The 64,133-nt window shown below is 44.6% G+C and overlaps 1 protein-coding gene and 1 pseudogene across 4 annotated transcripts; one reads left to right on the top strand and one right to left on the bottom strand.

Annotated features, from left to right (window-relative positions):
* Window positions 1–17,316: 17,316 nt before the first annotated feature.
* Window positions 17,317–17,734, bottom strand: LOC115030846 (peptidyl-prolyl cis-trans isomerase NIMA-interacting 4 pseudogene; annotated as a pseudogene).
* A 1,464-nt stretch (window positions 17,735–19,198) lies between these two features.
* Window positions 19,199–63,585, top strand: Mia3 (MIA SH3 domain ER export factor 3). Of its 4 annotated transcripts, XM_085843532.1 has the most exons (29): window positions 19,199–19,371; window positions 22,899–23,032; window positions 26,713–26,799; window positions 29,790–32,553; window positions 34,756–35,010; window positions 37,624–37,766; window positions 43,666–43,797; window positions 50,567–50,588; window positions 51,299–51,387; window positions 51,620–51,697; window positions 51,791–51,901; window positions 53,436–53,507; window positions 53,696–53,800; window positions 54,578–54,700; window positions 54,788–54,899; window positions 55,685–55,740; window positions 55,829–55,919; window positions 56,071–56,209; window positions 57,392–57,493; window positions 58,739–58,799; window positions 58,919–58,954; window positions 59,071–59,138; window positions 59,250–59,350; window positions 59,508–59,645; window positions 60,445–60,513; window positions 60,617–60,690; window positions 60,782–60,853; window positions 62,077–62,218; window positions 62,760–63,585. In XM_085843532.1, exons 1-29 carry the CDS (start codon window positions 19,239–19,241, stop codon window positions 63,068–63,070), a joined length of 5,820 nt encoding a protein of 1,939 aa, XP_085699658.1. In that variant the 5' UTR covers window positions 19,199–19,238; the 3' UTR covers window positions 63,071–63,585. The 4 variants fall into 4 exon arrangements, with proteins under 4 accessions (XP_085699658.1, XP_085699661.1, XP_085699666.1 ...); XM_085843535.1 differs by lacking the exon at window positions 60,782–60,853; XM_085843540.1 differs by lacking the exons at window positions 19,199–19,371; window positions 22,899–23,032; window positions 26,713–26,799; ... (1 more) ...; window positions 34,756–35,010; window positions 37,624–37,766 and adding an exon at window positions 42,558–42,818.
* Window positions 63,586–64,133: the final 548 nt, after the last annotated feature.

Raw genomic sequence — 64,133 nt, 5'->3', positions numbered from 1 at the left:
GATGGACTTTGATACGATTGTCCCTTTGGTCTGTCATCTGGTTCCTATCTGAGGCTGTGCCTCTGTCTAGGGTAAATAAACATTCATGACGTGTCATGGCTCCCAAGGGAAAGTCTCGCAAGGCAGTGATCCAGCACTGGTCCGGATGCTGCGCTTTTACCATTTGTTTCCTGAGTCCAGGATGTTGTACCTGGGCCTCCTTCTGGCTACCCTAGCTCTGGACCTGACCTGCTCCCTCATCTGTAAAATTAGAGCCACAGCGCAGCCTGAGAAACCTATAAAGGGAACAAACACTTCTATGCCTAACCAGGCAATAATACTTTGGAGGTTGGATTCAAGGAAATTTCAAGCATAGTAGGTTGTTTCAGGGCAGACATAATAGTGTAGCTGAAGGAACACAATGCACTGTTGAGTGAGATGATGTTGGAGCTCACGATGGGCTTTTATTTTGTTTTCAAAATGAGAATTTTCCTATGTAGACCAGGCTGGCCTCCTCTCTTGATGTCCGAAGTGCTTGGATTGTAGATGTGTGGCCCCAAGACCAGCACACCCAGACTTTATAAAGAACTTCCTAAGCCCATGGTGCTAGAACAGAGTCAGCAGAAAAGAGAAAGTTAAAATGAACAAGCTGGTCTACACTGCAAAAGAAAAAGGGATGGGGGAAGAGAGGGAGGGAGGAATTTTCTCATGATAGGACAGAGATCTCATGAGAAGATTTGCCATTAAAATTCTACAGTGTTCTGTTCCCCAGGAAAGCAAATATGACGGACAATGAGATAGCTCAGGGGGTAAAAACACACATCGAAAAAACTCAGTCATCAGAGACTGATCCCTGGGACCCATGGTGGAAGGAGAGAACCAGCCAACCAAAAGCTGCCCTCTGCTGATCTGGCGTACATGTGAGTTTATGCACATATAAACATGTGTGTGCATAGCTAGTATGTACACGCAGAATAATAATAATAAAATCTTTTTTAAAAAAGGAAATAAAACGTGAAACTTATGTAGAGCATGTGAGATAACCTAGTAGTGTCTGCTACACGAGGAACATCTTCCATGGGCCAAAGCTGGAAACTCTAGAAAAGAGCGTATTTACTTAGGTTTTATCTTTATCCTTCTTCAAGAAATTGCCATATATTTCCTCATTGATTCCCTTTGTTAAATCAGTAAGTTTAGTTACAGGAATGGGCTTTTCTGTAGTATAAAGTTTCTCTAAATAGAAAAATAAAGATTTTACTTTTAAATCTTAGATGATACTTAAAAATCATGGCGGGAATAAAATGGCCAGCCAGTTTTTATACAGACACTAAACACATCTAATTACTGAACTAAAGAGTCTCGTGAGGGGGAAAAAATTAACACTTTAAACTTTTTATGTATGCCTTCTAAAATTTTAACATTATATTTGTAAGTGGTAATTATATTTTTATTTGACAGCCTGTTCTGGGGAATCAGAAACAAGGGAAGTAGCTGGTCACATGCAGTTTGAGCCCACTGTCATTCAGCCATCCCTTCAAGTATCCCGTACCACTTCATATTCTGTGGGGGCTTACACTGGCCTGGCTTCCACAGGAGACAGAGAAACCTCTCATTATCCCTGCACATAACTGCACTTTGCACAACCTCCGTAAGGGCTTTATTGTCTGTTTGCAGTTCTATATGCATGTACCCGTGTCAGCCCAAACACCAACACCCCCAGCGATGTGCTGTGTCCCTTTGTCTGTGTCAGCTGTGGTTGCACTCTACCCAAAACCACATCTTCTCACGGTTGTAGAGACGGTTCAGCAGTTAAGAGCACAGACTGGATTTGCTGAGGACCAGAGTTCAGTTCCTGTCCCGAGCTATCATTCTCGCCGGCAAGAACACACTCAGACAACCAGATTCTTCTGCAGCAAGCTTTATTGCTTCTTCAGGAGGGAAGACCCAGAACCTGGAAAATGGTGCTGCTTATATAGCCCTCAGCGTGGCATGTAAGCACCTGATTTGTTGCTCGCTCATCACCTCATTACTACGCCCCGAGATAGGCAGTGACTGGGCGTGAATTCACGCTCGCACTTGTACACAAGGCTTGTTTACTAGTTAGGCACAGCGGAAGCCAGCACCATCTTATAATGGCGATTGCTCACGGCACGGCTCTCCACATCTCCCTCTTTTTGTTTTATTAAAATGAGGCTGGACTAGGTCTGTGTAATTATGTCCATCCGCTGTGGCTCCTGTCTTAGGTTGTTCCTCTAATGTCACAGCCTTTCCCGTCATAGGGTAACCCTATCGTCTTAGGTTGATCTGTGCATAAGGAAAGTTGCCCGTCCCTGGATACCTCAGTGCTATGTGACAGTAACTACTAAATGACCTAGGGCAAACTCTACCAAAGAGGCCAGCCAAAAAATGAAGAACTCAAATGCCAACTAATTCTTGAGCATAGATAGCCAAATTTCAGGGGAGGCCCCTTGCTCTATGGCAGCAAGTGCTTGAGCTATCATGACTTTGTCACATGTTTGTTGGGCTCTGAGCTTGCAAACCAACCAGAGCATGAACACAAGTCCACAGCAGATGGCAGTACCAAATAAACCTACCCCCACCCATTCCTTAAAATAAGAAAATGCAGATGAAATCCAGGAGGAGATGCCCTCTGTCAGTGACAGGTCCACTCGAGTTGAGTTGATCCTAAAAACTGCCACCCTCAGGGCCTCAAGAGTCTCATCTAACCCCTCGGACCAATTTCCTGCAAGATACGAGGAGAGCTGTCTAGACAGATTAGCTGCACGAGTAAAATTTTTATATTGGACACTGGTAATACACAGAGCGCCCAATTTTCTTTCACAACCCAACTGGGCCAACTGGTATAGGACACCTATCTGTTCCTCAACCAGATAAAGGCGCTGATTCAAAATCATCAGCCCTCCCTTCAACTGGGTAGTAGCAGAAGTTTGGACATTGATGGCATCAGTCAGATCGACTGAAAGCTGATTTAATTTTGTGCCTGCTTGGCCCGTATTAGCCATAGCATACCCTGCAGCTGTAGCAGCAGCTGCACTGGCTGAAATTGCTATGATCACGGCAGCAGTGATGCCAAAATCTCTTTTTTGTTGAAACTGGGATAAGGTGGAGGGTGTTTCCACCGGAACAGGGATCCAATGTGGGATCCGGGCCACCATGGTGCGGGTGTCTTTTGTTACATCCCAACATGGAGAAATCCAACAGGAATCATTTACACAGCTTTCAAAGGAATCATTAGACAAAATAAACAAAAAGGGAGGGTAGACACATACTGGAGTCGATATATAGCTAGTTGGATTAATCTGTGTCTTATTTAAACCAGAGATTTCTTTAGTATGAATTATATATATTTTTGGTTGGTCCATATGCCCCAATCAGGGTATAATTGGAGAGACCAGTGTAAATGGCCTTTCCTACGGCACCTCCTTTTAAGAAAACAAGGGGATTAAGATCTGTACAGCTTCCATTAATCCCACAAAGTAGCCTTTTGCAATAAGGGCTCATTCTGCAGTCTTGCAAGAAGAGGCCCGTTCTCATTACAAACTCTTCTTCAGGCCCAAACAACATATTGGGGGAGAAGGTAAAATATTTGTGCTCATCAATCCATCTGGCTACAGACGACTGGCAGTCTGACCATGGTGGCAACTCCCCTACATCCTCTCCACCACAATAAGGAGCAATCCTGGGTTGACGAGGACGCTCCGTCTCATTCCAATTAGGAGACAGGAATGTACCGTTTTGCCAGACTGTCGATTGCCACCAAAACCATGTAACATGAATAATATCATTGTTTCCTTTTCCTTGGGTTTGGGTGATATTTACAGTCCCACTATCCAAAAATGATCCTAACATATGGATACTGAGCTGAATACAGTCCCCCTTTTGCGATAATTGAAAACATAGGAAACCCTGCTCTTGGAGGGAGCGATTTTCTCCTAATGGGACCCGTAAAGGGTCAAATGGCAAATATGGTAAGTCCAGTTTTTTATTAGTAGTAAAGAATTTTGGAAAAACTATAGCATCATGGCGAACTGGCATTGGTTTAGGGAAAGCCGAGAGAATGGCCCATCTCTGTTTGCCCATCATACTAGGAACTTGAGACAAGTTCAGTATTGTCAGCATCAGGAGCAGTCCTCGGGAAGTCAGCATCTTCCACACTATCCTTGATTAATATCTTGCGGGTGAGTCGTTCCGGCAGCCAAAATGGGTTGTCTTCACTCTGTGGAAAAACACAGACAGCTCCCCTGGATCTTATTAAAATAGGATCCGGGCCTTTCCACAGAACAGATAAGACATCCTTCCATTTCACCATTTCTTTTGGTCTATCAGGGTCTGAGCTATGCCAATCAGCTGCAGAGCGACCTTGCTCATCAAGATTCAGAAAATTAAGTGTGAAGAGTGCAATGGATACAGCTACTCTTGGCACTGAGGGCAGAGTCTCATCAACTCCCCCTTTTGTTTTATAAAATAAGACTTGAGTATACAATGGGCACGTTCCACAATGCCTTGTCCTTGAGGATTATAAGGAAGGCCAGTCAGGTGAGTGACATCCATTTGATGACAAAATTGCTGAAATTTAGTAGAGGTATATGCTGACCCATTATCAGTTTTAAGGATTGTGGGCTTGCCCCAAGCACTCCAAGCTTCTAAACAGTGCTGTATAACATGAGAGGCTTTCTCACCTGTTAAAGGTGTAGCAAACATAACACCAGAGCAGGTGTCAATGGAAACATGTAAATATTGATTTCTTCCAAAGGAGGAAATATGAGTGACATCCATTTGCCAGACCTGTAATGGCCTGATGCCTCAGGGGTTTAGCCCTACATGAGGAGTAGGCAAAAATTGACAACAATTTTGACATTGGGTGACAATGTCATGAGCTTCTTTCCTGGTTAAAGTGAAATGGCGGCGTAAAGTTTCAGCCGTCACTTGGAAGCGTTTATGAAACTCCCTTGCAGCCTCTGCCTGCGAGGACAGAGCAGCAGCCACGATTCTAGTGGCTTTGTCTGCCAAGTCATTTCAATGAGACATGGGGCCAGGAAGGCTAGAATGAGCCCTGACATGAGTAATATACACAAGATGTCTTCTATGTAACAGGGCTGACTGAATTTGCTGAAAAATGTGAACAAGCTTGCTAGAGGGTCTAATTAAACCAGCAACTTCAAGTGTATTAACTGCATTAACCACATGTAAGGAATCAGATACAATATTGAGCGGTCTGGGAAAGTTTCAAGGACCTCCAGTACCACCAAACACTCTACAACCTGGGGTGATGTCTCATTATATTTTTTAGATGTTACTTGGCCATTTACTACATATGCACCTATGCCAGATTTGGATCCATCTGTATATACCACCACCCCATCCTCAAGCGGGTGTTTGGCTGTCATTACTGGAAAGACTATGGCTTGGCTTAAGGCAAACTGTAAAATTGGATGTTTTGGATAATGATTATCAATTTGTCCTGAATAGGAGGCAACCAAGGCTGCCCAATCATTAGTTGTTGCTGCCAGGGTTTGAACTTGAGCAGAGGTATAAGGCACAATTAGCATATGAGGTTCTTTCCCAAAATGAGTAATGGCTGCTTTTATCCCCCAAAGTGCAAGTTGAGCAACTACATTAAGATACCACTCAATGATTTTTGCAGGGGAGGCATTAGGGTGGACCCACAATAAGGGTCCATTTTGCCACAAGACTGATGTTGGTAACTGTGCAGTTTTTAATATGCACAATTCAAATGACTTCGACTCGTCAATGCATTGTAATTGAGCATCTTGTAAGGCCTTTTCTACAGTTTGTAAAGCTTGACATACAGCTGGGGTAAGTGTTCTGTGGGAGGAGATGTGGGTATCTCTCTCTAATATATCAAATAATGGCTTTAATTCCACTGAGGGAATTTTCAAAAATGGTCTTAGCCAATTAATATCTCCCAGCAATTTTTGGAAATCATTCAAGGTATGTATTGATCTTTGCGAATCTCTAATTTTTGAGGAACAATATTGTCAGGATAAATGAGTGACCCTAGGAAGGCTCCCATTCGAGCAACTTGCACCTTTTTGGAGGCCACCTGCAATCCCCATTGCCCTAACGTTTTTATTAATATAGGGTATGCGTCTTGCAATAACTGTGAATTTTTATGGCAAATCAAAATGTCATCTATATAAAGTATTACAAGTAATGATGGAAATGCTCTCTAACTGACTTAAGTGCCAATTGCACATACAGTTGACACATGGTGGGGCTATTTGCCATCCCCTGAGGCAGGACCTTCCATTCGCATCTTTGATCAGGCTCTAAATGATTAATGGCTGGGATGGTAAATGCAAATCTTTGCCTATCTTGAGGGCATAAAGGCATAGAGAAAAAACAATCTTTAATATCTATAATTATATTTTCCCAATTTTTGGGTAAGGCAGAAAGCAATGGTAGCCCTCGCTGAACTGGCCCAAACAGGCGCATTTGTGCATTAATTGCTCTAAGATCATGTAATAAGTGCCATTTGCCAGATTTTTTTCTTAATTACGAAAATAGGTGTATTCCAGGGTGAGGTAGAGGGCTCTAAATGACCCAAGAATAGCTGTTCAGAAATCAGTTTTGTGGCTGCTTCTAATTTTTCAGAGGAGAGAGGCCATTGAGGAACCCATACAGCTTCCTCTGTAAGCCATGGTATGGGCATGGAGCCCTCAACAGCCCCTAGGAAAAACCCAAACCTTGTCTCCCATTATTACCTTCTTGTGGGATAGGTTCAAGTCTACCCTGCTCTCCTTTCCCTAATCCCCTTCCTTCTTTATAGCCCATTTTCTTCATCATATGAACAGCTTGTGGTGAGTATTCATTAGTCAAGGTCATTCACAGTGCCTGTAAAATGTCTCTCCCCCAGAGATTTACTGGGAGTGGTAAAACATAGGGAGTGAATCGTCCCATTTGACCTTCAGGCGCTTGCCAGCTCAAAAAACGGGAGCAAACAGTGGGGCAGGACTGATAACCTAACCCTTGCAAAGAATGTGATGACTGAGTGACGGGCCAGGGTTTTGGCCACCAGTGGGAAGAGATGATACTTTTATCTGCTCCTGTGTCTAAAATCCCTTTAAATTGTTTTCCTTCTATAACTATATTCTAAGGATGGCCTGGAGTCAAGAGGCATTATTAAGTAAGCAGAGTCATTTCCAGTAGAACCAATCCCTCTGGCAGCTCGAGGGACACCAGAGGAAGGAAAACAGCCATGTAGGCTTGGCAAAATTATTAACTGAGCTATTCTATCCCCTTGTGAAATAGAAAAGACACCCTGAGGACAGGAACAGAGAACTTGAAGTTTCCCTTCATAATCTTGATTTACGACTCCAGGGTGAACAATAAGGCCTTGTAAGGTAAGGGAGGCCCGGCCCAGTATTAGGCCGACACTTCCGGATGGGAGAGGCCCTTTGTAGTCAGTAGGAACGGGCTGCACCCCCATTTGGGGCATCAGCATGAATCGGGTGGTGGCACGGAGGTCCAATCCAGCTGATCCTTCTGTTGCCCTGCGGACTGTGGGGTCCACCTGTTGCCTGTTGGGGTCCCATATGTTTTCGGGCCCTGAGACCTGGGGGCCCTGTACTGGTTTTTTGGAATGGCCTCATTATCTACTGTTTGAGGAAATCCTGGCTGCAGGGGCCTGCCTCGAATGTCCTTGACTGAGCGACAATCTCTGGCCCAGTGATATCCTTTCCTACACTTAGTAACACAGTCCTGGCGCTCTCCTTTTGACAAGGGCACTACAGTCCTTTTTTAAGTGTCCCAGTTTGCCACAATTATAGCAGAGTTTGAGCTCAGCCATGTCAGGGCGTTTTTGCCCTTGTAGAATGGCATCTGCCAAACCAGCATTAGTGAGCAGCCCTCCAAGCTCATGGCAAACCTTTAACCAGTCCTGCAATCCCTCAGAAATCTACCTGCCTCCGTCTCGCGAGTGAGTACTGGGACTAAAGGCGTGCACCACCACACCTGGCTCATTATCTTTAACTAGCTCCTAGACCAGGCCTTCGCTGGGTAGTATAGATCTTCATTTGGCTTGTCCAGGCCTTCGGCTCTCTGCAGTCTCTGCCTCTGCTGCTGTTGTGCTAGGGAAACAGTTCCTATCTAAAAACTCAATGGACAAAGCCAGGCTGCCTGCCCCTGGGAGACTGAGCTGCACAGACCACACCCTGAAATCTGTTTTGTTGCAAAACACCAAATATTTGGCTTCAGTGAAAATAGTGCCAAGATAAATTCAGCCCAGCAGGAAACAGGAACCCAATCACACAGCCGTGTATTGGTGGCAATTGCAGATGTTTGAGTTTCTTTCTGTGTATGATAGAAAGTGCAATAATATTTGTCAGAGCTGAACAAATAGTGCATGCTGGCAGGAAATATGACTGTGTATTCCACTCACTCCCATAGAAAGTGCACAGTGACAGGACTTTCTTAACTCTTGGGAGGGAGTTAGCCTAACCAGCCCAGCCCAACACAAATCCCCTATGTCCCTCAGAACAAGAAGCTTGCTCACCCACTTCTGTCGCTGAACCCTTTCCTGGCAACCTCATAGTTGTCTATGTTCCTGCTGAGTCTAAAACTTGTCTTTGTTTTCAAGGGCATTCATCATCCAAACCACCCGGTTTGTCTTCCCTCAATGTTTACAAGCCTGCAATGTAGCCAGAGAAAGTCTCCTTACTTTTCTTCCCAGTGCTTTCTGCCTTTAATCTCAGCACTTGGGAAGCAGACACAGGTGGATCTCTAAGTTCTAGGCTGGCTTGCTCTATAGAGTGAGTTCAAGCACAACCAGGGCTCTGTAGAGAGACACTGTCTCAATCAATCAATTAATCAATAAAAAAATAACAAAAAACCACATTTTTCTAGTCTTACTAAAAGAAGTGTGGTATCTTTAATGTTTTTAAATAATAACTTTTAATTATGTGTATCTGCATGCATGTCTGTATGCAGGTTTGTGCACGTGTCTGCAGGTCAGAAGAGAGTGTTGGATAGCCTGCAGCTAGAGTAGAGGTGATTGTAAGCCACCCTACATTGGTGCTAGAAACGGAACTCGGGTCCTCTGCAAGAACAGTATGTGCTCTTAATGTCAAGCCATTCCTCCACTGTGTGGTACTTTGGGCTGTTAGATTAGTGTATAGTGTAGCTTGGACCAGTTGTCTAAGCAAAGAGGTTCTGGTCCGTTAACAGAAAAGCATTCTGGCAGACTAGAGCAAAGGGTATTCTTCAAGATTCTGCCTCGACTATTTCCAGGGTGACTGTTAAAGGGCTTCCGTGTCAGGAGTATGGTCATCAGACCTTGGGTAATGAACACACAAGAGGAGTGGGCTGTTCATGGGGGGGGGGCGTTCTCACCACACTCTGGGCTCTCGAGGGCCTCCACAGCCCCTCCCTCTGTGATTGTCAGATAGTAATCTCAAACTCAGACCCCACGACACTCATCTCTCTACTGCCTGCCCTCACTTAGCCTGTTCCCTACTATGCTCCTGTGTTGTCCTACTATGCTTTATAGCCCCAGTAGGATCCTGATTCTCATGGAGTCTGGAGATGATTTTTTATGTTTGCTTTTAAATTTTCATGAGCTAGTTTATTTAATGGATTTATTTTGTTCACTACGCTGTGTCTCTTTGCTGTAGATTAAGAACAAGTACTCAATGACTAGAATTATAGCTTCATAGGGAGCTCAAAGCTAGCCTGGGATGTTCAAAAACCTGTTTTAAAAAAATAGAAGAAGGAAGGAAGGAAGGAAGGAAGGAAGGAAGGAAGGAAGGAAGGAGAAGGGGAAGGGGAAGGGGAGGGGAGGGGAAGGGGAAGGGGAGGGGAAGATATATATGTATGGAAATTATCAAAAGATATGCTTTTCTGAAAGTCTAAAAGCAAAAAACTACAAACTAAGGATTTGTGATATGCGAGCTCCTGACCCCCTGAAGGACTGTGAATAGGAAAGGAACAAAACATAAAGATCCAGGAGTCATGACCTTGCCTGGGCAGGAAGGTTGCCTTTAGAACCAGTAGGTGGATTTTTTTCCAGTCTCAAAATGGAAATGGGCACATAGGGGCAGGAGAATGCCTAACAAAACCAGTCCAAAGGCCTTCAAGGAAACATCTGCTTCAGTCAGCTCTCCCACCACAGCCTCTCCTTTTTCTCCCCAAATTGTGCCAGCTGAAGACTAGGCCTTGACAGTGAGGCCAGGGTCTCTCTAGAGAAGCATCTAGAGAATTCATGTTGGAGATATACAAGAGGTTGTCCTCTCTGATACTGTAATGTGTATACATAGTCCTGCAAGGAAGAAGTGTGAATCTTTTTCATTGGGCAACAAAGTAGCTTCCCATTTGGAACAGCTGGTGAATGGGGACACAAGGCCCTCAATGCAGACATTTTCCATGTTACAGATGAGGGCAGGTTTCCTCAAAGTCCAAACTGTCACAGATTGTAATGGTTAGTAAGAAACCATTTGTAAGTCTCAGTAAGAAGACACTTCACTATTCAACTGTATCTTTACATGGTAGTTTGTGGGTTTTTTTCAGGAGGATATAACTCTACTGGCCTGGAGACAAAATATAGTAGCACTTTCTTGTTTTATGACAGGGTCTCGCTATGTAGCCATGGTTGGCCAGGAGTTCACTATGTAGACCAGGTTGGCCTCAGACTCACAGCAATCCTTCTGTCTCTGATGCCTGAATGTAGGAGTCACAGTCATGATCTATCACCCTAGGCTAACCAGAGTTTTTACTTTAATTATATCTGTGTAACAGATTTCAGTAGATTTGGTCCAACGTACAGAGGTTAAAAAAAAAAAGATGAATCTGATCATTTCTATTTAATATTATACATTTACCCTGTGTGATGGTTTGTATATCCTTGGATCAGGGAGTGGCACCATCTGAAGGTGTGGCCTTGTTGGAATAGGTGTGACCTGGTTGGAATGGGTGTGTCACTGTGGGTGTGGGTATAAGATCCTCACCCTAGTTGTCTGGAAGTCAGTCTTCCACTAGTAGCCTTTGGATGAAGACAGAACTCTCAGCTCCTCCTGTGCCATGCCTGCCTGGATACTGCCATGCTCCCACCTTGATGCCTTTATGATAATGGACTGAACCTCTGAACCTGTAAGCCAGCCCCAATTAAATGTTGTTTTTATAAGACTTGCCTTGGTCATGGTGTCTGTTCACAGCAGTAAAACCCTAACTAGGACAAATTGGTACCAGAAGTGGGGTATTGCTGTGATAGGCCTGACCATGCTTTTATTTGAAAGAATGTGGATTTTGGGACTTTGGATTTGGAAAGCAGTGGAATGCTTTAAATGGGGCTTAATGGGTCATCCTAGTAGGAATATGGAAGACTTTGTTGCTGGGATTGATTTGAACTGTGTTGACCTGGCCCAAGAGATTTCAAAGGAGAAGAATTTCAGAATGTGGCATAAAGACTGGTTTTGTGGTATTTTGTTGAAGAATGTGGCTACTTTTTGCCCTTGTCTGAAAAGTTTGCCTGAGGCTAAGGTAAAGAGACTTGGATTAATTGCATTGACAAAAGAAGTTTCAAAAAAGCCCGGCAGAGACTTTGTTCTCTGGTTAAGTCTTATGAAGAAAAGTTTGAACAAGCATAGCAAGCTTAGAAAGGAAAAATATAAAATATACGGTTTGAGTATTAAAGGAGTACCAGGAAGTGAAATAGAGCAAAATCTTGTGTTCTAGGAGATAAAGATTAAGGGAGTGGGACCTTGGGGCAAGATCCTACCCAGCTAAATTAGATCCAGGCATGGTGGTACACACCTTTAATCCCATGAGACAAGCATGCTGATCTCTACATTCAAGGTCAATCTACAGAGCAAGAACCAGGATAGCCAAGCTTAGGCAGTGAAGGATTTAGTAAACATAAAGCTGGTGATAGTGTAATAATACAAGGGGATCATGTTCTAGTTCCTGTAAGCAGCAGAACTCGGCAGCTTCAGCCATGTGCCCCTGGCTCTAGAGTTAAGAATGGAAGGAACTACTGGGAAAATTGATGCTGGTTAGCTGGAGCTAAGGAATTAGCGGTGATTAAGAAGAGACCAGCATCGTTGAGGTGAAATCTTCTGGAAATTGTTTTCTGGGATCACAAAGAAGCTGTGTTCCAGAGATACCCAAGGTTGTACCTCATGCTGCAGCTGTACTTGGTAATGTGTAAGAGTCACTCAGGTGGTACTGCTTGTAAAGGAATGAAGGGATCATGGAGAGAAGCTGAGGCTTAGCACTGTGAGAGGCCAGGGAAGCACATTGGAGAAGGTGAAGCCTCAGCTGTAGTTGATGGCCCAGGATTGAAGGGGTCATGCAAAGGATTTGAGGCTTGGCACCCTGAAGAGAGCCTATGAGAGGCTATTGGTGAAGCCTAGTTGGAGTGGAACACCCCAGTGTATTGGAGATGTCAGTACCATGGGATGATCACCAAGAACAGCAGCCGTAATGGAGTGGATCAACCTGAGCATAGAGTGCTACAGAGGACAGAGATGGAGAAGTGATGCCAGTCCTTAGGAAGAGTCCAAAAGATCAAGTGGAATCCCAGACACTGAAAGAAGAAGCTGTAACATTGAAATTGCCTTGGAGACTCAAAGATGTTAAAGATGCCAGAGCCATGGGATACATGCAGAGGAAAGCTGCTAACAGGGAGTGGAACCAGCCCAGGAGGAAGCAGTTTGTTGCAGTCAAAAAAGATGAAAAAGGAGTGGAGATCTGAAGACCACTTTGACATACATCAGCCATGGAGATGCAGAGTTTGGAGTTTGCCCAGCTGGTTTCCTGCCTTGCTTTGGGGATTACAGTTAATTAAGTTGAATGAATCTCAGAAGAGACCTTGAACTTTGGACTTTTAACATTGTTGCAACTGCTATAGACTATGAGGACTTTGAAAGTTGGATTAAATGCATTTTGCATTATGCTATGTTTAAGTATGGCCCCCATAGACTCATGTTTTTGAACAAGTCTATGGGGACCAGGGAGTGGAATGTGATGGTTTGTATATCCTTGGATCAGGGAGTGGCACCATCTGAAGGTGTGGCCTTGTTGGAATAGGTGTGACCTGGTTGGAATGGGTGTGTCACTGTGGGTGTGGGTATAAGATCCTCACCCTAGTTGTCTGGAAGTCAGTCTTCCACTAGCAGCCTTTGGATGAAGACAGAACTCTCAGCTCCTCCTGTGCCATGCCTGCCTGGATACTGCCATGCTCTCACCTTGATGCCTTTATGATAATGGACTGAACCTCTGAACCTGTAAGCCAGCCCCAATTAAATGTTGTTTTTATAAGACTTGCCTTGGTCATGGTGTCTGTTCACAGCAGTAAAACCCTAACTAGGACACCCTGTATGGACTTTATTTAGGGATCAATAATACTAAAGTACTTAAATACTCCACTTTTACATATTTGGACACAGACACAGAGGAAACCCTCCTACACTGTGAAAAAGGGGGCAGGCATTCCTATTCATTCCACATCTCCCTGTGTCCACCCTTTCCTTATCTAATGTAGGACTTGCTTTTTTGTGGCAGTGATAAAATACTATGCCCAAAAGCCATTTATCCAAGAATGAGTTCACCTTAGCTTACAGTTCCAGAGGGGGGATCTATACTAGGGAGGAAGGCAAGGCAGTGGCAAGCTGGAGCAGGAAGCTGGCTGGTCACATCACAAGGGCAAACTAGCAGTGGGGTGAGACCATATACTTTCAAACCCCGCCCCTAGTGACACGCTTCCTCCAGCCAGGCTGCACCACCTAAAGATTCCATAATTGCCAGAAACAGCGCCACCATCTGGTGACTAAGTGTCCAAACACATATGCCTATGGGGGACATTTCTCCTTCAAACTCCTACACCTAGCCTTCCTGCCCTGCCACCAGGCAACTGTTCAGCTGTGTTGACCTTTGTAGCACTTTCTCTAAGTAGAGTTTCACAGTATGTGTCTTTGTTATGATATTCCACAGCTCCTCAATTGTTAGTCTCAGTAGTCCATCATCTTGTCAGTCACTGCCCCAAATGTATCATCTATTTGCTTGTTAATATGTTTGCTTGTTTTTGTTTTTGTTTTTGTTTTGTTTTGTTTTGTTTTTTGCTTTGTTTTACTGTTTCAAACAAAGCCACTGTGACGATTTGTTTCCTTTCTTCTCTAGGGTAAAGGAAGACTGGGTGTGTACAGCAGACATGTTTTATATTCAGGGTAAAGAAAGACTAGGTATGTATAGCAAATGTGTTTTATATTTAGGAAATCACCAAGCTGTTTTCCAGTAACTCTTGCTGTTGGTTACACCATTCATGTTGTAGCCAGCAGTGCCGTGAGATTTCTAGCAATCATCATCTTTGGCAGCATTTGTCATCATCAAGCCTGCTAATTGTAGCCATTCTAGTGTGAGTGTGAGTGTGTCTGTATATGTGTGTGTGCTCTGTGTGTGTGTGGTGTGTGTGTGTGTGTGTACAATGTGGCTTAGATTAGATTTACACCTCACAGGTGACTTATAAAGTTGAGTCTCTTCTGCATGCACAGTTGTGCATGTATCAATTTTGCTCACTGTTTCTACTCGGGTTGCTTTGTTACTAACCAATTGGGAGAGCATTACATATATTTTAGACCTAATTCCTCTCTAGCCAGGTCTGCAAACACTCTGTTCTGTTTGATTTGCACTTGCATCTTCACCCACTGAATATAGAACTCAAGTAGAAGTTTCTATTTGACTAAATCCAATCCTGGTTCACTCCTTTCAGAGTTTGGGCTTTTTATAATTTCAAGTCCTTTTTACCAAGCTTAAATTCACAAACAGTTTGTCCTGTTGTCACTTTCCAGGAATTTTATTGACTTGGTTCCTACATTCAAGTCTATGGTCTGCCCCTCCTATTGTGTGGGATCCCATTGTTCCATACCCTTACCAGCAACTGGCACTGTCTTCTTTAGTATAGCCACCCTAGCAAGCTGGAAGCAGCAACTCAGGGCAACTTCTGTTTCACATTTCTATAGGCTCATGACACAGAGTATCCTTTCACCTCTTTACTGGCCTTCACACATTCTCTAACTAAGTTGTCTTTTATTATTGAACTGTAAGAATTGATTATGCATCCTAGATGCAAGCCCTTTACCAACTCTATGAATTGCACATATTTTCTTCTGAAAAAAAGTTTGAGTTAAGGTTCTCATGTATCCTAGGCTAGCTTTGAACTTGCTATGTAGCCAAGGCTGGCCTTTAAACTCCTTATCTTCTTGCCTGCACTTCCCCAGTGCTAGGATTACAGGCAAGAGACAACATAGCCATTATTTTCTTCCCCCAGTGGTTTTTTTTTTTTTTTTTTACTTTCATTTATAATATCCTGAAACAGGTATTTTCTATCTAAAGCGGGATACTTTAGTTGCATCAACATATATTTTCCTTTGGTTGCATTTGGTTCAGTACCACATCTAAAAGTCATGCCTGATTTAAAGGTTGCCCCTATATGGTCTTTTATTATGCTTAGAGAGGGTCTGTAATTCATCTGTAGTTAATTGTGGAAGTTCATTTTAATTCTTTTGCATTAGTAGATTTAGCCTCATCTCTGAAAGACAAATCTAAGGTGTCAATTCATTTTCTTTTAGTGTCTGAAACACTCTGCCACATTGTATTCTTCCTTCTTTTATCCAACCAGAGCTCTTCTATTATTTATTGCTATTATTAATAGTAGTAGTAGTAATTGTTGTTGTTTAGCTTGTGGTAGGTACTATGATGCAAGTCAAGGGCCTTTCACATCCAAGACAAGTGCTCTACCACTGAGCAACATCTGTAGCCCTCAGCTTTCTTTTTGGTTTTGTCTTATAAGTCAGAGTCTCACTGCACAGCCTAGACTGTCCTTGAACTCATGATCCCCCTGCCTCAGCCTCCTGAGTGTTGGAATTACACGTCTACATCACCAGACCTGGCTAGAAATCTTCTTAATGCTGATACATCAATGTTATTTGCTTTTAGAAAACACTGCCTTGTGATGGAGATTCCTAATAAGGTGTGTTAACTCATTACACTGTTCTGTGATTTCTAATTTTCAAAACTTTGAATGAATGAATGAAAAAAATTTTTTTCTGTGTGACCCTGGCTGTCCTGGAACTAGATCTGTAGACCAGGCTGGCCTTGAACTTAGAGATCTGCCTGCCTCTGCCTCCTGAGTGCTGGGATCGAAGATGTGCGCCACCGCCAACTCAGTTCTGTCAGTTTATGTTCATCCCTATGTAATCACAGTGCCTGCTCTAAGAACCACCGGGTTTAAGCATCTCACTGCTTGGCAACTGTCTTATCATTGTTTGTGATCCTGGCATGCACTGAGCCCCCCGAGTCTGTAAGTGACCATCAGTTTGGGAACATTTCCTTCATGCTTTCTTGACACATACTTTCTGACACATCTCTTTCGGGGACTTTAATTACATGCATATTGGACTGGTCAAGGTGTGAATGCTGGTGATTCATTTCTTCAGGGTCCTTTCTGTTGTGTTGAAGACTTTATACCACTTCTGTGGTTCGCTAGGATTTTCTTCTGTGATGCTCACACCACTCTTGAGTCCACTCACTATAACTCACCCTGGCCACTGTTTTTAACTTTTTTTTTTTTTTCATCGCTAGAAGCTGTAGTCCTCAGTGAATGTTCCCACTGCTTTCTGGACATTGTGTAGTTTCATTGTTCATGTAAGACAATTCCTCTTAGCAATTTAACTGGTAGGCTAGATGCTTCTGGACAGGAGTCAGAGCAAATTTGCAATGATGTGTACTGTAATACTGTCTTCTGCTTATCTCAGATACATTTGTCTTCTCACTCACACATCAGATTCTCCAAGGTCAAGAACCTGCCATGTTTTATATTTCTATGTCCTTTCCACCACAGACAACACACGTGTACTTTTAACTATTACACAACCAGTGAAAATCCCCTTCACAGGGTTTGCGAACAATGCACATAGGTTAGAGTTTGTGTTAAGTATCAGAGTCACACACTCAAATGCCACCAGCAGCAACAGGGCCTACTCACACACTAATTATACATTCTGGTGGGGAAGAGCTGCCGTTACCATTGCGGCTGTCGCCTGAGACGTTTTCTCTCATTATCCACTCGATGAGTTAGTGTCTCTTTAAAGAAATATATGTCTTAAAGGAACATAGATTAAACCTCCAGAACCCAATGAGCCAATGAGTAAAGACACATGCTGCCAAGCCTGAAGACATCAGGTTGGCCCCTGGGACCCATATGGTGGATATACAGGACTGAGAGAGCTATTGCTTCCAGTCATTCTCCAACCTCTGTCATGCACCCCCACAAAAAGATAAATACATTTTTTAGTCTTTCATGTGATTTTATTTTCTTTCTTTAACCGTGATAATATGATATTCAAATTTGTCATAACAGGTGGGTCTGGAGACATGGGTGTATTCATCCCACTTACAGGCAAGGCAAATGCTGCTTCTTGAAATGACCTCACCATGGATTCTCTGGTCACCTAGCCCAAATCACCTCCTTGTCTGGGTTTATCTTCATTATATTGTGTGGTGGCCACTTCAGTGAATTTCATCCCAGACTTTAACTTTTCCATGGCTTCCATGATTTTCCCGTGTTTTCCACATAGAATGGGTCTGACCTCTACTGATGTCCACCACCTTAGACCCCTGAGACGCCTTGTCAGCGCTGTCACTTCCAGAGGCTGCGCCTCCTTCCCCTCCTTTCTCAGAACCACTTTTCCCCTTTTGGCAGCATCTTTTAAGCTTGCTGTTGAACTCTCCAGAATAAATACATTTTAAAAGCAAGCAAAATCTATTATGAGCCAAACAGCATATTCTTCAGTAATAGGAACATTGGCCCTGTATGTAAAAGTATATTTAAATCAAGATCTCATGCTATTTTATCCGTCTTTTTCTATCAATGGAATGTTATTTAATTCTATTCTGTAGACATAAGAAGACGTTTAAATTACTCTGGTGTGCTTTCATACTAGAACAACAGGAAACAGTGCAGTGAGAATGTAGTCGCTCTGACAGATATGTCCCCATCTAACAATAAACGTATCTGCAGATCTGGTGTTGAGGATGCTGCTGTGAGGAGAGCACTAGAGGTCCAAAAGAACCCCATGGAGTCTGTGTGTGTGTGTGTGTGTGTGTGTGTGTGTGTGTGTGTTTACATTGGGACTGTGGTTCATGCAGCAGATCGTTGTTGAGCATATCACAAGACCTGGGTACCTCCCTAGGCAATGAAGAACAAGCGGGAACAAAACAAGTTAGAGTGGGGATGTAGCTCAGCACTGTTGGTGAGCATGCCCAGTCTCCAGCACCACATAATAGCCCCTATAGAATTATTTGAGGGGTGGGAGGAGTGGGCTGCTCTATTCGAGTGGACCTAACAGAGGAGGGGAAGAATGCCAGGAAACAGGACAAAGGGACAGAGAGACAGGGCAGTCTGTGGTAAAGCCATTGCATGTTACTTGGAAATACGGAGTTATAAGGAAGCTTAAGGAGAACATTGAGACAGTGGCTATTGGCAACATGAGGGCATTCGGGTGTGCCACGGAGTGGGTCTGGCCTACAGTTCTGTCAAAGGAGATGGAAGCTGAACACGTTGGTGCCAGACTAAATGACTTTATGTCCTTTATGGACAGCGACAGGAATCTGAAGATCTTGGGCAGAGGATCACTGTCCACCACCCCTTTCTTTAAAGGATGACACTTTCTAATTTACTGTCTCACCCACTACTCTACTGAACTAGAAGAGAGCCATGGAGGTCCCAAAGAACCCCATGGAGTTTGAAGTGTGTGTGTGTTAGGGTCAGGGGTTGTGCTTGGATCAGTTACACACTGTATCCAGTCCTGTGTGGGACTTGGCGGTTCAGAACTAAAAGCGGTAGTTGGAAGAAGTGATGGAGAGAGATGGCTGTTTAGCATGGACCAGAAATCCGAAGCTGAAGGTGGAAGACGAAAAACCTGTTGGGATGGCGCTGAGATGCGGAGTGACGAACCTGGTGACGCGGAGGGTCGTCTGTGAAGGCGCCCGAGCCGAGGCTTGTGATTGGGCGAGAGGAAGGTGCCTCTGACGGTCGTCAAGGTAGCAGTTCGGGAGGGACGCCAAGGCCTCCTCCAAGTCACCGCGCATCCCTTGCTGAGCCCTTGCTGACGTGTCACTCGCAGCAGCCCGCCTCTTGGGCGCCTCCCCCGGCACCGCCCGCTCCTGCCCCGCCCCCGACACCGCCCGCCGGCGGCCTCCGCGTCACCCGGGCCCGCGGTGGCCACAACATGGCTGCGGCGCCGGGGCTGCTCTTCTGGCTGTTCGTGCTGGGGGCGCTCTGGTGGGTCCCGGGCCAGTCGGATCGCAGCCACGGACGGCGCTTCTCGGACCTCAAAGTGTGCGGGGACGAAGAGTGCAGCAGTGAGTCGGGGTGGCGGGGCGGGCGGCCGGTTCCCGGGTGGCTGCGGTGGCCGCGCCGGTCGGAGTCCCACAGCCGGCACCTGGCCTAGGGGGTCGCAGGCCCGCGGAGCCCGCGCTGGTACGCTCTACTCGGCAATCGCCCGGCTAGCCCTGCCATAGAGGCCGTGCCTACCACTTGTTGCCGGATTTGCTCTCTGCTCCTCTGACCCTGCCGGGGGGCGCCGCAGACTCAGCCGGGTTTCCAGGGTGCAGCTCTCTGCTTCCTTATCCCCGCACTCCCCTTGGGCTCCCAGGGTGATGGGGTGGTTCGCCCCCGCATCCTGGGCCCCCCATGCTGCAGCCAATGGCGTTTTAACGCCGGCCGCGGGGACCTGGGTCCACGCAAGACCGAGATCCACGCGCTTAGAGATCTGGGGCTCAATCCCAGCGGCCGATTGACTGCGGGGTTCCTCCAGAAGGCACCCCGGCGCTGCTTCTTCCCCTTTTGGCTGCATTGGGACCAGCTCATATCATCTTTGGAACCAGAGGAACTGGAGTTTAGGTTTGGGATGAATCCCGAGGCCAAGCAAGCAGTGTATTCTGTGGTCTCCCCGGTTTTCTCCAGCAGTCCTGCCGCTCTTTTGCATAGAAGCCTTTTGCCAGCTCCCAAGCAGGGCTGCGGGAAGGTCAAAATCTTTCGTTCTTTAACCGGCCAAGTTACTGCACCTGTCACTACCTGAGAACCGCAGCCGCCTTCTCTGTGCGCAGTCGCGCCCTAGTCCTAGGTTGGAGGTGCCAGGGTTGGAGGTGAGCCATGGGGAAGGTTAGGATTAGAAGAGGGCTACGACTGTAACGGTGATAATAAATACTCCAAGGGTCTCTGGAATCCGTCCAGCCTTTTCCTTAGTCCCCTATGTTGCTGGGACCTATTCCTACCCAGAATAATACATACTGTTTTTAGGTTGGTTTCCAGAAACTGTAACTCACTGACGATGTCCTTCACAAATCACAGCAGTCCATTCAGAAAAGTATTCATTCTTAAAGACTAAGAAGAGTGCAGGTTAGCCATTTGTATTTCATTGGTGTTATGGAAAAAAAAAGGAAAAAGCAAAATTCATAACTTGGTTTACTCCAATACCATTAAAGAAAAAAAAGGGGCGCCTGTAATTTATGTCGCTGAGATTCTAGGTCCTAGCTGTAACCCGGGGCCACTGTAAATAAACAGCGAAGATAAAGCCACCACGAAGGTAAAGCCACCACAGCGACTTCTCCCTTTCATGCCCTACTACCATTTGGTCATTGACTGTTGCCAAGCGGCTTCTGTTCTTTGCTGTCAGGCACTGTCCTACCTGAGTTCCCCAAAGCGTGGGAGGACCGTATCACTGATGCTGCCTCAGAACTGAGGCTCAGGGTTGGAAGAGTTCCGGGTTATAGTGTAACTTGAGGAGTGGCCCAGGCCCAAACAAATGTAGCCAAACACAAGAGGCAATGATAGAAGAAGCAGGGCCCAGGTGTGTGTGTGGCCGATAGGAAGTGCTTGTGATGGACGTGTCAGGAGAGGTGTCACTCGGTGTGCATGTCACTCATAAATGATAAGTGGTACATACTGACATGGATACGTTACTGTACCTCCTCAAGAATGTAAGGAGGGGACCAGAAGCAGTGCTGTTTCCAATCTGAGTAGAATCCCCAGCCCTAAGTTCCTTTAGTCTGGCCTCTTGCTCAGTCTCAGCTGAGTTAGGATGCTGGCATATCTGAAAATCATCTTATTTTAGCTTTAAAGACCAAGTTAGCCCTTCTTTTTTGGTTTTGTTTTTGCTTTTGTTTTTGTTTTTGTTTTTTCGAGACAGGGTTTCTCTGTGTAGCCCTGGCTGTCCTGGAACTCACTCTGTAAACCAGGCTGGCCTTGAACTCATAAATCCGCCTGCCTCTGCCTCCCAAGTGCTGGGATTTAAGGCAGGTGCCACCACGCCTGGCTCAAGTTAGCCCTTCTAAATGCATGCTTGCCCCTTGAAGCTGTATTTTAAAGACATGTTGTTGTACTATTGCTAATTGGCTTTTAGACGAAGTGTGCTTTCCGTCACCCCACGTCTCTGCCCTTTAATGCACTGTTAATTTCATTTGGCAAATGCTGTTCCTGTTGCTGTGATGGAAGTTCTGTATTTATAGTTATTTATTTATTTATTCATTCATTTGCCTGGAATGCAATTATAGATTGGGCTGGTCCAGAACTCACTGAGCGCTTGCCTGCCTCTTCCTCTCCAGTGCTAAGATTAAAGACGAGTGCTACCATGTCCGGCCAAAGATCTGCATTTTAAATGAGAAGACATAGTTTTGTTTGGCTCCTGATAAATGAAATACCCACCTTGAATTTTGTTTCGAGAAATATTTGTTTTGAAAGCTTTTTTAGATTTGCTAGTGTGTGTGTGTGTGTGTGTGTACTCACTATACTGGAGGTCTAGGGCCTTGTCTATAGCATGTAAGCATCAAACATTCTACTATTGAGTTATATCTTTGGTCCTCTTTGTACTAAGTTACCTAGGCTGGCACTGAACTCCCTCTGTACTCCAGTCAAGCCTTGGACTTATGATCCCCCTGCCTCAGCTTCCTGAATACTGGAATTACAGAGTTACACCACCAGGCCTGGCTGGAAACCTTCTTAATGCTGAGACATCGATGTGACTGCTTTTAGAAAACACTGCCTTGTGACTGATGGGATCTGTAATAGAATTTGATCATCTGCCTCCCTGTTAACTCATCCAGACACAGTGCAGAGACGACGACTTAGCCACAAATGAAACTGGCAGTGTTTACTGCCGCAAAGAAACAGTTGCAGCCACTTACAGGCAGTGCCTGTTAGTGGTTAGCTCAGGTTTAATTGACCCCTTGGGGATTCCTGGGCGATCTTCCTGGCTCCCTGTTATCTCCACAGTTAGCTATGTTTAAACCAGTCAGCACCTGCACCTGCATTTACACATTCACAAACGAAGCTCTTATGATTATAGAACAGGAAAAAGAATGGGGGTGGGCGGGCTAGAAGATCAGAGAGGAAAACAAACGGTTGACCTGAGAGGGCATCTGTGGTAGTGGGCACATGGTTTTCAGTTTCTCAGGCTTAGCCAGAGAGAAAAGCAGAAAGTTTCCCTCATCTGATTATAGAAGATGATGTGACTTAAAGCAATGGGGCTCTGGGGATTTTAGACACTTGGAGCATGTGAACTGAAATTAATTCCACAAGAATTCTGGGGAGGCTTGATTATTGTGTGCAATGGGATTCTTATATTTCCTGAAACATCTCTACGAGCTGATTGGTAATGCTTGCCTAAGATGCACAAAACCATGGCTTTGATCTCTAGCGTGGGCCTGAGATCCCTGCACTGCAGAGATAAAGGCAGGAGGATGAGGAACCCTAGGGCCATCCTTGGCTACCAAAAACGTTTAAGGCCAGCTTGGGATGCTTGCAACCCCATCTTCAAAAAAATTAGAAAGTGTGGGGGAGGCTGTGAAAATCCTAATATTGTTTTGTTCTTTTCTATTTCTGTAACCAGTGTTAATGTACCGTGGGAAAGCTCTTGAAGACTTCACGGGCCCTGATTGTCGTTTTGTGAATTTTAAAAAAGGTGACGACGTATATGTCTACTACAAACTGGCAGGGGGATCCCTTGAACTTTGGGCTGGAAGTGTAAGTAAAATGGTGAAAAGCTTTATTTTCTTATTTTTGTTGGCTTTTGTAGCACTGCAGATTTAAATCACTTGAGTTGAGGTTGTTGATGGTGTCTTTCCTAGACTGTAAACAGAAGGCAGCCCTGTGGTCCTAACAAGGCCGCAGGCCTGGCACACAGTAGGGGTAAGGCAGAGGTTTCTGACACAGAACTGAACTGGTTCTGGTTACTGCTCCGTAGCCATAGCGGACACAGCACGTACAATAGAAGTCAAAATGGCAAAGACCTGAAAACCTCTCATTGCTTCAAGAAAGAAGTATTTGTGGTCATCAGTCTTGGAAGCTATGTGCAAGACGGTGCTTCAGATATGCAGGCTTAACGTTGACTTTATATGCCTCTTCTCTGTAAAAATAGTCAAAAAGCCAAAGTAGGGCTAGGGAGATAGCTTAGTCAGGACCAGAGTTTGATCCCCAGAACCTACTTTTAAAAGCCAAGCTTTGTGGGGCGTGCTTATAATGCCAGAGTCAGGGATGCACTGGACAGGTGGAGCCCTCGGACTCACAGGCCAGCCAGCCTCATCGACTCAGAGAGGAAAACACATGAGACGTGAGTGAGGGAGAAGCAGGCAGACCTCTGGGAGTTTAAGGCCAGCCTGGTCCAAATAGCCAGGTTCAGGTCAGCATGCCCTACATAGTGAGACCCTATCTCAAACTACCAACAAAACCCAAAAAAACAAAACCAAAAAAACTCAGAAAACAAACAAACAAACAAACAAACAAACAAAAAAACCCAAACAAACCCACAAGGTAGACAGTACTTGAGGAATGACAGTGAGGTTGTCCTCTGGCCTTCAAACCTGTGTACCACACAGACACACACACACACTCTCATACATGTGCACCCCACATATTCTAGCGCACACACGCATGCACACACACATACACATATACTCATATACATGTACCACAAACACACACACACATACATGCACATACAGACACACACATATATACATAAACTCACACGTGCACACACATATACTCAACTGTACACACACACACACACACACACACACACACACTCCTGTACATACACAGACCTGCACATACATGCACACACACATACACACGTAGGCAGGCACACACAGAATGGGAGATACTGTGTTCACTGTGAGCATTCTTGTTTGATTGGTTTGTAACTTCTGTGATATCTTCTTCTTGCTTTTCTTTGTGCTTGGGAGGTCCCCCTGGGATTCTGTTCCTGACACTCTTTGCCTCTTGGCATCAGACATGGCTGACCTTGGCTGTACCCATCAGGGCCTGGTATAGTTTAAGAAGGAGACTCAGCAGCAGGGACCTGGCTGAGAAGTACATAGGAGTTGTGTTTTCCTTCTGAAGAGGGCTGGTCCACGGGAGGTTGTTGACTAAAGGGTCTGTGATGACCTACGGGATATTCTAGCTTAGAAACACCCCCACTCCCAACCTCGAAGGTTCATTCTCAATAAAGCACCAAACGATCAACACAGAACAAGATTCTAGTGACCCCTTATGGGGAAAAAAATTGCTCTGTCAGCATTCCAGCTTCCTCTGGGGGGTTTTGAAGCATGGAGTGGTGGGCCACAGTGTCCCAGTAGCTGCTCACAGGCTTCCTCACAGACATGAGGAAGAGTCTGCGCTGTTTTCTCATGGCTCCCAGGTGAGTGTCTGTATAGTCCTGACTCTGGGGCTGCTTCCCATGTGCCTGTGGTACATTTGTTCATTTGGCCTTTGGATTTCTGGATAAATAAGCTGGCTTTATGTTTTCCTCTGGCCTGTTAGCTCTCCACCTCTAGACACAGTGTTCCTTCTGGGTCACAGTTCTTACTCGGCTGCCTTGAGCTTTTGATCCTCCTGCCTCCACCTCCCTCATCCTGGGATTACAGGTATGCACCATCCTCCCTCCACCTCCCTCATCCTGGGATTACAGGCATGCACCATTTGTGTAGAGCTTCATATCAAACCAAGACTCAACACACACTAGGCAAGCCCTCTGCATCCCCGGCCCTCATCTTGCCTCCTTAAGAAACTCTGCTTTCAACATCCAGCCAGAAAGTGACCTTTGCTGGTAGCTATGTACATGCTTGGGTGGGACTGTCTGTCCGGCTCCTGTGACAGTCCTTTTACTGCTTTGCTGGTCTGCCAGCTGGTGTCTCCGCTCACTATCAAGTCCAAAAAAAAAAAAAAAACCAAAAAACCCACATGTCTTCTCTGCCATCTTTTTGAGTGTTTCTTTACAGGGCAACATAGCACTTAATTACACTTGTAGCTTAGGCAGAAGTGGCTTTGGCCCTCCTAAGGCAAACACTATCCTCTCCACCCCCAAATCAAGTCAGCAGTGCCTTGGCAGGAGTGATACACAGAAGCCAGATTAGACTAAGGATTGCCTCTGCGGGGGGGGGGGGGGGGGGTGGGGGGGGGGGGGATGGGGGGGGGGGTGTGTGTGTGGCCTGTAGACCCTGAGGCCTTAGGAAGGGGCGCATCCTGGAGAGCTCCGTGAGCTGGTCTCAGTTGACACACTAAAGAGGAGCGCCCCTCCCTTTTTCAGCGCCCCTCCCTTTTTCACGAATCTCTGGATTCCTTCACTTGTCTACGTCCAACCTCAGAATTTTCCTACAGAAGGAAAATGTCTTTCTGCTCGCATTTCAGGAACCTCACTGTTTGCAGAATTCACAGTCCTCCTTAGTTTTCGGAATAACTTGTTTGAGTATCGTAATTGTCATTCTGTAGTCTCTTTTGGTTTCCTAGAGTCTCAAGGTTTATCTGCCAGGCTCATGGCTTTTAATGCCCTTTCTTATCTAATCTTTGGGGCTTTGTTCTAGTGCTAACACACCCTGCATATGGTTTTCCGATAGACCCTGGGCACTAGTGAGTGGGGATAGTTTAGAATTAGTGATGAGGTGGACTTGCCTATCAGTCTGGTTGGGATAGGTCTCTGCTTCCTTTCAGGAGGTGGCCAGTGAAGTTCCTCAAATGGAGCCTCTATCCATGCACATGCACACTTTATGGTTCTTAGTCATGAGTGCTAGGAAAGACTGGGGTGATTTCTGTAGATTTATTTTACATAGAGCTGAAGCCTGAGAAGTAGGTAAGTATGCATTATGTCATAATTTTATTTAATGTCCCCAAATACTTCTGAATGCTGGTTTTGGAAAAGGCTACCATAGCTCATGATATCACTAAGTTTGTTTGCTGAAACCGCACACATTCGAGAAGTCTCCTGTCTGCTTCTACTGATTTCCATGGCTGGTGTGAACTGATAAGGGAAACTTGTTAGATGTGGTTGAGGAGCAGTGCAATCAAGTGCTTGCGTAGATTCTTGCCAGAGAGCACTTGGAACGGTGTTTCTAGTAGCTTTGGTTTGTCAGGTCTTAACCACACAGTGTGCAGGAAGTTTCTCTTGTCCAGATCTCTGATTACTTCTTAGCGTTATATGTTAGCGGTATACAAAAGAGCATGTCTGTGGCTCAGAGAACTGTTGGTTTAACAATATGAATTTTCATTGGCACAGTCATTGCAGCTTAATTATTAACAGCAAATGTCTTTTCCTCTCGTTTATACCTTGTCTCTCTAAGTATTTCCCATCAGTGCTAATAGTCTGTCCTTTGTATCTCTCAGACAGAACTTGATTGACATTTGTCCCTTTTGCCCATTTTTTCACATAGGTTGAACACAGTTTTGGATATTTTCCAAAAGATTTGATCAAGGTAATTCAAAAATACACGGAAGAAGAGCGACACATCCCAGCAGATGTAAGTTGTTCTCAGTTACAAACTGCCTTCTAAGTCCATCCGTTGAAATCAATTAAAACTCTTGGCGGTGGTGGTGCTGCCAGTGTAAGACGGTGTCAGGTGAGACACTGCATTTTCCAGACACTTCTTATACAGTACAATCATCTCTTCTTATACAGTACAATCATCTCTTCTGAGAGTCTTTGGCCATGCTGGGACATGGGAAAAACAATATTTGTGCATCAGATTTTAATTTGGAATAGACTAGCTAAAAAAGAAGAAATGTTTGAAAAGCATTTGTGGGAGATTATTCTGAGAATTGTCTAATATATTGAAATTGATGTTCTTATAGGACTTACAGGCTATAGACTGATACACAGGGCTCCCCCCCCCCCTTTTTTTTGGTTAAGTATGTGGAAGTTAAGATTTAATAACTGAGCCATGTGTGATGATGCTCACTTACAATTGTAATATTTGGGAGGTGGCAGCAGCACGGTCAGTCCTGGTCCTCTTAAAAGGCCTGAACTTAAAGGCCAGCCTGAACTATTTAAGACCTTGTTTCAAAACAAAACCAAACAAACAAAAAAGGGAAAAAAAAGTCTTTGTACTTAGTGATAGAGGCAAACAATTGTATTTTACAAGCAGAAAGAGGTGTTCTAATTTGAAAATTACTCAATGGGTCCTAAGTATTTTAAATACCTAGAAAGTAGGTTCAGTTAATCAAACTCTGAATTGTGTGCAGACCTGTTGCAACAATGGCTTTTTTCCCCCTGACTCCAGTGATCTAATGCCTATGTCACAGATCTGGAAAAGCGACGTAATGGCTTTCTGTGGGGTGCAGTCTCAAGTGTGTAAGGGTCTAGCTCTCCCTCTATAGAGCATTCATTCATGGCACAGACTTACGGCTTTTGTGTCTGAGGTGATTTTTTCATCCTAGAATCCCCGTCCCCAGTGATTCTTTACTGAGGCTTTGGAACACATCAGTTACCACCCATGCCTTCGGGTGGCTGCAGAGCACGAGGCTGTAGGTCTAAGGCAGTTTGTAGACGGGGTAGCAGACCTGACACTGTTCTTCACAGCCCTCAATACTCCTGGGGTCATCAGACCGTTTTACAGGTTGCAGTTCTCTGTTGACAAATAGATTGTGCAGGAAGGGAGCTAGACCTCACCTGCTATGGACTCTGTGTTCCCTCTCATCACTCTTCCCACATCATCCTTCTCTTGACATCAAGACAGACATTAAGCTCAGAAATGCCAATGATGAGGGGAGGAGACCATCAGCCCCTCTGCACGGGACAGGTCTCCCCAGAACACCATGAAGGTTTGGTGGGGGACAACAAGTCTCTTAGTTGCTTTTTTAACGTTCTACTTAGTATGTGATTCCGTTGTCACCAATTGCTTATGGGAAAAAGAAAGAACACAGACATATGAAGTCTTAAAAACAGGTATTAATTGCTGCCGAGAACTCTAACTTACTGAAAGGTATCCCCCTGAACCTTGTTTTCTGATTATTGTTCCAGAAATTATAAAAGTGAAGATTCTGACACCCTCTGACACCATTCTTTTTCCCTCTAATGCCGAGGTCCTCAACCTTCCTAACACTCCAACCCTTTAATACGGTTCCTCACGTTGTGGTAACCCCCAGCCCTAAATTTATTGTGTTGCTACTTCATAACTGTAATTTTGCTATTATGGATTGTAATGTGAATAGCTGATATGCAACCTTTGCGAAAGGGCTGTTGGACCCCAAAATGGATCAAGGCCCGCAGGTTAAGAGCCATTGCTTTAAATTCTTACTCTGTCACTAAGATACCTTTTTAGCCGATAAATATTTCCAAGTCCAATGAAGATATGTTTCAAAAGTCCATGAAGTCTTAGAACACCACAGTCCGCAGGGCGTGGTGGCACACGCCTTTAATTCCAGCACTCGGGAGGCAGAGGCAGGCGGATTTCTGAGTTCGAGGCCAGCCTGGTCTACAAAGTGAGTGCCAGGACAGCCAGGGCTACACAGAGAAACCCTGTCTCATAAAACCAAAAAAAAAAAAAAAAAAAAGAACACCAGAGCCCAGTGATTCTGCTTGTTTCTAGCTGGATGGGCAGAGATGTGTGGCATAGAGGACTCTGGGGTACAGAGCTGTGTGGTCCTGCAGCTCCCCAGACAGCTTGTGAACGAAGCGAGCATCCAGCTACTGGAAACAGGAGGCCCAGTACCGGACGACCACACAGCCGCCTTCCCTTCTGTCTGTCGCTTTTCTCTTGCTGCGGGGAGTATGTGGCAAATGCAGCTAAGGAGAAAAGCACTTGTTTTGTCTCGCAGTTTGGAGTGTAGTTCCTCAAGGCAGGGAAGTCTTGTCTGTAGAAGCAGGAGGCAGATGCTCATGGTGCGTCTGTAGTTAGACGCTGGAGAGACAAATTCTGGCATTAAGGCTGCTTTCTGCTTCTTATGTCATCCAGGACCCTGGATGCTGGCTGTCCACAAGGGAGTCTTCCCTTGTCAGTTAACCTGGGCTAGAAACTCTCACAGTCTCACAGCCTGAGGCCTGTCTCTTAGACAATTATCAAAGCTGTCAAGCTGACAATAAAAGGCACTGCCGCCGAGTGTGCAGAGCAAACTGAGAAACACAGAAGTTGTGTAGAGGGAGACTATCAGGTCTCCATTTGTTTACTTGCTGTGCTTTTCAGAGATTGTGACCCAGTTTTTGTTTGCCTGTTTTAATGCAGAAACAATTGCACTGTAGAATAAGACAGACCTACCTAACCAGAGCTGGCCAACAAGACATCTCCAACTGTCTCCATAAAACTAACAGCATGGGGAAACAGATTATTTTCCAAATAGATACTAGGGATAGAGTCGTTCTTCTCCCTCCCAACCTGATATATCCCTGTACAGGCCCAGCACTGGCTCAAAGCCCTCCAAGAACCAGGTGTTGTCTGTATTGCTGGTATGAATAAGAGCTGCTCTTGGGACCCTGAGCTGTTGAGATGCTAATATCTTTGTTTTCCCCATACAGGAGACAGACTTTGTCTGCTTTGAAGGAGGAAGAGATGATTTTAGTAGTTATGATGTAGAAGAGCTTTTAGGATCTTTGGAACTGGAGGACTCTGTACCTGAAGAGTCAAAGAAAGCTGAAGAAGTTTCTCAGCACAGAGAGAAATCTCCTGAGGAGTCTCGGGGGCGTGAACTTGACCCTGTGCCTGAGCCTGAGGCATTCAGAGCTGATTCAGAGGATGGAGAAGGTGCTTTCTCAGAGAGCACTGAGGAACTTCAGGGACAGCCCTCAGCTCAGGAGAGCCACCCTCATGCCAACAGTCCTGCGGCTAATGCTCAGGGAATGCAGTCTTCATCGGACACTTTTGAAGAAATTCTGCACGATAAATTAAAAGTGCCGGGAAGCGAAAACAGAACTGGCAATAGTTCTCCTGCCTCGGTGGAGCGGGAGAAGACAGATGCTTACAAAGTCCTGAAAACAGAAATGAGTCTTGACCTGAAAACCAAGTTTGGCTCAACTGCCGATGCCCTTGTGTCTGACGACGAGGCAACCAGACTGGTCACTTCATTAGAAGATGGCTTCGATGAAGCGCTGGATGCTGAGTATTACCCAATGGAGGAGGAGGAGGAGGAAGAGGAGGAGGAGGATGCAGACAGCTCTGACGAGCTACCATTACTCACCTTCTCAGACAAAGATGAGAAAGCCCCTGGGAAGCCCATGATAGAAAAATATTTAACAGAGAAGGATCCGAACTTGAGTGAAGAGGATAAAGTTGAACCCCCTACCTGGGGGGATGCTTTCTTTTCTATTGTCACAGGAGGTGAAGGGAAAACAGGTGTGGTGGATTTAGAAAGATCTATCGAGGAGGAGGAGGAGGATGTGTCAGTTTCACCTAGCCATCAGAGGAAGCCACAGCCAGCAGCTGGCTATACAGACGTCGAGGATGAAGGTGATGATCTTTTTGTAGAAGAGCCCAAAACAAATGATGTAAAGGGCTCAGAAACAGACCCAGAACTTGTCAGTACAGGAGAAGAAAAGGACATCCAGGAATCCAGGAAAGGCCTGTTACAGCCTGAGTCAGAATCAGAGGATGCCAAGTCAGAAACGGCTAGTGCTTATCGTCTTCAAAGTAGTAAGCTCAACCCTCTGCCAGCTGCTGAAAAGGGCAGAGACTTTACACTAAAAGCCGTCTTTGAAAAAAAAGAAAATGGCCTAAAAGAACCAGTTATCCATATCTCAAAGGAAACACTACCTGAAGACAAGACCAGAGAGATCCAGAGAGACAGCTTGGAGAGTGAATTAGTACACAGAACTTTGGGGAGTTCAGTGACAGAAAATAACAAGCCCAAATCCTTGGGTGTTGCGCCACTCTTGGGAAATAACAAACCCGATGCATCCAAAGACAGTACAGAGGTCCCAGACGGTTCCATCAGTGGACCAAAAGCAGGCCAGCAGGAGGGATTTCTAGAACCAGGTCTTAAAACTCAGCATCAACCTAGATTCTCCCCTCCAGAGGAAACTGGTCTCTCAAGAGAACTGGGGGGAAAAGTTCCTATTTCGGGAAGAAATCTTTCTTGGCAGCAAGAGCGAGACGTAGCTGCTGTAGTCAGTAAGCATGCGAATGAGAAGACAGGGTTTCCGGAGGAAGAGAGCAGGGAAGACGGGACAGATGCGGAGCAAGCCAGGGCCATACGAAGGCCACAGGAGGCTGAGAGCCCGGAAGTGCTGAGTGTCCAACCTGGAAGGCCAGACGCGGAGGAGGAGGATGAGGACGACAACTATCCCTCCGAGGGGCTGATGGAGGATGAAAATGCTGTGAGCGCACAGCAGTCTAGAGAAAACTCCCCCAGCGCTCGCGACGGGAGGTCAGATATGAATTCTCAAGTTTTCGAAAAAGTAATTTTGGGGACCCTTAATCTTAACACTGAAAAAAACAAACAACCAGCTAATATGATTTTGGAGACTGGACAAAAGAGTGAAACCACATCCGAAGAGGCAGGTGACGTGGGCAAGGAGTCAGGTCACAGTGTGGTGGTGGACAGTGAAGAAAGCCATCTGGCAGATGTGAGAGCCCAGAGACCCTCTCAAGTCCACAGCCTTCGTGACGAGACAGCAGCTCAGACTGCCGGCTCCGGGGAAGTTGTTCTGAGTAAAAATCCTAATGACCTACAAAAAGACAACCCAGAGGAAGAAAAACTGGTCAACACCTTGGGACTTGAAGACCCTGGGGTAGGAGAAATCTCAGAAGGGGAGCCGGAAGATACCAAGGAGTTTGGAGTCTCAGAAAGCCAGGGGACTGATGCTGAAGACCTTAGGGATGACCCATCCCGGCAAGCTACACCGGAAATTCCTGACATAGTGCTCAAGAGTATAAGGGAAGACTTGCCTATCATAAACAGCTTCTTCAAGGACGACCAACAGTCCCTGCATCGTTTCCTGAAGTACTTCGATGTTCGTGAGCTGGAGGGCTTGCTTGAAGACATGTCGATAAGGCTGAGATCAGCGCACCAGAACAGCCTGCCATACAACATGGAGAAAGTCCTAGATAAAGTTTTCCGTGCTTCTGAGTCACGAATTCTAAGTTTGGCGGAGAAAATGCTTGATACAGGAGTGGCCAAAAATAGGGACCTGGGCTCCAAAGAGAGCAGTCCGTTGGAAGAAGCCGAGGTGTTGGATGACATACAAGACCTGATCTATTTTGTCAGGTACCAATACTCTGGAGTGGAGACTGCCCCATTAGTCACACCTCCACCTCCGGAGGAAGACTGGGCCAAACCAGAAGAAGGTAAGGTACCTTGTGGAGATAGTCTGCAGGAGCGGGGATGGGGGGTGGGATAGACTAAAGTGCTCTACTTCCTGTTTGTGAAATTCTAGTCATAGTTCTAAAGTTAGGAGCGTCTAAAGGGGAGGGGCTAGACCTACAGAGACTCCCTCCCCTCCAGCTTCCTTTCAGGCTGGGCATAAAGGCGGATTGCCCCTCTCCCCTCATACCAATGGGTGTCTTCCATAGGACACTGAAATTGGTTTTCATCTTCAAAGGGAAACTTTGTAAAAACTTTATGAGAAATGCATAACCAAGAAAACCAATCACTAAGTAAAGCTCTTACCAGAGCACAGCTTTCGTGTAAGGTTAGAGAAGGGGCTTTAGGAGCACCATTTCTTCATGGATTTATCTGTAAAGGCGCATACTCAGCACTGTACTGCTTTTATAACCTTTAAGATATGCGACCTACTTCAAGCCTGTCCTTCTCTAGGCCATGCTACCCCCCCTTTCTTCATCCCTCCCCGTCCGGTTAGCCTTCTTTAGGTTCGTTCAATTTCTATGTCATACGTACATAACTGAGTTTGTATACCTACATACATCCTGAGATCCAGAACGAGAGCAGCTGTGATGCCTCCCCCTTGGAGACAGACAGACTTCACTAAACATGACTTCCAGCTGCTTCCATCTTCCTGAAAATGACGTAACTTCCTTCATCCTTATGACTGAAAAGATTCTACCACGTCTCCCTCATTTTTGTTGTCTGTCCCTCTCTGGTTGAACACCCAGGTTGTTTCCATAACTCTGTAGTAATGACTAGGGCTATACTAAACACTGATGTATGTGCATCTCTCTGCATCACGGTATCTTGGAGCCCAGTGGGTGAACATTCAGGGTGGTATAGCTGGGTCATTTATCTTGGAGCCCGGTGGGTGAACATTCAGGGTGGTATAGCTGGGTCATTTATCTTGGAGCCCGGTGGGTGAACATTCAGGGTGGTATAGCTGGGTCATATGGCAGACTTAGTTTTAGTTTCTTGATTTTCGCAGTAGCTCGAATAGTACTTTTCACCTTTTGTGGGTGTCCTGTTATCTCCTATGTCTTAGGGACAGCAGCTTACTCCAGTTGGGTGTCACTAGGCCCAGGGGTTTCATGTTAGGTTAGCCAAGGATGGAGCCAGGATGCGCTTTCCTCAGCACTGGACAAATGGAAGTATATGTTTACTGAACTGACCCCGGGATACCCTGACACACATCCTGACTCCTGTATGTGTTGTATTCTATGTAGCCAGGCTTTGCAAATGGAAGTTGCTAAATTGAAGGTGAACAGTATCAAATGTAGTTACAAATCCCTGACTCCCTAGGGTGCTAATTTTCCTGAGAACTGGGAGAAGTGAGCAGGTTTTAAAATGGAAGCTTTTGGTTAAGAATGGGCCATTCAGGCTGGAGGGATGGCACAGTGGTTAAAAACACTGGCTGCTCTCACAGAGGACCCGAGTTCAGTTTTCAGCACCTACGTGACAGCTTACAACCATTAAACCTCCAGTTCTAAGAGATCCCCTTTCTAGCCTCTGGGCACCGCATGTACATGATACACACACATACATGTAGATAAAATCTCCAAACACATAAAATAACACAGATTTTAAAAAATTAGAAACTCAAATATTTTTAGGGGGTAAAATATGAGGCTGCAAAGAATGATCTTCCTCGTGGGCCATAGTGTGCTATGCACTCAGGCTCATAGAGAAGGAAAAGGGCCCACTGTGGCTTGGAAGTACTCTAACAGTGCTCAGTAGTGTTCTAAAGTCACATTTGCAAGCTGCCCATGTGCAGAATGCCCTTCCCAATATGGGCTATGAGACCAACTAGCTGTGCTCAACGAAGACCGTTTATTAATATCATTATTATTTTGTAAGACTGTTCTTTATGTTGTTCCTGGGTTCTCTGCAGGACTGGAATTCTCCTCTGCATGTTTGTGTGGACATATTCAGGCTTGCCATGGCTTTGTCATGAATGCATTTATGAAATGCTTTGAAGTGAAGGTTTCTTTGTAAATCTGTACTTTAGCTATTGCCAATCAGTATGAAAGAAGTTAAAACTCTTGCTTCTCTTTTTGCCTGTGCGCAATGGGATCTAGGACACTGGGCTAGTGATAAGAGAGTACTGATCAGTTGGGTGAACCAAAGTTGGTCTTTGATCAAGGTCTCTATGTGTTCTTCTCCAGAGAGACAGTCACCCCAGCAAGACAGCTTACCACAAGAAAACACAGGAGACCTCAGTGTGCAGCTGCAGGACTCTGAGCTCTTGGATCAACCTGTGACCAGTGTGCAGCCTCCAGAAGAGCCTGAGCTCTCGGATCAACCTGTGACCAGTGTGCAGCCTTCAGAAGAGCCTGAGCTCTTGGATCAACCTGTGACTGGGTACACAAGTACCTCAGAGGTATCACAGAAGCCAGATACCAAGAAAGACATAGATCTAGGTAATTTTGTAGTGTTTCTCTATGAAGTAGAGGTGTACTGTAAAGAAGGCCTGCTAGAATATTTTCTTAAAGGTAGGAAAGTCAGACCAATTCAGGTGTGTATGTTTCTAAAATTTCCCCACAAGTGGCAGAGAAAAGCAAGAGTTCAGATGCATGGAGGTCAAAAACAGGAGCAAAGCCAGGGACTGTCACTAACATGCAAGCCAGTGTTTGGCTGTGCCCAGCCACTATAAATCACTTCAGCATGAAATTGTGCTCCTGTCCTTCAAAGCCACATGTTCTAAAGCAGGGGGTCCCATTAGACAAGAGCACATGAAGTGCTGGGCTGGGGACAGCAAGCTGTGTGAAACAAGCCTCTGGGGAAAGCTGAGGGGAACCAGTTAAGAGTCTCACCTTACAGGTCCTGGTTTCACTGTCCACTCCCATTCCTCTGAGGGGCTTCAGTGCAATTCAGATGGGTTTTGGATTTACTGCCTAAATGAGGCAAATACAGCTTTTAAAAATACTGTGAGGCATCTCGGTACTTTCCATGCTATGCTTTTAGGAAACTATGGGGGAATGACAGTCCAACCCAGACGGACACTTGTAACTGGACACTTGTAACTGTAAATATTTGATTTCAGCACACAGGAACTATTGGTGGCAGATAAGAAGTTCTTTTTCATTTTTGTTCTAAACTTCCTCAGTAATGGTATTAGTGGTTTTCTAATCGAGCATCGCTCACTCTCATTTCACAAGTAAACCAGATGCTCTCATTGTGCTGTTTTGCTATCTAATACAGTATCATGAGGCTGTCATTACTGGGGTTTCTTTTGGGAGGTGCTCCAGTGCTGGGGATCACACTCGAGGCTCCTGCATGGTAGGTTAATGTTACCACGCCAGCTCCCGCACTAGTGTGTGTGTGTGTGAGTGTGAAGCATAGCTATAGCCTTAGTCTGTAGAAATGAAGGGTTCAGAGTCACTAGGGTAGCGTCCCCTGCTCTCCAGGTGATACACAAAGTGTGCAAAATGTCACAGTGGAGAGAGCTTTGGCTGAGCCGAGATGGACTGATATATCAGTGGTCTCCCGTGTCCCAGAGGACAGCGTAGCCTTGTGAAACATTCTCCAAATTCTTGTTAATTTAGAAAGGCCCTGGTTACTGAAAATAAGTCAGGTACCATTGAGACCCATTGCTCGTTTGCTCAAAACCTTTAGGATTGAGAAAAGTTGTGCTTACAGAACTAGGAAGAGGATGTCTGCTTTAAATTTCCCCCACCCCTACACAGTGCCCAGCCACCTTTCTAGGCAAGTCTTCTAGGGTCCCTGCACACACCTCACAAGCTACGATGCTGACCTAACTGAAAAAATGCCACCCATTGTCAGGCATCAGTCCATAGTGAACTGGGTTTTAAGGTTGGGAAGAGACCCCTAGAGGGTCTGGTCCAGCCTCTCAATAACTGCTGCTGAAAACACATGCCAGGCTCATGGAACTCAAGCTGAGATCCACCCCTGCCCCATCACTTCCCTGTGTGTAATTCTCTCAGGTATAACTGGGTTTTCTTCCTTCACAAAAGCCTCAAGCCAGTCCCCACTCTGGAAGAAATTCTTTTCATCATTCCTGGCATTTACTGTATTTTCTGTAGTGGCCACCTGTCCATACCGCAAATATTAAGTATCTGTTACATGCCAGGTATGCTAAGCCTTAGTGTAGTCTATCTACAAGACTTTCTCAGAAGTCAGAGTTCTCCTGACATGTGGGTTGTAGGTCATTAAACTCGGCCAAAAGCACTCTTCCTGAGCCACCTCGTTGGACCCCAGAACTCATTTTTTTCCAACTTTCCTAAAGTTTCTAATACAGTGTTCTATCAGCACCAAGTCAGAGTTTGTGGGCTCTGATTGTGTCTGTATGGTTGTCTTTGATAAGTGATGGTTGCTGTAGACCAGCTTGGCCTTGAACTCATAGACATCCTTCTGCCTCTGCTTCTGGAGTCCAGGGATTGAAAGCATGTCTTGCCTGGAAATTCTGTCTATATGGAGAATGTATAAAATTTGGGTTCTGTTTTCAGTTCCCCTGAATGGCCGAGAGACATGATGGAGCAGACTGGAGGTGATCTTAGTCTTGTAACTGAAGGGTCTGATGGCTCCACAGTTAAAACCCCAGAGGCTTTGCTTTTCTCTGTGATTTTCCTTAGGAGTCTCAAATGTTCTATGCTTAAGTGTCTTTGTCAGGTGAACAGACACCATGACCAAGGCAAGTCTTTTAAGGACAACATTTGACTGGGGCTGGCTTACAGGTGCAGAGGTTCAGTCTATTATCATCAAGGTGGGAACAGGGAAAAGTCCAGGCAGGTATGATGCAGGAGGATTGGAGAGTTTTACTCTTCATCTGAAGGCTGCTAGAATACTAACTTCCAGGCAGCTAGGATGGGATTCTTAAAAGCCCACAATCACAGTGACACACCTACTCCAACAAGGCCACACCCCCAACTAGTACCACTCCCTGGGCCAAGCATATTCAAACCTTGACACTTAGTGACTAATATTTAGAGGGCACTCTGTAATTATTTAAATGAAGAGAAAAATTCTTCTTTTAAAGCATAAAAGAAAATCTGTTGTCCGTTGCCCCCTTTTAGGTCCTGTAATGGAAGGTGGTCCTGTTGGGGCTGGAGATGTACAGAAGCAACTAGAGACAAGTGCAGAGGAGCCAGCAGCTGTCCCACCTCTGGAAAGTGCATTTGATTCCCTGTATGCCTTCATCCTTTATTTAAGTAAGATGGTAAGTAAGGGAGACGCATAGTTTCTTCTGCCAGAATACTGATTAATACCATGATGTTTCCAGAGAGGGGGTATACAGAACGGCTGATGATAGCCAGTGTTTTATAGGTGAGGCTGGCCTCAAATTCACTGTGCAGCCAAGGCTGATCCTCTGGCTAATACCTCCAAGTGTTGATGCTGTAGACATGAGCTGCCACCTTGGCTTGATTTGCAACATGTTTTAAGTTGAATCTGAGTCTGGAGTGAAGAATTTAAAATATCTTTATGAGCTCTGCTTCCGATCCTCTGAAGGTGCCTCCTGAAATGAGCCACAGGTGGATGGCTTTAATTAGGAGCCCTTAGGTTAGCACGCAAGAGTTTATTCCCTGGCAGGGCTGGGCATGCACACAACTATAAAGCAGGGTTTGTCTCCTGGGACCTCTTAGTACCTCAGGGAGCTGGAGATGTTCACTTGAAACAGAAGATAGTTTTTGTCACTGTTGGTAGAGAAGCAAGAGAGTGAGGAGTTAGCTGATACATATGTGGATTAAGAAGTATGGTTTGCTGTTGAACAGAGTGGACTGGGAGATGGGGATGGGCAACAGGGACAGAGGAGACAGCATGCTAGAGAAAGGGAAGCATGGAGAAAGGGGATGCTGGGAAACTAGGGAAAGTGAGAGTCTGTGAGGGAGGCGTGTCCTGAGGAGTTCTGTTAAGCTGTCCATGTTACATACCCTTTGAAGGTTTGAAACAGAGAAGTGGTAGGTCAGATCTATTTCCTAGAAAGAGCTATCATGGCAAAATGTTCATTCAAGCTAATCTTTTTGAAGAGAGTCTGGATCCAAGTAAGACATTTAACATCTCCGGAAGCTTAGTCAAGTTTGTAGGATCTAGCTCCCTCTCGTGGTGTATGTGGATACTGGACGTTTTTCTGGGTAAATTGGACTAGGCTGGAGGCCAGATGATGTCAGGACTGCAGTGTCATCTTGGTCACAGTGGTCTCCTGTAATCTTGAGGCTTGTGTAATAGTTTTGCTGTTGATGTTTTCTGGAAAACAGGTTTTGAGTCAGGGAGATCTGGTTTCAATCTCAATTTAAAAGTTTGTGCAAGTTACTAAACCTTGTTTAGTTGGAGCATGGTAAGTGTAATCTTTATGATGTGAATTATGGTAATTTGATAGATGTGTATATTATGTAACGATCAAATCAGGATAATAACCAGGGCAATGCTCATGTCTATGGTTCCTCTGACTTTTTTTGAAATGTTCTTACATTTATTTAATGTTTGTGCATATGTATGTGGGAGACAGTCAGGGGACAACCTGCAGGAGTCAGTTCTCTCCTACCATGTGGGTTCGGAATCAAGCTCAGGTTATCAGTGTTGGTGCAAGCACCCTTGCCGACTGAGCCATGTCTACAGCTCACTGTTAATCACTTGAAAACGTATCACAGGCTGTTATAATCCATTAACTGTGATACAGAACATGCAGAACAAGCTCCTCTGTGCTTTTCAGCCCCATTTAATTCCTTCCTGTCCTCCCAACACCCCTTTCCGTCTCTGCCAACCACTGTTCCATTCTGTAAGATGTCAAACAAGTCTCCAGTCCTGATTTTTTAAGGGCTCGTAAGAATAAGATTATATGGGAAAACTGGGGAACTATGAACAAGGCGATGTGAAGTTTCCAGCAAGGAGCATAGTTACCTGGTAGGGAGGACAATTTGGTCCCGTTTGGTTAGGGGAACTGAAGCACCACAGGTCATCTTTATGGGTCAGTTGTTAGGTGATATTTGGAATCTTACAGTTAGAAGGGACTTTGGAAGATGACTGCCCCAGCGTCTTGCTAGTGACAGTGATTTCCTGACATGTCGTTCATTCTGAGGTCTGTGCATTAGTAATTCTCCTTTTAAATTTATTTCGTTGTGAAGGTTCATACAAGTAAATAACTGTGTTCAACATCTCACCAGCCCTCTGCTCCCCTTTCTTGTCTCTGTAACCCCCTTTATTCTCCTGGACAGTCTTCTATTTTCCTGTCATATAGACGTTCCTGCTTTTATGTATCTATTTAAAATCTAGGATCCGTTAGTGATAGAAAACGTATTTGTCCATCTGAGACTGGTTGAACTCACTGAATGTGATCATCGCCACTAGGATCTTCTTTCCTGAGCGCATGCGCATCAGTAATTCTTAGTGTGAGCTTGCCTGTCACGGCCACACATTCTTTTGTGGTTAACTCATTTTTATTGATTGATTCAAAATTTCTCTTTATATGAAGCTCTCTGTAAGATGTAATTCGTTGAATAGGTGAAGTTATATCCTGTTTTAAATTTTTAGGGTTTGTGGTTTTCTTGCTGTTTTGTTTTGTTGTTGTTGTTTCTTTGAGACAAGGTCTCTCTATATAGCCTTGGTTGTCCTGAACTCACTTTGTAGACCAGGCTAGCCTCAGACTCACAGAGATCCACCTGCCTCTGCCTTCAGAGTGCTGGGATTAAAAGTGTGAGTCACCATGCCCAGCTTTTTAATGCTTTGTGGTGGAAGCAAAAAGCAGAGAGCCTAACTTGGTGATTAGCATCAGATGACAATTCGCTTTCAAACCTGGCAGGAATTCTGAGTTTGCCATATGGAAATGAAAAAGGCTTGAAATGGAAAGCATTGTGAAAGCACACATCTTATACCAGGTATTCTGCACATTTCTCTAAGGGTTTCGATGTCACAGCCTAAAATATATTCATTCCTTAATCTTGTTCCCAGCAGCCAATATTCTCATTTCCCATCTTGTTTGTTTAATGTACTTTGGAAACCATATCCTAGCACCATATACAATTGCTATTGCTGTTGGTGTTTTGAGACTGTCTCACTCTGTGGTCCCAGCTAGCCTAGCAGCCACTTCTGTAGCGCAGGCTACCCTTGAAGCTGTATTGATCTTTCTGCCTTGGCCTTCCAAGTGCCAGGATTGCAAGTATATAAGCCATTATTCCTATCTTCTTTTCTTTTTCTTTTTAATTTCATTTTTATTTTATGCTATGTGGCCAGTTTGTTTTTTTTTTTTTTTTTTTCTGCATGTATGTCTGTGTACTACAATATGCCTGTGCACTGTGTGCATGACTGGTGTCCACGGAGGCCAGAAGAGGGACAGAAGTTACAAACAGTTGTGAGTTACCATCTGAAAGCTGGGGATTGAATCCCAGGTCCTCTCAAAGAGCAGCCAGTGCTTTTAACTGCTGTGCTAACCACTGGGCCATCTCTCTAGCCCCTATTTTTATTTCTATGTGTTTGCATGTGTGAGAATATGCACATATTGTTGCAGTTGCCTATGGAGGTCAGAAGAGGGGCTTGTATCCCCTGGAGCTGGAGTTACAGAGAGTGTGAACCACCCCATGGGTTTTGGGAACCTAACTCCCGTCCTCTGCAAGGGCTGTATGAGTTCTTAGCAGCTGAGATATCCCTCCAGCTCCTTATTTTAGTTGTCTATATTATCAAGGTCTTACTTTGTAACCCAGCAAACCCATCCTGTAGCTCATGTTAGTCTCAAACCAACAGCAATCTTACTGCCTTTAACCTCTTGTGTGTAGAGGTTTCTTCTGGGTTTTCTTTTCTTTTTTTTTTTTTTTTTTCTTTTTTGGTTTTTCGAGACAGCAGGGTTTCTCTTTATAGCTCTGGCTGTCCTGGCGCTCACTTTGTAGACCAAGCTGGCCTCGAACTCAGAAATCCGCCTGCCTCTGCCTCCCGAGTGCTGGGATTGGGTTTTCTTTTCTATCCTATGATCTGTATTCCTGGGCTAGAACTGAGCCTGCCTTTTCCTTATATATTTTCATTTGGTTATTCTTCTGCAATTCAGGACTCCCACTCCCAAATAAACACCCCCATTGCCTTCAACTTTAAGAACATGATTTCTGGGCTATTTATTACCCTTGTCCGTTTCCACAAAGCGTGTAACCTTAAAAATGAGAGACCTCAAAATGAGGATGTTGGCGCAGATTTGGTAATGACAGAATTCCTCCATAAGGCTGTTTATAGGCAAGCAGAGGTGAAGAGAGGAACCCTACGAGAAGGCCTGGAGTGGACAGGAAGAAGGCCTTACCCAGAAGTCAGTCTGACCCATGACCCCTCAGAAGGGATCTGGAGACACCTGGTCTTGTTTGGGTTTCCAGAACCAGTCCCTTCTGTGTCTCAGCCCCTCAAGACAGGTCCAGTTCTGGTCGGGCCTGGCTTTCTCTTCTCCCAGGGTCCATCCATAACCCCCATCTTGATAGCTCCTTGGCCACGTTGACCCTGTGGCAGGTGAGCGTCTTTCATCGGGATTGTGCTTCAGGGGATCTCTTCCGCTCGGTTTGCGCTCTGGTCCCCACTGCCTCCTCACTGAACTCTTCCGTCCACCTCTATGTGTTATTTTCCCCTCTTCCACTTCCTTCTGTTGCGCTTTCTCTGTGCCTCTCCCCTCCCCCGCGTCCAACCGCCGCAAGCATTTGGACTCTTCTAGTCGGCTCCTCAACGTTCTTCCTCACTTGAACCCCCACGCCCGGCGTCCAGTCCTATGCTCCTTTCTCTCCCTCCTCACTCTATGAACAGAACGGTCTTTCCCCTGTCACGCACTATCTTTCCCCTACCTCACCTCCTTGCTTTGATCCTTTCGCTCAGCGCGCTGGCTCCCGCAACTCCACTCCGTGGTTGGTTTGCTCTGCACTAGTCCCGCCCCCCCCCGCCCCTGACCCGCCCCCCCCCGCCCCTGGCCCGCCCCCGCACTCCCCGCCCCCGCACGCTGGCTTCCTGGGTGCGCTGACGTCGCTCCTCGGCCGTGTCTGATGACGTGTTTCACCGGAGGCCTAGTGCGGAAGGTGCCGGGGAAGGCGAAGTTCATTCCCCGTGTCCGCCCCCCGGAGCCGGTCCTTCCCGAGGCGGAAGCGGCGAAAGCCGGCTCGGTGCCGACCGCAGGAAGCGTCGTCTCCGCGCAGCTGCCCCCCTCACGATGGACTCACTGCCTGCCACCGTGCCTGCTGTCACCGCCTCCCCGGGGGACCCCGAGCTGCTGGGGCCCCTCTCGGTGCTCTACGCAGCCCTCATAGCCAAGCTCCTAGAGGTGACAGTCCCCGGTCCCAGGGAGGGGCCGCGGCAGTGGCAGGCGGGAGGACCAGTGCTGGGCAGAGCACTCTCGGAGAGGCGAGCGGGTCCCGAGGCCGCCGGGCGCTGCGGTGTGGGACGCTTTGGTGGCTTGCCGGGTTTTCAGAGCGCACTGTCACAGTGACAGGCAGTGTGTTAGGCGGTGGAGTCCTTTCCTTGAGGCAGTGTCAGTCGGGGGTGGGGCCAGTATTATAATTAGCAGGCAGTGAAAGTGTGGAGTGGGCAGGTGTGTAATACTGCCTTTGAGGAAATGGTTAGAGCTAAGACACTGAGCCGCGTAGACGACATCTGAGAGCCTGGCCTCTAAACCGGTTACCCCGAGCTGTCTGCACTTACTCCTCACTTGTCTTTGTTTATGTAAGAATGTAGCCGATAACTTAGAATATTGCCAGAATAATACATTACATTATCACATTGGATTTATTTGCGACCACAAAAGTTGATTGCTTATATATTTAAAACTTTCGTTTTGTGTGCTTTTTTAAATCAATAAAACTTATCTGAAAGTACGATCCAGGGAATTTCTAACTATATGTCATAGACAACACAATATAGCAGAGTCTATTAGGAACTGGAAATATATGTCCAACTTAAAAGGTATTTAGACTCTCTGCTTGAGAACTGTACAAGTCAAACAAATTAAGAGACTTACAGTATCCTGTATTTCTCGAAATGGGAGTTATTGAAGATAGCCTGGAGTACTTACTGCATGGAGATTGGTTTAGAATTTCTATGAAGATTCTTTATGAATGCTTTATTGTAAAAATGTTTAAAGTTTTCCATTATTTCTAATCTGTCTGTTTCAGCTCCTTGCCACGTTGCCTGACAATGTTCAGCCTGGCCCTGACTTTTACGGACTGCCCTGGCAGCCTGTGATCATTACTGCAGTCTTGGGAATTGTTTCATTTGCAATTTTCTCCTGGAGAACTATTCTTGTTGTAAGTAAATTAAATTATCTTATCACATGACTCAAAAGTACACGGAGTATTTGGTAACCACTGGCCCATTTATTCATTGATTTATTTATTTTGGTTTTTCGAGACAGGGTTTCTCTGTATAGCCCTGGCTGTACTTATTTATTTTTAATTACTACATGAATACAAATTAATGGTTATACTTCTAGATAACCTTGTCAAATAATTTAGTATAATCTTTGTATTGATAAAGACTTAAGAGAACAAGATAACATATTTATAATTTTGATTGGAAAAGTTTGATTTAAAACAACTCCTATATCATTCAGTAGATACATGTACAATGTAAGTAGAACTAGGAATTCTTTCAAGCCATCCTGAAAAGTTATTTAATAATATGTATCAGAAAATTTAAAAAATGGGGTAGGACGGATAATAGTTATCCTCTTAAATAATATAATACGTTGTCTAATAATCTATCTGAAAGAAATAACTAATCAATCATACATTAAAGATCTTATACAAGAATGTTTAATGAGACAGTCTTTATTTTTAGTTAGCTATTAGTTGTGTGTGTGTGTGTGTGTTTTCTGCATGTGTACCTGCACATATGCCATGAGAGCTCAGTACAATTTTGTGGAACTGGTTCTCATCTTCTACATTCACATGAATTCCATGGATTGAACTCATCATCTGACTGACATCAGCAGGCAGCAGGCACCTTACCTGCTGAGCTATATTGCCAACCCTGGAAGAGAATTTACTGGCATGGAAACTTGCAGCAACCTAATATACATGCATATAATGGGATGTCTGACAATTACAACGACACTGGGGAGCAGCACATGCTTGTGACTAAGTGGGAAATGGAGTGAATCACACAGACTATGACTTGAAAGTGATGTTAGTGGTGCATATCACAAACACGCATGTACACTGCAGACAGTGCATCCCAGTGACACACATCACAAACACATGCATGCACACTGCAGACAGTGCATCCCAGTGACAAGTCACAAACACGCATGCACACTGCAGACAGTGCATCCCAGTGACAAGTCACAAACACGCATGCACACTGCAGACAGTGCATCCCAGTGACACGAGTCACAAACACGCATGCACACTGCAGACAGTGCATCCCAGTGACACACATCACAAACACATGCATGCACACTGCAGACAGTGCATTCCAGTGACACATATCACAAACACATGCATGCACACTGCAGACAGTGCATTCCAGTGACACAAGTCACAAACACGCATGCACACTGCAGACAGTACATCCCAGTGACACACATCACAAACATGCATGCACACTGCAGACAGTGCATCCCAGTGACACACATCACAAACACGCATGCACACTGCAGACAGTGCATCCCAGTGACACGAGTCACAAACACGCATGCACACTGCAGACAGTGCATCCCAGTGACACACATCACAAACACATGCATGCACACTGCAGACAGTGCATTCCAGTGACACATATCACAAACACATGCATGCACACTGCAGACAGTGCATCCCAGTGACACAAGTCACAAACACGCATGCACACTGCAGACTGTGCATCCCAGTGACACAAGTCACAAACACATGCATGCACACTGCAGACAGTGCATCCCAGTGACACACATCACAAACACATGCATGCACACTGCAGACAGTGCATTCCAGTGACACAAGTCACAAACACGCATGCACACTGCAGACAGTGCATCCCAGTGACACACATCACAAACACATGCATGCACACTGCAGACAGTGCATCCCAGTGACACACATCACAAACATGCATGTACACTGCAGACAGTGCATCCCAGTGACACACATCACAAACACATGCATGCATACTGCAGACAGTGCATCCCAGTGACACACATCACAAACACATGCATGCACACTGCAGACAGTGCATCCCAGTGACACATATCACAAACACATGCATGCACACTGCAGACAGTGCATCCCAGTGACACACATCACAAACACATGCATGCACACTGCAGACAGTGCATCCCAGTGACACACATCACAAACACATGCATGCACACTGCAGACAGTGCATCCCAGTGACACACATCACAAACATGCATGTACACTGCAGACAGTGCATCCCAGTGACACACATCACAAACACATGCATGCACACTGCAGACAGTGCATCCCAGTGACACACATCACAAACATGCATGTACACTGCAGACAGTGCATCCCAGTGACACATATCACAAACACATGCATGCACACTGCAGACAGTGCATTCCAGTGACACAAGTCACAAACACGCATGCACACTGCAGACAGTGCATCCCAGTGACACACATCACAAACACATGCATGCATACTGCAGACAGTGCATCCCAGTGACACACATCACAAACACATGCATGCACACTGCAGACAGTGCATCCCAGTGACACAAGTCACAAACACGCATGCACACTGCAGACAGTGCATCCCAGTGACACACATCACAAACATGCATGTACACTGCAGACAGTGCATCCCAGTGACACACATCACAAACACATGCATGCATACTGCAGACAGTGCATCCCAGTGACACACATCACAAACACATGCATGCATACTGCAGACAGTGCATCCCAGTGACACACATCACAAACACATGCATGCACACTGCAGACAGTGCATTCCAGTGACACAAGTCACAAACACGCATGCACACTGCAGACAGTGCATCCTAGTGACACGAGTCACAAACACACATGCACACTGCAGACAGTGCATCCCAGTGACACACATCACAAACACATGCATGCACACTGCAGACAGTGCATCCCAGTGACACACATCACAAACACATGCATGCACACTGCAGACAGTGCATCCCAGTGACACAGATCACAAACACATGCATGCACACTGCAGACAGTGCATCCCAGTGACACACATCACAAACACGCATGTACACTGCAGACAGTGCATCCCAGTGACACAGATCACAAACACGCATGCACACTGCAGACAGTGCATCCCAGTGACACACATCACAAACACATGCATGCACACTGCAGACAGTGCATTCCAGTGACACATATCACAAACACATGCATGCACACTGCAGACAGTGCATCCCAGTGACACAAGTCACAAACACGCATGCACACTGCAGACTGTGCATCCCAGTGACACAAGTCACAAACACGCATGCACACTGCAGACAGTGCATCCCAGTGACACACATCACAAACACATGCATGCACACTGCAGACAGTGCATCCCAGTGACACACATCACAAACACATGCATGCACACTGCAGACAGTACATCCCAGTGACACACATCACAAACACGCATGTACACTGCAGACAGTACATCCCAGTGACACACATCACTAACACACATGCACACTGCAGACAGTACAGCTAGCAAATGAGGTCCTTTCTGTCTCTTGCGTTATGTGTTGTATGTCTATGCACCTGTGCACATGTGCACGTGAATGTGGATGTCTAAGGAGCCCAGAAGAGCCTATCAACCCACTGGAGCTGGAGTTCTAGGTAGTTGTAGGTCAAACTCCTGTCCTGCAAGGGAAGGAGGTAACTCTTAATCCTAAAGCCATCTCCCAAGCCTTAGCCTTTTTCTTTATATATGTTTCCCACCTTTTCTGGTTTGATCATATGTTGTGGTACTCCAAAAATACCCTTTTTACTTGGAGGTACAGATTATATGGTGTCCAAAGACACATTATTACATTTTCATTCTGTTTTTGCTGAATACAATTTTATGTTTCAGATATACACACTCACCTCTGGAACCTTGGTCTTTTCCCTAAGATACCTTCCTTGGTTTTGCTTCTGCCAACTTACCTGTTCTTGTTAATTTGGGTGAAATGGGATAAGACAAGCTTATTCATTCATTGATTGGCAAGGCTATGGCATTAGAGAAAGCCATTCATTTCCCTGTGTTGGAAGGTTTTTGTTTGTTTTGTTTTAACTCCTGGAACTAGAATTACATTCAGTTTTGATCTGACATGTGGGTGCTGGGAATTGAACCGGATCCTTTGGAAGAGTAGCCACTGCTCTTACTCGCTGAGCCATCTTTCCAGCTCCACAATGCATTTATTTTTTCTTTCTTCCTTTCTTTCTCTCTTTCTTTCTTTTTTTCTTTCTTTCTTTCTTTCTTTCTTTCTTTCTTTCTTTCTTTCTTTCTTTCTCTCTCTCTCTCTCTCTCTCTCTCTCTCTCTCTCTCCTCTCTTTCTCCTTCCTTTCTTTTTATCTCCTCTCTTTTATTTAAAGATTTATTTATTTTATGTATGTGAGTACACTGTAGCTGTACAGATGGTTGTGAGCCTTCATGTCATTGTTAGAATTGAATTTTTAGGACCTCTGCTTGCTTCAGTCAGCCCTGTTCGCTCCAGTCAACTCCACTTGCTCAGTCCCTGCTTGCTCCACTCCAAAGATTTATTATTTATTATTATACATAAGTACACTGTAGCTGTCTTCAGACGCACCAGAAGAGGGTGTCAGATCCCATTACGGGTGGTTTTGATCCACCATGTGGTTGCTGGGATTTGAATTCAGGACCTTCGGAAGAGTAGTCACTGCTCTTACTCGCTGAGCCATCTTTCCAACCCCACATTTTCTTATAATAAGATGATCATACATGTTTTATATTGATAAGATTGAAATTTCATGGATGACTTGTGGATGGGTCTGAATATCATCACCACTTAAAAAACAGAGGTATTTGAAGGGCTGAAGAGATGATGGCTCAATAATAACTCAGTAATTGCTGCTCTTGCAGGGGACCCAGATCTGCTTTCTAGCTGTCACACAGCGGTTCATAAACATCTATTACTCGAGTTCTACGGGATCCAAAGCTTACTTCTGACTTCTACAACCTCTAGGCATGCATGGGGTACATAGATGTATATGCATGCAAAATATTCAAACACATACAATAAATCTAAAAAAGTTTTAAAAATACTAGCATTTGAAAAGAGAAATATATTTTGAGTTACAAATTAATTTAGTGGGTCAGCAAGTTGGCTCAGTGGATAAGATGCCAGTAGCCGAGGCTAACAACCTCAGTGTGAGCGCAGGACACAACATGGTTTGAGATCAGAACCAACTCCCAAAAGCTGTCATATGGCCTCCACATGTACATATGCTTGCCCTTGGATGTATACACCCGTACACACCAACACATAAATGTCATTTTTTTTTTCTTTAAGAAAAGAAATTTGGGCTAGGTGTTGTAGCATACACCTATAATCCCAGTACTCAGGAGGCAGCGGCAGGTGACTACAAGGCTAACCTGGTCTACATAGAGAGTGTTCTAGACTAGTGAGGGCTACAGAGTGAGACCATGGCTCACAAGGCAAAGTGCACCAGTTACTATCTCAGCTTTATAGATCTAGAGGTCATTGCTCTCCTGATGGGAATCACAGTTTTAGCGGTCACTTTCCTTGTAGGTCTCCTCTGGGAACATGTCCTCAGGTCCTCAGGCCGAGGACCATGTCCCACTGTTAGTCCTGGAAGTCAGATGATGTGCACTATCAGATTCCTAGCTTGTTTTTCGTTTTTCTGTGTGTCTGTGCGTGTGTGTAAGTATGCGTGTGTGGAGGTCAAAGGCCAACCCCTGGTGTCAGTTCTAGCCTTCCTCTCTTTTGAGATCCTGTTTCTTTTTAATTGTTCATTACCACATATGGCAAGCTGCTGACCTGAAGGATTCTGGGAGACTCATACTGCCACCTCCCATCTCACCATAGGAGCACTGGGATTACAAACATATTACCATTCCCATGGGTTCTGGGCATCCAAGCTCAGATCCTCACCCTGGCATGGAGCGTGCTTTATCCACTACCCCGATCCTACCACAGCATTCCTAAATTCAACAGGTAGAGAGCTTTGAATAGGATTGCTAGGATATTTTCTGGTGAGTGAAAGATGGTATATCTAAAGAAAAAGATTTTCCCTTGAATTTTGTTTCTTTGACACCGTTCTGAACACTCATTTCTGAGTTTCCTCTAGTACTCAGAGTCTCAGACTATAGACACCAAGTAACGAGACCATGGTGTGTTTATTATTACTAAGCTGAGCTAGCAGCCGCTGGGGTTGTGAGGCATCAGTGCTAGAGTTGTCAGGCGATAGATACCAAGTAACGAGACCATGGTGTGTTTATTATTACTAAGCTGAGCTAGCAGCCGCTGGGGTTGTGAGGCATCAGTGCTAAGATCTTAAGATTGATGCTCTTGTAATAGATCTATAAACATACTTTTAGCTATATATCTATTTTTTTTGTCTATTGAGGCTATTTATGAAGTATTAGTACCAATTACATTTAAAATGCCTTTTAGCCTGTCTTCTTTTTTTTTCGAGACAGGGTTTCTCTGTGTAGCCCTGGCTGTCCTGGCCCTCACTTTGTAGACCAGGCTGGCCTCGAACTCAGAAATCCGCCTGCCTCTGCCTCCCGAGTGCTAGCCTTGTCTTTTTAAAATTTTTTTTTTTTTTTGGTTTTTCAAGACCATGTTTATTTGTATACATTTGAGCCATGCTGCACATGTGCAGAACAGAACATAACTTGCAGATTCTCTCTCAGGACCATGTGGGTCCTCAGAATGTCAGGGTTAGTGACAAGCACCTTTGCCTAAGCCATCATGCTAGCCCAACCTTTCCTTATTTTCAAATACTAAGGGTTCATTAAACTGAAACAAGTTTGTTACTAATTTCTCATTTGTTTATGGTTCTCCCATATTAAGAACAATATGCTAATTAAGTGTTTGACAACAAACTTAATTTTATTTCTTTTCTTCTAGGTAAAGAGTAGAGTATATCAAGGTAAATATTTAGGTTCATTTTTTCCCTGTATTCAACCCTCTGCATTGGTGTTTGATGTTAGTCTTCTGTAATCTAGACATAGATGCCATAACTTCTGTCTGATTGCTTTATTAACTCCTGGAAAGTTTACTGTCTCTAGCCCACAAACTTGGCTGGTAGAACCGTGGAGATGCAACTGAGACAGGCAACCCAGCAGACTGAGGGAGTGGGGAGAGCAGGGTCGGTTACCATGGCAGATCAAGTGTGCTGTTGATGCAGTGCAGAGTCCGTCCCTGTGACACACACATTAAATGCACACTGGATCCGTAGCTGAGCAGACAGCATGCAGGGCGGTGGGATATCAAACACACACCGAATCCATCTGAGTGGATGCTGTCCAGGATGGTGGAAGGAGCTGGTATTTTGTGTTTTTCAGTTTCTGTTTGCAGATGACATTTGAAGCAATCTCATTTTCTAAGATGGGACCAAGTAATAGCATTTCCTTAAATTCTGTATCTCTCAATTAAATGTAAAGTCTGCACACTGCCCTTTTTAAGGTTTAATATTCTTACCCCCTTACTATACTCACTACAGACTGCCTTTAAACATAGCAGTCATGCAAAGCATGGTTTCCCTCTTTTAGTGCCAGGCACCAGGCCTGGCTGTTAATACACTGGGGCATTTGGCTTTATCTTGGGCTCACAAACTTACAGATTTCTCTTCTTTTTTAGTTACTGAGAAACAAATTTCTGAAAAGTTGGAGAATATCAAGAAAGAAAATGCAGAACTTATGCAAAAATTGTCAAGTTATGAACAAAAGGTATAATTATTCTTTTCACTTCCTCCCCCATTCCAGTTTGAATGTTTCTGTCTTAACATTCCATGTATGATTTGAAGATTCATATTTTATTTCATCATTTCCTAGTAGCCTTCGTAGATGTAAGCAATTGTTATCTGGAGAAGGTTGTCCACTTGGAAGTGACTTTGGTCGCACTATAATTTGTAATTAATTCTAAGTTGTAACTTAATTCTAAACACCTTGTTTTACACAGATCAAGGAGTCAAAGAAGTATGTTCAAGAAACCAAGAAACAAAACATGATTCTCTCTGATGAAGCTGTTAAATATAAGGTAAAAATCTCTTAGGGGAGAATTGCATTCCACAAGTGAAATTAAATGGAAGGAGTAATTCTTACTAATCTTAGTGTCTTTGTTTTTATTGAGGATAAAATCAAGATCCTTGAAGAAACTAATGTAAGTTTGGGTGACAAAGCCAAAAGCCTTCGTCTTCAGTTAGAGTCTGAGAGGGAGCAGAATGTCAAGAACCAGGACCTGGTAAGATTAGCTGCTCACTGGAGATGTAATTGGGCTTTTGAAGGATGCTGAGTGAAGGCAGCTTTTCCCATGCTGTTAGCTCAAGTGGAAGTAGGAGTCAGGGAAGTTGACTCTACTGTGGCTTGTCTGGTGGAATTTTAACTTGTAACTCTGGATTACTCTTATGGGCACAAGAAGAGTATTTTTATTCTCAATACTGGACCATTGTCAAATGGCTGGGATCTGCCCCCAGCACAGATAGACCAACTATGAATTCTGGCCTCATTGAATGGTTCTTCGATCTTGTTCTGTTTTTTTAAAAGTTCTCTTTTCGGTAAACTTATTCCAGCTTCATGTAGTGGTCGCAGAGAAAACAGAGAGGCCTTCTGTTATATCCTACCTCAGCAGAGCTAGTGCCCCGCTAAGGAACCACTAGACACATCTCTCTGATGTTAAATTATTCTTTCCAGCTCTTGGTTTACTGTATTCTTTGGAACCCACTATGCACAGCTCACAGTTAGAGGGAAGAATTACATTTTCCACCCCTTGAGGAGCTGGAGTCTTCATACTATTTTTGGAATTCTCGTCTATGAAATTGGTCTATTTTCCTCCAAATCCTTCTATCCCCAATTTAGGCAATGAAATTCTCCTCCCGTCCCTCTGCTCTTGGATTTTGAGCCTAGTGTCTTACACAGGGTCAGTGAGTGTTCTAACGCTGAGCTGTAGCAGCATCCCTTTTCTACGTTTTAATTTTGACACAGTCTCCACTAAGTTGCCTGTGCTGGCTTTGAAATCTCTAGCCAAGACAGGTCTTGAGCTCATGACCCTTGTGTTTCAGTCTTCCAAATTATCAGGCTTAGCTAGGCAGAGATTTTTTTTTTTTTTTTTTTTTTTTTTTTTTAGTTTTTCTCTACTGGGGATGGAACACAACCATGACAATAATTTGAATTGGTTTACTTGAAAGATTTATTCTTTTATCTTTTTATGTGGTTATGTGCTGCATTATCTTGTAACTAAGGTTGGATTATTGGTATATTTATTTTTTGCCCCTTAGAGCAAAACTGGATCCCTTACTTTTACCCAAACTATTGGCTGTTATGGGATGTGTTTATTAGTGTTTCATCCTTTAGTGTGTGTGTTAGCTTGTTTTATGTTAACTTAATACAAAGGGATGTTCAGTTGAAAAAATGCCCTCCCCAGATTGGCCTGTCAGAAAGTCTGTTGTGAGTTTTCTTGATTGATGGTTGATGTGAGAGGGCCCATCTTTCTGTGGCCAGTGCTGCCTCTGGGCTGGTGGTCCTAGGAACTAAACAAGACACCTGGGTCATCCATGGGGAACAAGGCAGTGAGCAGCATTCCTCTCTGGCCTCTGCATCAGTTGGCTGCAGGTTCCTGCCCTGACCTCCTTAGATGATGGGCTGTAAGCTGCGAACAGAGATAATCTCTTTGCTCTCCAGGCTGCTTCTGGGCAGTTTATCACAGCAGGAGAGAGCATGTATGTACACTGGTGACTATGCTGACACCTGAGGCTTTGTGTTCTGCTTTCATGGGTCAGATACTGGAAAACAAGAAATCTATTGAGAAGTTGAAGGATGTCATTTCAATGAATGCATCAGAACTTTCAGAGGTGAGTCTGCCTGTGTGCCGTAACAAGAATATTATCTACGTACTAAGTAACCATTGTCTTAGTCTGGTTGAGCAAAAGTTTGAGGTGTGCTAAAACATGTAAAAGATAAAACTTGAATGATGTTTGGTTAAGAAAATGTTCACTTTTTCTTTGCATTAATTTACTAACTGGGAGTGTTTTTTTATTAGGTTCAAGTTGCCCTTAATGAAGCCAAGCTCAGTGAAGAGAATGTAAAATCTGAGTGTCATCGGGTTCAAGAAGAAAATGCCAGGCTTAAGAAGAAGAAAGAGCAGGTAAGGCAAGTTCACCTAATAGCGATGGCATTGCCCTCAGCAGCCTCCCTCAACAGGATTCAGGCTGGGTGCTGGGAAGAGCGAACTATGCTTCCCAGATGGAGCAGGGATCTGCTTCAGGAGTTTTCTGTATAACTTACCGAAGCTCTCGGGGTGTTTACTTTTATCTTGTCAAATGCCTGACCATTATAAACTTGAGTAGCCTTAAGATAGCAAATAGTTGGATTTTTATGTCCAAAAAGTAAATATTTTTACCCCCTTTTAAATAACTTTACTGACCAAGAGAAGGTTATATGACCAAAGTCTGGATTTAGGAGTCTGAGATGTGCCCACCCATTCGTACTGGAAGCAAATTAAGTTGAATTAGCAATAGTTTTCTGAACTGCTTTTACACACTCATGTTCTTACCTCAGCTCTAAGCGCTGGAACCACTTTCCCCTTTCCTTAAAGATTGTTTTAAAGAATTCTTTATTTTATGTATGTGAGTACACTGTAGCTGTCTTCAGACACAACAGAAGAGGGCATCAGAACCTATTACAGATGGTTGTGAGCCACCATGTGGTTGCTGGGATTTGAACTCAGGACCTTCGAAAGAGCAGTCGGTGCTCTTAACCGCTGAGCCATCTCTCCAGCCCATCTCTCCCCCTTTCTTTAACTGAGATTTGAACTCCTAATGACAAGCCAAGAAGCGGCCTGGCTTCCTAGCACTGCCCCACACAGGTAACTTAGCTCCCATCGCACAGCTGCACACAGGAATTGATGTGCTTTGACTTTCAGTTGCAGCAGCAGGTAGAAGAGTGGAGTAAATCGCATGCCGAGCTCACTGAACAGATCAAGTCATTTGAGAAGTCCCAGGAAGACTTGGAAGTAGCTCTGACTCACAAAGACGACAATATTAGTGTAAGTTTATTCTCATGAGTATACACTTAATCCATGTATTCTGACTTAGAATCAAGAGGCTTTTATACCCACTGGCTTCTTTTCTAGGCTTTGACTAATTGCATCACACAGCTGAATCGGTTAGAATGTGAACTTGAATCTGAGGATCCAGATAAAGGAGGAAATGAGTCAGATGATCTGGCCAATGGAGAAACGGGAGGTAAGATCTGTCTCGGGGAGGTTGGGCCTATTTTGCCCTCTTGACTTGAATTTCTACTCACTGAGGCTGCTTTTCAGCTGTGCTAAGCTTTAGTGCTGTGGGCTCCCACTGATGAACTTGTAGATAAGTGTGTTTGTGTTGGGCCAGGGGGCTACTTGTGTGTAGTGTAGGCATGCTAAGAACACTGACATTTTTTATCTGGCCCCCTGAGAACAAGGTGTGTACAGTGGCTCTCCTTCTCTTGTGTCTGAGTATCAAAACTGCACAGGGGAACTCATCTTTACAGAGTGGTCGCAGTGGCTCTGCTCCTAGCACTTGCAGCTTGTTTTCAGAGGCCTAAGGTGGTTGGAATCACAGGTAAGGCTGTGAGGGAAGAAGCTAGAGTTGCATGGCAGGCATAGCAGGATGCTAGAGCAAGATGTTACCTGAGAAAGAATTGTCTCTTAGGTTGGACATTTACTGTTCCTTACCACTGGGGATGCTTTCAATCATAGCTGATAGCAGATTCAAGGGAGAACAAAGGGCTAGATGGTTTTAAGTAGTAGACATTTGTCCAGGTTGAGGTGATCTGAGAGAAGAAAGCACTTTCTTGGAGTAAGGATGACATTTCTTATGGCACAAACTAGTAGTTAACTTTGTACAATTTTCAGTTCTGAATCAGTTAATCAGTTCTTTTGACTTTTTTTTATTATTCGCTGTTTGAATGTGATCGTTGTTTGAGGGAAGTCATGAAAATGTCATTAAAGAGCAAGGAACAAAAAGCAACTGAAGCTTTTCTCTTGTAGGTGACCGGAGTGAGAAGATAAAAAATAGAATTAAGCAGATGATGGACGTCTCTCGGGTATCGATCTGTTTGTAGCCCCAGAAGCACCAGGGAGTCCTTTCTAAGGCTCACTTTTAAGACTAGATCTTTCTTCTGTAATTTTTAGACACAAACTGCAGTCTCAATAGTTGAAGAGGATCTAAAACTTTTACAGCTTAAGCTAAGAGCATCGATGTCCACTAAATGTAACCTGGAAGGTAGGTTCTTCTGGAGACACAAATGCCACATATTAGAACAACTTAAAGTTTGATTGGCTAGATAAGTGGGTCCCAGTGTTCTCTCTCCTCACTTCTCAGAACTGACCTCAGCCCTGACTTTGAAGCCTCTGCACTTTTTCGTCCCTTGTAGACCAAATCAAGAAATTAGAAGATGACCGCAGCTCGCTGCAGACTGCTAAAGCTGGGTTGGAAGACGAGTGCAAAACTCTGAGGCAGAAAGTGGAGATCCTGAATGAGCTGTACCAGCAGAAGGAGATGGCACTGCAGAAGTAGGCCCCATGCTCTCTGCTAGCCCTGCACGCACCCACTTTCCTAAAGCTTATTTATAGTTTTTCCCATTTATAATTAGCAGAGCCTTGGGTTTCCCTTTGAGGTTTATTTCTGTAACTTGCCTTTTCTTTGTATGTGTGTAGCTTGTGACTAGGTGTTGCTGTTGTATATGTGTGCACTGTATGTACTTAATGTGGGTATGCACATGTATACACATGCTTGTAGAGGTCAGAGGTCAAAATTGGGTGTCTTTTCCCCCTTTGAAGGTCACCTTTATTTTTTGAGTCATATCTTTTATTGATCAGAAGAGCATCCATTCCATTAGGCTGGCTGGCCAGTGAGCTTCAGGAATCTGCCTGCCTCTGCCTTTCCCTGCTGGAGTTACAGGTGTGCACCTGCATGGATACCTAGCTTTTTATACAACAGTTCTTCAAGTACAACATTTAAAAAAGTAATTAATACCTTTTCCAGGGCAAAAAGATGTATTTGCCCTGCATTACCTGAGTGGGACGGCTGTGTCCACAGGACAGGAAGCTTTCAGTACTCATAGTACGTGTTGCCCATTGATTTTTTTTCTTTTTTTAAAGATTTATTTATTAGTATACATAAGTACACTGTAGTTGTCTTCAGACACACCAGAAGAGGGCGTCAGATCTCATTACAGATGGTTGTGAGCCACCATGTGGTTGTTGGGATTTGAACTCGGGACTTTTGGAAGAGCAGTCAGTGCTCTTAACCACTGAGCCATCTCTCCAGCCCCCGAGCACAGTGATTTTTATGGTGGTTTTATTGTTAGAGGAAATTGTGGGACACATTGTAAATGACTTCTGGCTTGCCAAGAGGTCAGAGTTTGACTTCCTAGATATAAGGGAAATTTTGAAAACTTTGCATGATTTCATTTGTCTGGGCATTAAGGGAAGGAAGTATAGGAAGCAGGGTGCTTGTGGCACACACCTTTAATGCCAGAACTTGAGAGGCAGAGGCGGACAGATTTTGAGTTCCAGGCCAGCCTGTTCTACAGAATGCATTCCAGAATAGCCAGGGCTAGGCAGAGAAACAAACAAAACCAAAACAAAATACCCAGCGAACCAACAACCAACAGTAAAGGATAGGAAAGGACAGTTGGACAAGAGCTGGCTGCGGTAAGGAAGGACACTGACCTGTAACTGGTTTCCTCCTAGGAAACTGAGTCAAGAAGAGTATGAGCGGCAAGACAGAGAGCAGAGGCTCACGGCGGCTGATGAGAAGGTGGTTCTGGCTGCAGAGGAAGTAAAAACGTACAAGTAAGTCCAGGCTCTGGCCAGAGCTCTGCTTGCTTTCTAAACTGGAGAAAATGTGCACAAGAGAATAGCACAGAATCGTGACAGGGGTGGGGATGTGAGTCCATTCAGTCACCAGGGGAAAAATTTCATAGATGAAAAATGATAAATTTATTTAGTCCACACACTAATAGGACTATAAAGGCCCTTGTTTCCTGCAGATGGCTCTGGGGCAGCAGGGTGGGAGGAATTTTATATATCCCCTTCCCAGCCTTCCCAATGCTCCAACCCTTTAATACAATTCCTCATGTTGTGGTGACCCTAACCATAAAACTATTTTCATTGCTACTTCGTAACTGTAATTTTGTTATTGTTATGAAGCATAATATAAAATTTTTTGATAGAGGTTTGCCAGAGGGATTGCAGCCCACAGGTTGAAAACCACTATATTAGGGTGATTCTTTAATGAAAGCAGTTTGCTATGTGAAAATCACTGCCATAATTATTCCACTTGATAGTGAACAATCACTCAGTAGCCAGTAGTCTGTTTAATTTCCTGACAATTAGAAGAAAGAAGAAACACTTATATCGTTGTGTAGAAGCAAATATTCATAGCAGGCTGTTATGAAAATATCTTGAAGACCATTAAGGAAATGATAATCTAAGAATCTCTAGCCATGAAATGACAGGAATTTTTTTTTTCATTTTGATTATACTGTACTTTGAGTAAATCTATATAAAACATGGTTTTGTATGTCTGGTGGTATCTTTAATACTGTAGCTATTCAGAGTTAAGGGTACATTGTTGGATTGTCCCAATTTTTTTTTTTATAGTATAGAATAGAGTTTATTCAGGGTATGCGAGGGGAGTTAAGAGGGTAGTAGAAGCAGAGAAAGGCAGAGAGAGAGAGAGAGAGAGAGAGAGAGAGAGGAGAGGAGAGAGAGAGAGAGAGAGAGAGAGAGAGAGAGAGAGAGAGAGAGAAGAAGAAGAAGAAGAAGAAGAAGAAGAGGAGGAGGAGGAGGAGGAGGAGGAGGAGAGGAGAGAGAGGAAAGGGAGAGAGAGAGGAGAGAGAAGAGAGAGAGGGAGGAGAGGAGGCTGGCCGTGAGCATGTGGACAGAGGGGAAAGGGAATAGGAAAGGGAGGGGGAAGGGCAAGGGGACAAGAAGCTCTGAGGCGGAGCAAGAAGGGAGGGAAGAGCAAGCAAGCAAGAGTGGATTGTGCAAGTTTTATCTAGTGTTTTAATTGATAATGCCAAATGTAATTCTTAGGCGGCGAATTGAAGAAATGGAAGAAGAATTACAGAAAACAGAACGCTCATTTAAAAACCAGGTACAAACTCTATTAGACTACATCAGCTGCAGCTTTCTCTTTTTTTTTGATAGCTAATACATGTTAAAATGGGCATTATGAAGAACAGTGACTGTGTAATTGGTGTGTTGTCTTTTCAGATTGCTGCTCATGAGAAGAAAGCTCATGATAATTGGGTAAGGTTTTTTCTTTTCTTTTTCTTTTTCTTTTTCTTTTTTCTTTTTTTTTTTTTTTTTGTGCACAGCCTTTCACACCCGAATCACAATCCCTTTTTCTTCAATATCTTCAATAGCTCAAAGCTCGTGCTGCAGAGAGAGCCATGGCAGAGGAGAAGAGAGAAGCTGCTAACTTAAGGCATAAGTACGGAATTTTGGTATCTGATTTTGAGTGCTTTTATGGTGCTTGAGTGCTAGTTGGTATCTAATAAGGAATTGATTGCTATTTCAAGTCCATTGTTTCTCAATATTCAAGATTACTGGAAATGACTCAAAAGATGGCAATGAGGCAAGATGAACCTGTGATTGTAAAGCCAATGCCAGGAAGACCGAACACACAAAACCCTCCCCGGCGAGGTAGGGAGTGCTCTGCACATGGCAGCAGGATTCTGGTGTGGAATGTGTGTGAATTAAATTTTACTTCTGTGTTAGGTCTGATGCCCTAGAAAGACTCCTGAGCTTACTGGAGGGAAGGGGCTGACATAGAGTGGTAACGAGGCATTGCTGTCTTCAGGTCTGCTGAGCCAGAATGGCTCTTTTGGCCCATCCCCTGTGAGTGGTGGGGAATGCTCCCCTCCCCTACCAGCAGAGCCGCCTGGGAGACCTCTCTCTGCCACACTCAGTCGAAGAGACACTCCTAGAAGTGAATTTGGTGAGCACTGACGTACTCCTTTGCACTACAGTACATAGAGTGTGTACTTGCCATGTTAGAATTTAGGTTTGTCAATAGAAAATATGTCTTAGTCAGTCCTCGCAGAGAAATGGGTCACTGTAAGCTCTTCTGCAGGACAGAAAGATTTATATTCTCCTAGAGGCCCCCACATTGCTTAAGAGTTATATATTCTTTAAAGTTTAACTGTGAATATGAAATGTCATCTTACTATAATTCTGTCTGCTGCTTAGAAAGATTAGGAGTCAAACTGGAAAATTCTGCCAGTACAGTGCTATTAAATCTTTCTTGAAGCACCAGTATTCTCAATATAAAGTTCAGTGCTGATCTTTAAAACTAGGGCAATTCCTAGAGTAGAACGGTGGCTTGGTTGTTAGCAGCACTTGCTCCTCTTCCAGAGGACCTGAGTTCAATTCTCAGCACCCACATGGCAGCTCACAGCCACCTGTAACTCCAGTCCTAGGAGATCTGACACCCTCTCTGGCCTCCATGGGTACTGCACACATGAGAACCAAACATATGTGCAGGCGGAATACCCATACATATAAAGGAAAAGAATTTTAAAATAAATTTACAAAAATGGAGGCAATTCTTGTTTTAGTACTTGAGATCTTTTCATAAACTGTGACCTGTTTATTGAGGCTCCTCTTTGGGACTGCAGGCATGTGCTGCCTATCCAGAAGGAGGCCTATTTGTAATGCTTATTTCTAGTTGAGCCCTGTTCACAGCAGGTTTATTCCCTCTGAGAACACGCCAATGGCTCTGTTGTTTCTTTCTCAAGGGTCACTGGACAGGCATTTACCTCGCCCTCGATGGCCATCAGAGGCATCTGGCAAACACTCTGCTTCTGGTAAGGGGCCTAAGTAATTTCCGAGTCTCGTGCATGTGGGGCTTTGATTGTTCTCAGTGTACCAGCCAGGGCCGGTCTAAGTCAGTTCTCTGGCCTCTCATAGACCCGGGTCCCGCTCCTGTGGTGAACAGCAGCTCCAGGAGCTCTTCTCCCGCTAAGGCCGTGGATGAGGGCAAGGTAAGCTCTCAGGCAGACAGGCAGATGAGCAGCTCCTTCTGGTCGGGCTCCTCCTCATCTCTTGTTTATTTGACTTTCGTTTCTTTAAAAGCAAACTGTTCCTCAAGAGCCCGAAGGCCCCTCAGTTTCCAGCATGGCCCCTTTAGCTGGGCATCCAGTAGCAGTAAGTGTTTAGATTGAGGACTGGAGTGGCCTTTGACTCTGCTTGGTCTGTCCATAGACAGTTTATAATGCATGCTCCTCACCTTGATGACTCTGAGATGCAGGGTTACGCCAGTGACTTTGGGGATCACTGAGTCAGTAGTTGGTTGTTGATGTCCTTTTTCCTGTTGTGTTAAATTACCAAGTTAGAGCACGTGTGTATTTTTTGCTGAAAGCTCTGAGTGAAATAATTCACAGTAAATCACATGATTTGTTTTCATTATCTGCCTAGAACTATGCTGCTAAAAACCCCTGCGTTTGTATACCTGGAAAACTGTTTTGAATGATATGAATTCAGACTGTTTACAAACAGAAACCTGTCCTGAGCACTGTCCACAGAAGTGCGTGCTCTGAGACACGTGGCTAGTGTAGGTGCTGAGCCTGCTGCACTCGCTACATTAACACAGTAAGGGGATTCCTGTCAACAGTGTGCAGTGATGCTAGCCAGTGAAGGTCCTTACTGGGGCTTTGTCTTTCTAATAATGTACATTAATAACACTGTGCTGGTAACACTGTGACTTCCAGCGCAGGATTCCAGGGATGGGAACCTCTTGAGAAATCTTTTTATCCAAAGCCAGTCTGGATTGAGCCCTAAGTGCCTTTCCAGAAGACGTCAGAGACTAGAGACTTATAGAGGAAGGAGCAGGTACAGCCTTCGAGCTAGTATTTGAATTCCAGCTTACCCTCTTTCAGTATAACCTCCAGTAAATCAGCTGAACTCTTCTTACCTGTGCTTGCTCAATCTTTAAAGCAAGATACTCACACAGATTGGAAGATATGAACATTTGAATAATGTAGCAAAGGCCCACTGAACCCTGAAATGGTGGTTGTCACTGTATAGATACACATTTTTAATGTTATTTGTATTCTTTTTTAAAAAAATTAGTTATAACTGCATATCTTCTGTTTTAATTTTTCTACGTGCATTATATCCCAATGTTCCCTATATTCTTAATCTGGAATTATAGTCATGAGAGATTTGAGAGCACTCTTTTGATACAGACTTCAGTGTGTATGGCTGGATCCTAGTCACTGCTTGCAGCATCCTTCTAACCTCTCTGGGTTGTCACTGGCAACATGGGGTGAGGTGGTGTTACACTTACAATTTTTTGGACAGTGCCAGTTTACGGTTGGTACTTTGTCATGTTAAAGCATTTCCAGACTTTAATTGCTTCTTTCCTGCAGGTTAATATGGCTCCCAAAGGGCCGCCTCCATTTCCAGGGGTGCCTCTCATGGGAGGCCCAGTGCCACCACCCATACGATATGGACCACCTCCCCAGCTATGTGGTGGGCCTTTTGGGCCTCGCCCACTTCCTCCACCATTTGGTATGATATTTTGGACAGTATTAACTTACTTGTAAAACATTCATCTTTTCTGTTCCTTGCTAAAGTAGCTGCTATCATAGAACTTCCCAACTGAGGCTAAAGCTAAGAGGACACTGTAACCTATCCGCAATCTTCTGAGCACATATAGGTCTAGCTAATCTCACACCTAAACTGAGTTGGGCATGGCTAGACAAGGAAAGGGGTCATTTAGGAAAGCCAGTCATGTTCCATCTGCAGGTGCACTTGAACAGCAGTGGCTACATATTATGTAGAAAAGATGGATGACTCATGCGGTGACACTCTGTAGGTTACAGATAGATATGTCCTGTAACATAAAGCTTGTCATCCTCTGTAACACAAGCCTAAGAATAGAGATGGAAGAGGTAAAAACTCTATTCTCAGTGGGACTATCTAGAAAAGAGGTGTTAGAGAGAACACAATACAAACCTAGTGAATGAAGATCAACTTGAGCTCACCTACTTGGAATGGTTGCTCATTTAGATATGTTACTTGGTATTTATATGGCTTTTTTGTTTTCTAGTTCCAGGCATGCATCCACCACTAGGCGTAAGAGAATATGCTCCAGGTGTTCTGCCTGGGAAACGGGACCTGCCTCTTGATCCACGGGAATTTTTACCAGGACATACACCATTTAGACCTCCAGGTCCACTTGGTCCAAGAGAGTTCTTTATTCCTGGTACCCGATTACCACCTCCAACCCATGGTCCTCAGGAGTACCCACCACCACCTGCTGTAAGAGACTCACTGCCTTCAGGCCCGAGAGAGGAAGCCCAACCTGCCTCTCCAAGCAGTGTCCAGGACCGCTCACAGGCTTCAAAGCCCACCCCCTGACTTTGACCTCTATCGCTGAGTCAGAGAGGAAGTGGACAGTGCATTATTCATTACAGCAAAGGATTTCGTTGGCATCAAAATCTAAAAGTTTGTTTTACAAAGATTGTTTTTAGTACTAAGCTGCCTTGGCAGTTTGCATTTTTGAGCCAAACAAAAATATATTATTTTCCCTTCTAAGTAAAAAAAAAAAAAATCACCTCTTAAGCTAGAATATCCTTCAAACTTTGAAATGTGCAATAAAGAATACCTGTGTTTAGTTCATGTAGCATATGTAATGATTGCTAAATGATTGAGAATATCGAGTATGAACATTTCCTGTGGAAATGCTTTAAGAACACGTATTTCCATGGCCTTGGTTTAGTGTATGCCAGCTGATTTGAGCAAGGTGTTTACAGCTCCATTTGTGTCTCAAAGACTGTTACACTAAAAAGAAAAGTTTACTCAAGGATCATAACCTGTCCCCTGTTGCTAAAGTTCTTTGTAGTAATAGTTCATAAACTTGGTTTATTACTATTTCCCAGTGTCTGCTGATTCTTTGGTTGCTCTGAGACATGCATCATTTGGGAAAACTGACAACTGTACTTTGGAACTGCAGTGGTGGGCTGGGTACATTCCATGTGACATGCTGAGTTCTTCAAAGTCATCAGTGAGCTCTACCAGGAATTTCCTCTTCTTTTTTTCTTTTGTTTTTTAAAAAGATTTATTTATTTATTATATATGAGTACAGTGTAGCTGTCTTCAGACACTCCAGAAGAGGGCATCAGATCTCATTGCAGATGGTCGTAAGCCACCATGTGGTTGCTGGGATTGGAACTCAGGACCTTTGGAAGGGCAGTCAGTGCTCTTAACTGGTGAGCCATCTCTCCAGCCCCCTCTCTTCTTTCAAATAAGCCAGAGGCCCCACTCATTCTACATGACTGCCCTTTCTTGGTGCTCATAGCTTGAGAATGAGTTTGAGTATGAATTTGTACAACTATCAAGAATTATTTGGAGTGGGTGTGGTGGCTCGCATCTTTAATCCCAGCACCTGAGAGGCAAAGGGAGGCATATATCTGAGTTCCAG

Source organism: Mus caroli, unplaced genomic scaffold (assembly GCF_978045245.1).
Source record: "Mus caroli unplaced genomic scaffold, Mus_caroli_1 scaffold_1, whole genome shotgun sequence".
In the NCBI taxonomy this organism is placed as follows: Eukaryota; Metazoa; Chordata; class Mammalia; order Rodentia; family Muridae; genus Mus; species Mus caroli.
This window is presented reverse-complemented; position numbering and strand designations above follow the sequence as displayed.

Coding starts and splice junctions, on each gene's coding strand:
- Mia3 (XM_085843532.1), top strand. CDS start 19,239: ATGGCTGCGGCGCCGGGGCTGCTCTTCTGGCTGTTCGTGCTGGGGGCG. Junction 23,033..26,712: donor TTGAACTTTGGGCTGGAAGT/GTAAGTAAAATG, acceptor TTTTTCACATAG/GTTGAACACAGTTTTGGATA. Junction 59,139..59,249: donor GCTGCTAACTTAAGGCATAA/GTACGGAATTTT, acceptor TCAATATTCAAG/ATTACTGGAAATGACTCAAA.